This window comes from Podarcis erhardii (assembly GCF_964252035.2).
Source record: "Podarcis erhardii genome assembly, chromosome: 3".
In the NCBI taxonomy this organism is placed as follows: domain Eukaryota; kingdom Metazoa; phylum Chordata; class Lepidosauria; order Squamata; family Lacertidae; genus Podarcis; species Podarcis erhardii.
In genome coordinates, this window is record NC_138507.1 from 9,597,895 (window position 1) to 9,669,983 (window position 72,089).

General features: G+C 45.3%; 1 protein-coding gene across 1 annotated transcript; it reads right to left on the minus strand.

Moving 5' to 3' along the window:
* Nucleotides 1-2,190: 2,190 nt before the first annotated feature.
* LOC309338421 (uncharacterized protein) lies at nt 2,191-50,191 on the minus strand. Its single transcript, XM_081855698.1, has 2 exons — nt 49,420-50,191; nt 2,191-2,458 (listed from the first exon to the last, which is right to left on the minus strand). The coding sequence occupies exons 1-2, from the start codon at nt 50,139-50,141 to the stop codon at nt 2,254-2,256; spliced, it is 927 nt and encodes a 308-aa protein (XP_081711824.1). The 5' UTR covers nt 50,142-50,191; the 3' UTR covers nt 2,191-2,253.
* Between the last annotated feature and the right edge of the window lie 21,898 nt (nt 50,192-72,089).

Below are 72,089 nucleotides of genomic sequence, written 5' to 3' on the forward strand. Positions count from 1 at the left end.
CCACTCTAGCCTGTCATGCACTGTAAGGAAATAGCAAATGAGCTCCCCCTAGTGTCTGCAGTGGGATCAGCGCCCCCTCCTGCTCTAACAAATTGTGACAAATGCCACTCATTTGCTTGATAATTCAGAGCAGGGTTTGAATTTTTCAAAGTTTTTTGTTCAATGAGGGGAAGGAGAACAGGTTTGAGACTCCTTAAAGGGAGTGAAAGGCGGGATATCAAATCCAAACTCTTCTTCTTCTTCTTCCACTCCACCTCCAACTGGGAAGAAATGAGGGACATGTTTTATTTTGGGGGGGAAAGCAAATATCTTCCAAATATTTGAAGGGCTACCATAGGTGGAGGTGGTTAGTACTTTTCTATCAGAAAAAGTAGCTCCTTTGGGTTGCCACCAGTCACCAGTCCCCTCCTCTTTGATCAATGCTATGCATTGTATCACATGTTAGTCCTACTAAGAGTAGACCCATTGAAACTAATTGGCATGACCAACTTAGCTTCATTAATTTCCATGGGCCTACTCCAAACTGGAATGTACTAGGAAGATGCATTTTAAAAGGGTTAAGTGGAGAGGGAGGTTAGTCTTATTGTTGACAAAGTCATGCTTTAGTCCCATTCAACTCTATGGGATGACTTAGTTGTGGCTCACATGAACCCCATTGAATTTAACAGAACTAAAGCATGACTAGTTTGATCTGGATTCAATGCTCTTTGCTTTTTTTGCTGCCTCAGATCACAGCAAAATACCTCTTGGCCAGCTGTTGACCACCAATTTTACCTCCGAGAATGCCGTGATGTAGGATTGTAGCCAACCAAATCGTACTCAAGAGTAGGCCCATGGAAATTAATGAAGCTAAGTTGGTCATGCCAATTAGTTTCAATGGGTCTACTCTTAGTAGGACTAACATGTGATACAATGCATAGCACTGATCAAAGAGGAGGGGACTGGTGACTGGTAGCAACCCAAAGGAGCTACTTTTTCTGATAGAAGAGTACTAACCACCTCCACCTATGGTAGCCCTTCAAATATTTGGAAGATATTTGCTTTCCCCCCAAAAATAAAACATGTCCCCCATTTCTTCCCAGTTGGAGGTGGAGTGGAAGATTTGGGGGACATCTCTATTTTTTTTAAAAAAAAAATATTTATTAAGGTTTTAAAGGTTACAAAAAGAAAAAGCAAACACACCAAGTTAAACACAAACTTGTAAAAAAACAGAAAAATAGAAACAATTAAAACAAAAAACAAACAAAAAAACACAACAAACCTTCCCATAACTTATCTTCCATTTGCTTGTTTCCTTGACCTCCTCATACCTCCCTTTTTTGTATTCTAGTTCGATTAGCTATTTCAACAAATCCTTTCCATCCTTCCCAATTTTTATCCTATAATTTATCTTAATATAATGTAACTTTACCTTTCCTCCTTTCATCCATTAACAGTCTATTTTTACTTAGTCCTTTATAATATTTCTGCTAAAGCCACATAACTTCATTCCAGCCTCCTTCTAACATTCCTTAATTTTACAATGTTTCTGTAAATAAACTTTAAATTTCTTCCAATCTTCTTCCACCGAGATTTGGGGGACACCTCTATCTTAGTCTTAAAGCCGGTATCTCCAGGTGACGCTGTGGTCTACACCACTGAGCCTCTTGGGCTTGCCGATCAGAAGGTGGGCGGGTCGAATCCCCACATAGGGGTGAGCTCCCATTGCTTGGTCCCAGCTCCTGCCAACCTAGCAGTTCAAAAGCACACCAGCACAAGTAGATAAATAGGTACCGCTGTGGCGGGAAGGTAAACAGTGTTTCCATGCACTCTGGTTTCCATCATGGTGTCCCGTTGCGCTCAAAGCGGTATACTCATGCTGGCCATATGATCTGGAAAGCTGCCTGTGGACAAACACCGGCTTCCTCAGCCTGCAAGCGAGATGAGCGCCACAACCCCATAATCGTCTTTGACCGGACTTAACCGTCCAGGGGTCCTTTACCTTTTACCTATATCTCCATTACGAATTGTATGCCGCTATTTGCTTGCACTCTGTTTCTAGAGTATACTACTACTACTACTAATAATAATAATAAATTTTATTTATACCCTGTCCTCCCCAGCCAAGACCGGGCTCAGGGCAGCTAACAACCAATAATAAAAATAAGTTCATTAAAATACAACTTTAAAAACTAGATTAAAATACAACATTAAAACATTAAGATGCAGCCTCTTCACAGGAGGAGAAAGGAATAAAGAAAGAGGGGGAGGGAATCAAATTGATTCCAAGCCAAAGGCCAGGTGGAACAACTCTGTCTTACAGGCCCTGCAGAAAGAAATCAGATCCTGTAGGGCCCTGGTCTCATGAGACAGAGCATTCCACCAGGCCAGAGCCAGTGTTGAGAATGCCCTGGCTCTGGTTGAGGCTAATCTAACTTCCTTAGGGCCCAGGACCTCTAGGGTGTTGCTATTTATGGACCTTGAGGCTCTCCATGGGGCATACCGGGAGAGGCGGTCCTGTAGGTACGAGGGTCCTATGCCATACTAGGGGTATGAACGGAATTAGAAGCACCAGCATGCCCAAACAACAAAATCCAGGGAGCACCCAGCGATGTACACAAACAATAAAGGGAGAAGTGTATCTCAGAGATGCTGGAGAGGATACATGTTTATTCTTATATTAACCCAGCTTGAAAGGATGAGTGTTTCATTATTAAATAGCAGAGCTGATAGTTTTGAGCAGGAGTGCGCAGAAAGAAAGATGCTCCTTCAAGAGCAGAAGATGAAGGCTAGATCCTTCCTTCCTTTGTGTTTCCTCCACAGAGGTCCAAGCTCCCTGGGAGAACAAAGCACCCACCTCCTTTTGGCAAGAGGCAGAGAGCCTGCTGCCAACAGCCTGAAGAGAGGTGACGAGCTATTTATCTTTCTTTCATCCTGTGACAGGTTGAAGACGGATGGCAGTCCTCCACTCCTTACCCATCATCATGTTTACTTAGGAGAAAGTCAGGCAGCCTGGCTGTCTTCCCAATGAATGGATCAATTGCCTGGGGCAAAAAGGGCGACTATGTCACAGGGGTGGCCAAATCTTTCATTTTTTCTGTTCCTCTTTTTTTCCTTCCAGTCTGCAGCTCAGTTCTCCACATTTCCACATCAGTTTGCAAATTTCATTTTTTTGTTTTTGTTTTTAAAGTCCTCGCGAATATTTGTCTGCATTTTCGTTTTTCTCCAAATATGCAGTTTTTCATGCAATCGTGCCTAACATGCATATTTCCATAAGCAATGCTCACAAATATAATGTGCTTTTGTATGTTATTTTCACTAACAGATGCACTTATATGCACACCTCACTCAAGCTGGAGAACTGCATTGCAAATTCCAGAAAAAGTGCAAATTTCTATTGTCTTCCGGTTCACATGCTGTTTGGGGAAAGTGTGAATCAGATAGATTATTTCTTTATTACATTTGTTAGTCACCATTTACACATACAGGTGAAACTTGGAAAATTAGGATATCATGGAAAAGTTCATTTATTTCAGTAATTCAACTTAAAAGGTGAAACTAAAATATGAGATATCTTGCTTTGCATGTCATGAGTCCATGTCAAGCCTTTATTTGTTATAATTGTGGTGATCATGGCGTACAGCTGAGGAAAACCCCAAATTAACAATCTCAGAAAATTAGAATATTAAATGAAATCAGCAAAACAAGGACTGCAAATAGAGCAATATTGGACCTCTGAGAGGTAGAAGCATGCATATGTACTCAAGACTTGGCTTAGGCCCCTTTTGCATCAATTACTGCCTCAATGTGGTGTGGCGTGGATGCTGTCAGTTTGTAGCACTGCTGAGGTGTTATGGAATACCAGGAAGCTTCAATAGTAGCCTTCAGCTCTTCTGCATTGCTCGGTCTCATGTCTCTCATCTTTCTCTTGGCAATGCCCCATAGATTCCCTATGGGGTTCAGGTCAGGCGAGTTTGCTGGCCAATCAAGCACAATAATCCCATGGGCATTGAACCAGGTTTTGGTACTTTTGGCAGTGTGGGCAGGTGCCAAAGTCCTGCTGGAAAATGAAGTCAGCATCCCCATAAAACTCGTCTATGGAAGGAAGCATGAAATGCTCCAAAATCTCCTGGTAGATGGCTGCATTGACCTTGCACTTAATGAAGCACAGTGGACCAACACTGATGACATTTGGGGTTTTCATCAGCTGTACGCCATGATCATATCTCACTTTGCATGTCATGAGTCTATCTCATATATCAGTTTCACCTTTTAAGTTGAATTACTGAAATAAATGAACTTTTCCACGGTATTCTAATTTTTCCGAGTTTCACCTGTATGCACACACACAAGCATCAAAGCAAAGTAGCAAAAGACCATATAACAAGTAAAACCAGTTGTCAGAGCCGCCCCTTGGTCCCAGCTCACAGAGGACCAACGCCCGGCTGTGGTTATGTACAAAAGTCTTTATTGAAGTTCAGTTTCCATTTCAAAGCCGCAGCGCGTAGCTCTACGTCTTAAACCCTAGACCGGCGAAGCTCCGTCTGAGTCTCCTCCCCTTCCGCACCAGTTTAAGACTCCAGCCTTGCTCCACCTCTTCCTTAGCTCCTTCCTCCTCTGGGCCCTCCTGCCCGCTGGGGTTTCACCTTTTCTGGACTCTTCTGACGCTGACCCCCCTGATTCTTGCCCCTCCTTCCGGCGGGCTTTAGGACCTGGTTCCCTATCCGGGCTACCTGCTGTGCCGCTCGCCTGTACATTTGAACTTGGCGCGCGCGCCCAGCCGGCAACCTTCCTCTTGACCGTTCCCTCGCTCTCCGACGGAGGCGTGGTCAATCCTGACTCATCTTCTCTCACTGGTGGTGAATACGCTGGCCCCAATACCTGGGACTCCCCCCCCCCCACCGCTCTGGTGGGGAAGCTGGTCCTGATTTCCAACTGCTGCTCTGGGAGTCCCCGCTGGCCCCTTGCTTCTGGGGTTTCCCCCTTGGGGCCCCCCTTGCCCTGGCCACCGGCGCCCCCTTCTGTGAATCTTCCGATTCGCTGGAGAGGCTCATGGAAGCTCTCGGGCTACTGTCATCTTCTCCTACACTGCCCTCGGATTGCTCCCCCTCACTCTCCATCTCCTCCCCTCCCTGCGCTCCCGCTGCGTCCCTGACACCAGTTAAAACGGAAAACAATGTACAATACAAATACCTAAAATTGTCATTCAATTTGCCTTCAATGCAATCTGGGTGTGGCATGTGCTGATGGCTGTAAGATGTATGCACACAGCAAATGGAAATTATCTGGGCCAGTCCATTAAACACTGCTGCCTTTTCTTGCCACAGTGACACACTGTTTGGTGGTTAAAAATGAAAGCCAAGATTTCTGCTTGGCGAAACCATGTGGCAGACTGTACCATTTTGGACCATAGGGGCATGGGTGGTGGTGGTGGTGAGATCATAACTCAGCACAATTGCTCCCCCAGGTAAAATAATGTCACATACAGATCAGAAGTAGGTGTAACCTAGGCTACTCCCTGGTTGCTAACTGTCTATGTTCAAGAGCAGGGGCTGGATGTGGCCCAATTGCCTTCTCAATCCGGCCTGTGGATGGTCCGGGAATCAGTGTGTTTTTACGTGGGTAGAATGTGTGCTTTTATTTAAAATGCATCTCTGGGTTATTTGAGGGGCATTGGAATTCGTTCTCCCCCCCCCATGCAGTCCGGCCCACCACATGGTCTGAGAGACGGTGGACCAGCCCATGGCTGAAAAAGGTTGCTGACCCCTGTTCAAGAGCATCTCTAAATGCAATGCACAATCCTTATTCTATCACCTGTTCTTTCCTGACCATACTTCATAGTACAGTTACGGCCAGCCCACCCATAAGGCAAGGTGAGGGGTCCACCTCAGATGGCAGGATCCACAGGAAAAGCAGATCCAGTCTCCATGGAATGCATCACCCCTTATACCTGATGTAGCTCTTCACTCACTCCTTCTTCCCTGGGGGGATGCCATTTTGTGGGTTGCCTCAGGTACCAAAATGTCTTGGACCAGCCCTGAGTAGAGTCCTCCTTGGACCGTAGCATGAGATTCTGCTCACAATGCAGATCTGCCCTTAGAGATGCTTGGATGCTGTGTTATTAGCCAAATGCTCTGAACCTAAGCATTATTGTTCTGGAATGGGGGGGGGTGTGTGATTATTATATTCTAATCAGCTAATGGGTTACAGAGAGAGAGAGAGGCTTGATTTCTCTGAATGGCCAAGACTTTGTCCAGATCGGAGCAGACTTTAGACCATGGGTAGGCAAACTAAGGCCCGGGGGCTGGATCCAGCCCAATCGCATTCTGAATCCGGCCCACGGATGGTCCAGGAATCAGCGTGTTTTTACATGAGTAGAATGTGTCCTTTTATTTAAAATGCATCTCTGGGTTATTTGTGGGGCATAGGAATTCGTTCATTTCCCCCTCCATATAGTCCAGCCCCCCAACAAGGTCTGGGGGACAGTGGACCGCCCCCCTGCTGAAAAATGTTTGCTGACCCCTGCTGTAGACCCTTACCATAACACAGACTTACTGAGATTTCTTCCACTGATGTTCAAAATGAATGCACACAGAGGCCTTTCAGCAGGGAGTTTTTCTACCAGCTACACCCTGGAATTAATTTAAGGGGGGGGGGCATCCCGTTTCTATTCAACCTCATTTTCAAAAGCATTCCAAGATTGTAAATAGTCACAATCATATTATCAGACATGAACTACTCTCCCATTTAAAATATTGATAGATCTTGCAGACCGTGAGGGAATCGGTTTGAGAATAGCAAAAGCAATATCCTGTTAGACAGGCAAAATGAGAAACTGACTTATCAGACCAGCAAGTCATCTGCTAAAGATTGAGGGACAGGTGAGCCTAGTATTTTGCTCCTACGACGAGAAATTTGAAATATGTTGTTGCTCTAGTCTAGTTTGATGGGTGGGGTTCAGCATGCAACTCTCCCAGCAGCAAATCTAACTCACTTTTTTCTGGAGGGAAAGTAGTATATAGGTCTAGTAAATCAATAAAAGGGATGCGGGTGGCACTGTGGTCTAAACCACATAGCCTAGGGCTTGCCGATCAGAAGGTCGGTGGTTCGAATCCCTGCGAAGGGGTGAGCTCCCGTTTTCGGTCCCTGCTCCTGCCCACCTAGCAATTCGAAAGCACATCAAAGTGCAAGTAGATAAATAGGTACCACTCCGGCGGGAAGGTAAACAGCGTTTCTGTGTGCTGCTCTGGTTTACCAGAAGCGACTTAGACATGCAGGCCACATGTCTATGGACAAACGCCCGCTCCCTTGGCCTATAGAGCGAGATGAGCATGCAACCCCAGAGTTGTCCATGACTGGACCTAACAGCCAGGGGTACCTTTACCTTTATGTCAATAAATAAAATTGTTAGTTGCGATGTTCTGGAACACCAAACCCGCATGATCCAAATGTAGGATGAGCCAGTGGCAACATGTTGCCCTATTATATTTGTGTTTCTGTGTACATCTGGGGTTGCTAATGTTTTTGGACTAGCAGGCAAATTTGGAGCAGCCCAAGATATTTTGAGGATGGGACGCAGGTGGCGCTGTGGGTTAAACCACAGAGCCTAGGACTTGACAATCAGAAGGTCAGTGGTTCGAATCCTCGCAATGGGGTGAGCTCCCGTTGCTCGGTCCCTGCTCCTGCCATCCTAGCAGTTCGAAAGCACATCAAAGTGCAAGTAGATAAATAGGTACCACTCCGGCGGGAAGGTAAACGGTGTTTCCGTGCTCTGCTCTGGTTCACCAGAAGCGGCTTAGTCATGCTGGCCACATGACCCGGAAGCTGTACACCGGTAAAGCGAGGTGAGTGCCGCAACCCCAGAGTCGGCCACGACTGGACCTAATGGCCAGGGGTCCCTTTACATTTACCTTTAAGACATTTTGACACCTGAGGTGAACTCCAAAATGGTTTCCCCTTCCCTGTCAGGGAAGAAGGGATAAGTGAAGATCTACATCAGGGACAAGGGGCAGGGAGAAGGAAGAGAAAGGTTGACATCTGGATATGCTGACCCTGGGGATTCTGCCACCTGAGGCAGTCACCTCACTTGGCCTCAGTGGGGGGCCGGCCCTATCTACACCCCTTCTGCACATTTCTACATATTTCTGCAAGGAAAGATTGTCAGGATTTGGAATCCCACTTTTTAACAGTTGTAGAGATTTTCCCTTCCCTTTCATCTGCTGTGCAGAGCATAAAAACCAGAGCACATCTCTTTCCAACCTCCCTTAAGGCCACTAATTAGCTGTGGAAACCAAAGGCTGTTTTGTATCTCTTGCACAGGCATTCATGCAGCAATCGGGCTCACAGAAGAGGCTCTTTAGCAAGGTCCCTGCATCCATCTGCCGCTGCTCTGTGCTCTCTCATCTGTTTTTCCTGCCTGAAAGGCTCGTGAGTGCTGTGTCCAATTTTTATGAGCTTTGATTTTTTTAAACATTTTTTTTTGCAAGAGGTGGGGGTTGGGAAACCTTGCACTGGATGCCAAAAAGCCCCTTGAAACCTTACTCACCTTTCCTCTTTGGGGGTGTGTGCCTTTTCTAATGTTGCAGCATCCAGGGCCAGAGTTAAGATTGTCTGCTTTGCTGAATTATCCTATTAGGTAAAGGGACTCCTGACCATTAGGTCCAGTCGTGGCCGACTCTGGGTTTGCGGCGCTCATCTCGCTTTATTGGCTGAGGGAGCTGGCGTACAGCTTCCAGGTCATGTTGCCAGCATGACTAAGCCCCTTCTGGCAAACCAGAGCAGCGCATGGAAATGCTGTTTACCTTCCCACCTATTTATCTACTTGCGCTGGTGTGCTTTCAAACTGCTAGGTTGGCAGGAGCAGGGTCCGAGCAACAGGAGCTCACCGCGTTGCGGGGATTCGAACCACCAACCTTCTGATTGGCAAGTCCTAGGCTCTGTGGTTTAGCCCACAGCGCCACCCTTTATCTTAGCCTATTAGGGACCATGTAATAAGCACAATGACGTCACAGCGCCACAGTGCCGTCTAGCCAATGAGATCTGAAGCATCAGATCAACTCTGCAGGGTCAGGCCAGTGGCCCATTGAGTCCAGCCAATCTGATATCCATCGGAAGCCCTTGAGCAGGACTGAAGCACTCTCCCCTCCAGCAGTTTCAAGCAACATCTGGAACATTATTTGGGTATGGGATGACCTCAGAGAAAGCAAATGCAATCTCCTGGTGCGCTCACTCTTAGTGGAGACAGGAGGGCACATATCCCCATTGCCAAAACCATTTGGCTAATGTTTCATAGCCAGATGCTCTACCCATTTCAGCTGTCACAGTTACGTGCGACCAGTTGGATGATGATGTGCATAGCTGAGCACATTCAGAGATGTGTCAAGATGGGCATACCATTGGGAACAATACAGGGTGAACGAAGAACTGTCATGAAATCCTACTCAATATTGATCCAGAGCAGATTCCAACGTAGTTAGCAGGGTAAACACGTTGCAGGATTACCAAACAATAGACCAGCAGCAATTGTATTTCATCTAGCAGAGCTTTACTGCTACTGAAGGCAAATGAGCATAATGGTCACAAATCCAATACATTCAAGATTGGCATCGTCCATAAGAAATCCAGATGCAGCAGACTTAACTTAAACTTACAATAACTTATAATAAGTCTAAATCTTAACAGTAAGCATACTATGTACAGAACACCACGCCAGAAGGAAAAGAGATAGAAAGAGAAAGTGAAACCCAGGCTCCTTCTGGCCCTACTTTTATAGTCAGCATGACCTTGACAGAAGAGATAACAGAACCAGTTTAAGCCAGCTGTACTCAGCTTCTCGGAAGGAATAACCCAAATATCACGAACCTCCTGCTTGTTTCTTTCACACAGAGAAACGTCCAGAACCCTCTTGAATTAAGTAGAATGGGAAAGATCTCTTCAGATCAGATCAATACTTTCTGCACTAAGAAATGCAAACTGACAGGTGGGAACCCAGAAATGGAGGCCTTGCACTAACTGAGATGTGCATTTGAATGCCCATCCCTATCCCCATTCCTGCCCCCCCCCATATTAACAACACAGGATTGGATTGGAGCATAAAGGAATGTTGACTCAATTGCACTATGACCTGGGAACATAGCTCATCATCTCCCCAGCACCTCTTCCAAGGCAGCAATGTGTCCTTTCAAAAAGGTCTGCAATAAATAAATAAATGGATGGCATAAAGGAGACAAACATGTTTTGTGAAATGCAGCCCTCTCCCTTCAGTTCCGCACTTAAAATTGCCAACCTGCAATTCTTTGTATAATCTGTACCTGGCATCCTCTAATACAAATCTGTTCCCTTATTAGAGATCTAGTTATATTATCAACGCCCACATCAACACGCACAGCTAATTGCATGCTAGCTGTAAATCAAGAAACTTTCAAAAACATTTCAAACTGGATTCAGAAAGGCAACACAGGTAGAGATGGCAACACACTAGACCTCATTCAGTCTGTCTTCTACTGGACCAAAGCTGGGGATATGAGTGCCATATTGTCTCTTGGCCTAGTGGTGGGCGTGGCCAGTGGTGGGCATGGCCAAGACAAAAGTGGGCGTGCCTCCCTGACAAACCACACCCTCATGCACACCTCTGTACAGCTAGGGCCCAATGACTCCTAACCTATCCGTTTGATCTCAACCATCACTGTCAGTGATTGACAGAAAAAAGTGTAATGAACAATTAGTATAGCAAGCTGCTCTGTCTGCCAAGACAGTTAGTTCTCATTCCCCATCTGCCCTGCTTCTTTACCCAGCTCACCAAATCACTGATGGCCATTGCATTATATTTTGAAAGCTGCTGCCATCTATGTGGTCTCGGGCAGCATACCTACTTAGGGGACTCTTGCGACATATTAAGAAGTTCTCTTCTCTGAGCTTCCCTGGAGATGCTTCTTCTTACAGACAAGGGCTTCATTCCCCATACTGATGGCGTCTCTTCTGCTCACTCTTGCAAGCTGACTCCCGTCAAGTCCCTCACTGCAGATTGTGCCAGCAGCAAACCTCAAGCTTTCCTCCCATTAACATTAAGAGGATGGCACCCTTAGGCTTGTGGGCTGTGCTTTTCCTGCTGCCCTTGCCTACAAAATGCAGGTCCTCACACAAAGATGCTTCACCAGCCAAAACAGATGAGAAATGGTTGCTTGGTGTTGCTGCTGTTTTGCAGCCTCCTGAAATAAAGGTAGATACCCTATACCAACAAAGGTCCGTATAGTTAAAGCTATGGTTTTCCCAGTAGTGATGTATGGAAGTGAGAGCTGGACCATAAGAAGGCTGATCGCCGAAGAATTGGTGCTTTTGAATTATGGTGCTGGAGGAGACTCTTGAGAGTCCCATGGACTGCAAGAAGATCAAACCTCTCCATTCTGAAGGAAATCAGCCCTGAGTGTTCACTGGAAGGACAGATCCTGAAGCTGAGGCTCCAATACTTTGGCCACCTCATGAAAAGAGAAGACTCCCTGGAAAAGACCCTGATGTTGGGAAAGATGGAGGGCACAAGGACAGAGGACGAGATGGTTGAACAGTGTTCTCGAAGCTACCAGCATGAGTTTGACCCAACTGTGGGAGACAGTGGAAGACAGGAGTGCCTGGCGTGCTCTGGTCCATGGGGTCACGAAGAGTCAGACACGACTAAATGACTAAACAACAACACCCTGTACCAGTGATGGTGAACCTTTTTGAGTCTGAGGGCCCAAACTGCAACCCAAAACCCACTTATTTATCGCAAAGTGCCAACACGGCAATTTAACCAGTATATCTCATTTTTCCTGTATTTTTCAGGTTTCTTCTTTATAACTGCTATTGCAATAAATAATCCTTCATAAAAGTTAATGCATTACGTTCTTCATTAAATTATCTTTCCATTGATATATAATTTTATGATGTAACACAGTGCTTTTTTCTTCAAAAATGTTTAGGGGTACTCACATTTTGACTCAAGAAAATCACCACGGGGCGGGGTGGGGGGCAGGATAAATACATCCATTGCCTGGCTCACTTCCCACCCCGGCCCAGCCTTCCCTCACTTAGCACCAGGGCCGCAGGGCTGCATGCAAAATAAAAACTGAAACTTTCCAGAAAACCACAAAGCCAACAAACTTGCAACTCGTGAAAAAGCAGCAACACAACAAAGTGAAAAAAGCAAACCAACAGCGAATGAGTCTAAATCAGAATAAAACATAAAACAACACTGACCCTGACCCTGACCCTGACCCTGACCCTGACCCTGACCCTGACCCTAATTCTAATTCTAATTCTAATTCTAATTCTAATTCTAATTCTAATTCTAATTCTAATTCTAATTCTAATCCTTACCCTAACCCTAACCCAGCCCTCCTCTCCTCTCCCCCTCACTCCTCCCCTACCCCCAGCATGGAAGCTACGGCCCTGCTGGGGAGATAGCGCTCATACCCACAGAGAGGGCTCTGAGTGCCATCTCTGGCACGCATGCCATAGGTTCGCTGCCACTGCCCTGTACAGTCATGGTTAGGAATGGCTGGATCTGGTTGATTTCAGTTTCTCATCTTTCCACTCTTCACTTCAGGTCTCCATATCTCTGCATCAGTTTGCTGCTTTTTAAAAAAGTCCACATGAAAATCTCTCAGCGTTTTGGTGCACATTTCTTCCAATACACACATTTTTACCTGATGTACGTGGGTGGCGCTGTGGTCTAAACCACTAAGCCTCTTGGGCTTGCCGATCAGAAGGTTGGTGGTTCGAATCCCCACGATGGGGTGAGCTCCTGTTGCTCTGTCCCAGCTCCTGCCAACCTAGCAGTTTGAAAGCACACCAGTGCAAGTAGAAGGCAAACAGCATTTCTGTGTGCTCTGGCTTCCGTCACTGTGTTCCGTTGTGCCAGAAGTGGTTTAGTCCTGCTGGCCACATCACCCGGAAAGCTGTCTGTGGACAAATGCTGGCTCCCTCAGCCTGAAAGTGAGATGAGCACCACAAACCCCATAGCCGCCTTGGACTGGACTTAACCGTCCAGGGGTCTTTTACCTTTACCTTTTTACATATTTTTGCAATCACATTTCCCCAACACAATCCATGTTATATGTTATTTCACTAATATGTGCATTTTAATGCATACTTTACCCCAACACACACATTTTATAACCTTTAAAAAAAAGAAAAAAGAACTGCAACACAAAATTCAGAGGAAGCGTGTGCCTTGATGGCTGTGTTTCAGTTTGCATATTGTTTCGGAAAGCATTAATTGGGTAGGTTCATTTTAGAATTCAAACCAAACTGTGATGGCCTGGGAATCCGATTCAGAGGCTGAACCGGAGGAATCCCAGCCTGCACAGGAGTCCCCGCCTCCAGGGCCGGCTGAACTAGGGCAGGGCCTTGATTCTGAAGCGCCTGCACCTGTGCCGGATCCTCAGGAGAAGGAACCAGGTGAATCCACTCTGGTTCCAGAGGTGGTTGAGGACTCAGTGCCTACAGGTGAGTCTCCCCCTGGGCCCAGTAACCCTTCAGCCTCTCCTGAACTGCAGAGGCTCAGGGCAGAGAGGCGAAGGGAACTGGTTTCTTCCAGGAGGAGTGCTCACCTTAAGGCCAGGAGAGGCGGGTCTCCTGGGGGCCGGGGCCACCCCTGGCCTCAGAGAAGATAAAGGCCAGTCAGCCCGGTCCCAGGTTGCGGGAGCAACGTCGTTGATGAGCTGTTTCGGCCAGCATCCAGTCCTGTTTCCCCCAGAGTTCCTGTCCTTGCCCGGCTTCCCGCTGTGGACCCCGCTTCGCCCGAGGAGGACTGTCTGCCGACCCTCAACTCAGGTCCTGGACCTCGCCCCACAGTAACCTCCCCCCCTGGACCAGCACACAAACTGAATTTCTGCCCCTTCCTTAATCATGGTGGTATCTGAAGCATCACAAACCCAGGAGAGCAACTATCAAGCTTTGCTTCATCTGACTTAGCCCTAGGGTGACTAGAGCAATAAAGGAACCAAGTATTAAGTTGCCCTTCAGCCAAAGTCCTCTTTGCCACTGTGACTCTGTCGCATCCAGAATTCAGTCCAGGAATGCAGGGAGAATTGCCCATAGAACAGAACCCTCCGCAAGGGTGAGTTCCAGGCCCATTCCAGAAATTCATCAGAGATGGATGCACTGCAACTTGGGATGACAATATACCTTGCCCTACCCACTACACACTGTGTCTTGAAGCCTAATATCAAACAGGCAGCTTTTCAGTTACCATTCCAGATACCATGGGACCTTTTCCGAGAGGAAACTGGTGCTTCCACTTACCTTCAATTAACACATGTTGAACCTCCAGGTAGGGAATGCCTGGAAAGAACCAGCGTAATCTGCGATAGTTGTGAAATCAAAGTATCCTTTTAAGGGTTAACATTGGGTCATTCCTAACTCTTAACTTGTGAGGCACAAATACAAGATGGGTGACACCTGGTTTGAGAGCAGTACATGTGAAAAGGATCTAGGAGTCTTGGTTGACCACAAACTTGACATGAGCCAACAGTGTGACGCAGCAGCTAAAAAAGCCAATGCAATTCTGGGCTGCATCAATAGGAGTATAGCATCTAGATCAAGGGAAGTAATAGTGCCACTGTATTCTGCTCTGGTCAGACCTCACCTGGAGTACTGTGTCCAGTTCTGGGCACCACAGTTCAAGAAGGACACTGACAAACTGGAACGTGTCCAGAGGAGGGCAACCAAAATGGTCAAAGGCCTGGAAACGATGCCTTATGAGGAACGGCTAAGGGAGCTGGGCATGTTTAGCCTGGAGAAGAGGAGGTTAAGGGGTGATATGATAGCCATGTTCAAATATATACACTGTAAAAGGATGTCACATAGAGGAGGGAGAAAGGTTGTTTTCTGCTGCTCCAGAGAAGCGGACACGGAGCAATGGCTCCAAACTACAAGAAAGAAGATTCCACCTAAACATTAGGAAGAACTTCCTGACAGTAAGAGCTGTTTGACAGTGGAATTTGCTGCCAAGGAGTGTGGTGGAGTCTCCTTCTTTGGAGGTCTTTAAGCAGAGGCTTGACAGCCATGTGTCAGGAGTGCTCTGATGGTGTTTCCTGCTTGGCAGGGGGTTGGACTCGATGGCCCTTGTGGTCTCTTCCAACTCTATGATTCTATGATTCTATTCTATGATTTTGCTGATTGCTGGGGACCATAGTTGTGATGCAGGGCAAATCCTAGACCCTTCTTTGCATATGGGATAGCCTGGCCTCCTTCAACAGGGAGGCCATGAAGTGGTTTTTGTGTGTCTGACTGCATTTCCCACTCAGACTTCATGTCCGTATTCAGCTTCTATTTCCCCTTCCACCTCACCTCACACAACGACAGTCAATTAAAATAAAACAAATGCAATTAACCTGATCAGCAGTGCACGTTTTGGCCCAGGATCACACCAAACTTGCAGCTTGTATATGTGCATATCCAATTTTGCGATGTTTGCTGGGGAAACAGTTAACAGTTCCCAACTTTATTTTTTCTGCGCATTTCATATTTTTAGCTTGGTAATTGTGACTTTTGCATTTTTAATGCTGTGCACTTCGTACACATGAAGATGGAATATCTTAATTTGGGGTTTTGCCGAAGATGATTTGCATGTTTGGATCTGGGGCGATGTACAGTCTGTTGTATCTGCCCACCCACCCACTGTTTTTCTTTGGGATGTGCACTTTAAAATATGGAATTTAAAATAGCTGAAGTGAATTATTTTTTTTTACATATAACTCACCCAAGAGACAGTCCTTGCCTCAACCTGTTTGTGAGTGCCCAAATGCATCGCTCTCCTCTTTGTCATCCCCTCCTTTCTACAAAGCTAGACAAGGTACGGGTTATTATGGATCTTATTGGCAATCTGCATTTTCTTTGAAAATTTCCTTTACCTTCTCTCAGATGCAGCAGAGGGTTTGATCCTGCCTCCTTCCCCATCCACTAGGCATGCTTGCTCTGTCTCCAACAACACCATCACCCTTTCAACTATGCAGTTGTTTTCGGGATTTGGGGTGGTGGTATAGATATATACAGGGACGCAGGTGGCGCTGTGGGTTAAACCACAGAGCCTAGGACTTGCCGATCAGAAGGTCGGCGGTTCGAATCCCCGTGACGGGGTGAGCTCCCGTTGCAAGGTCCCTGCTCCTGCCAACCTAGCAGTTCGAAAGCACACCAGCGCAAGTAGATAAATAGGTACCGCTCTGGTGGGAAGGTAAACAGCGTTTCCGTGCGCTGCTCTGGTTTGCCAGAAGTGGCTTAGTCATGCTGGCCACATGACCCAGAAGCTGTATGCTGGCTTCCTCAGCCAATAAAGCGAGATGAGCGCTGCAGCCCCAGAGTCAGTCACGACTGGACCTAATGGTCAGGGGTCCCTTTACCTTTATAGCTATATACCATGCAAGATTTGCATTTTTAAGTGCGTACGCCCAATTCAAAGACAGCACCCACATATAGATGTCCCATGAGTAGGTGTCAGAGATGGAGCAAGCACATCTGGTAGAAAAGGCATAAAAACATGTGCTTGTAGGGAGATCATCATCCAAACTGGGTTCCTATATTCTTTTGTAGTATACTCAACACAGCAACCAGGCAGCTTTTTTCATATAGTTAAAACCAAAACTCGGGCATCAATTTTAATCAGTTTTCTAACTGATTTTTTATCATCTTCTTTCCCCTCTCCACTGCATTGCATGTTAAAATTCAGAGCAATAAACTTCAGTTCTTTTGTCATGGTGGAAAATCTATAGGTTTCTGAAGGCATAAACATGAAGGACGTTTATGCAACATATCTGAAGAGCCACCTCCATAATCCAGCAAGAAATTCATATATGCATTTGAAGAGGGTGTTTGATTTGTTTTTGCCTTTGGAAAAGGAAAACCCATTGAGTAATGTTCTGCCTCTCACCTAAGGAACAGCCCGCACACTTGACGTTCGGAGCACAATGCTCTTTCGCCTTATTGGCTATGTATTGCTATAAAATGTGCTCTTGGAAAAGACTCAGATGGGCTCCACAGTAATAAAGGGGAGGGTGGGGAATGATGCTAATGTCAAACATTTCAGTTCCCAGTGGAGACAACATAGCTCAAAGCAAGATGACTTGCAAATGTCTAAGAGAAATCTCTGGAAAGGTCAGGCACAACACCAAGGGGGGGAAAGAGAGGCTTGAAGCATGAGTTTCGATAATGGCTTTTGAGTAAAATATACAGGGTGGAATTGCATGTTACAAGGAAAAGACAGAGGTCCTATCCCTGGGTTTTCATTGCCCCAGTAATGAGGAGGCTGATAGATGGATAGATAGATGATAGACAGATAGATAAATAGAGAAAGAGATTTAGATAATTTTAATTAATTTTTTCTGTTTTACAATTTAAAATACTCATTTCACACCCTTACGATATCAATGATATCTTTCAATGGTTCATTTTACATATCGTAAAGGTAAGGGACCCCTGACAGTTAAGTCCAGTTGTGAACGGCTCTGGGGTTGCGGCACTCATCTCGATTTACTGGCTGAGGGAGCCGGTGTTTGTCCGCAGACAGTTTTTCCTGGTCATGTGTCCAGCATGACTAAGCCGCTTCTGGCGAAACCAGAGCCGCGCACGGAAACGCCATTTACCTTCCCGCTGGAGCAGTACCTATTTATCTACTTGCACTTTTGATGTGCTTTCAAACTGCTAGGTTGGCAGGAGCTGAGACTGAACCACGGAAGCTCACTCCGTGCCGGGATTCGAACCACTGACCTTCTGATCGGCAAGCCCAAGTCTCAGTGGTTTACACCACAGCGCCACCCATGTCCCATGCAAACCTTACTATAAATAAATACATGTTTAAAACGATGACACAACTATCTTAAATTATAAAATCCTTATCTTTCAGCGGGATATTATCCACGTTACCCTGCTGGAATGATGTAAAGCATCAATTGCTTCTATTTTTATTTCAAGGGACCTTTTCTAATCCTTTTATGACATATACATAGTTATATATGCATGTGGTGTACTCACTAGGTCTAGAGTGCAAAATACTGGAGCTTATCTTGATGAGAGGTTAGGCTTTTAGACTGATGAGAAGTCAAGATTCTTATTTACATTGTATTCTTTAAAATGGGAGATAAGCATAGACTCTTCGCATCTTAATCCTCTGTGGCATTATATCTGTGCTTTTAATAAATCAGCTCATTGTTTCTTGTAAATCGCCCCCCTCTCACTTTTCAGGGGGATAATGTATGGCTTTCTTAAAGGGTTTGGCTTCCAAGGCTCCTTTTTATAAAATCATGGCTTCTCATAAGAGTCTGTGGCTCGGCTCTGTATTTTGGAAAGTTCTTTTTCACTTTCTCTTTTTTTAAAAAAATAATATTTATTAAAATTTTAAAGGTTACAGAAAGAAAAAGTAAAAATACCACATTAAACAAAAACAAAACAACACATCACAATATGAAAAAACAGAAAAATAAAATGCATTAAACAGAAACAAAAACGCAAAGAAAAATACAGCAAATCTTCTCATTACTTATCTTTCATTAGCTTATTTCCTTGACCTCCTCACACCTCCCTTTTTTGTATTCTAGATCAATTATCCATTTCAGCAAATCCTTTCCCTCTTTTAAAATTTTAGTCCTGTAAATTATCTTAATATAATGTAACTTTACTTTTCCTCCTTTCACCAATTAACAGTCAGTTATTCCCAAATCCTTTATATCATTCCTGCTAAAATCATATAATATTATTCCAACATCCTTCTAACAGTTATTAATTTTACAATGTTTCTGTAAATAGTCTTTAAATTTCTTCCAATCTTCCTCCACCCACTCTTCTCCCTGGTCTCGGATTCTGCCAGTCATTTCCGCCAGTTCCATGTAGTCCATCACCTTCATCTGCCATTCTTCCCGGGTGGGTAAATCTTGTGTCTTCCAGTACTTTGCAGTAAGTATTTTTGCTGCTGTTGTAGCATACATAAAGAAAGTTCTGTCCTTCTTTGGCACCAGTTGGCCGACCATGCCCAGGAGAAAGGCCTCTGGTTTCTTCAGAAAGGTATATTTAAATACCTTTTTCATTTCATTATAGATCATCTCCCAGAAAGTCTTAATCCTTGGGCACGTCCACCAGAGGTGAAAGAATGTACCTTCGGTCTCTTTACATTTCCAACATTTATTATTGGGCAGATGATAGATTTTTGCAAGCTTGACTGGCGTCATGTACCACCTGTAGATCATTTTCATTATATTCTCTCTTAAGGCATTAAATGCCGTAAACTTCATACCTGTGGTCCATAACTGTTCCCAGTCAGCCATCATAATATTATGTCCAATGTTTTGTGCCCCTTTTTCACTTTCTCTGTTGCCTATGCATTTAGACACCTCAACAAAAGCAAAATCTCCATGACGTTAGCTGAAGGAGAGGGCTTTTGTTGATGTTTGATGCAGCTGGATTGGATGTCATTAAGAATCAAGATGGTGGACTGAACCTCTTAAAACTGTACTGAATTTCACCACCGATTTTGGAACTGAACTTATCTTTTCGGTTTCTTAGAGTTCCTGAGCAACACCAGGCCTTTTCCACTAGTTGTTAATATCAGGGATGGGCAAACTCCCAAGACCTAGCTGGCTTGCATCAAGGCCTCTCCCACAGGGGGATGCAGGAGAATGGAACTGAAACGAAACCTAGTGCTTGTTCACCCGGTCAACCCAGAGTGGGGTGTTCCTCTGTCCAGGGGCGTCTTACCCATAGAGGCTAGTGGCACGGGGCACCAGGGCACCAAGTTCTGGAGGGCGCCAGGGGAGGCTGGACGCAGTGCCTCCCGGCATCAGCCCGCCATCCTCGCCCGCCTCCGCCATGCAATGCTGCGTCTGGAGACTCCATCTGCCATGGCCACTGCGGCACGAAGTGACCATATAATATTTTTTTTTTTTAAAAAAAGAAATTCTCACATCATATCTAATTAGTATATCGTGTTGTTGCTTTTGTTGTTATTTATCACTTACAAAGCTCCAAATCAATTAAAAGTGGAATAAGGCACTGTAGTTGTTGAAGAAGTGTCAGAGTTGATTCCCAGGGTCTCTTTCAACTTCTATGATACTTTTTAGTTGAGATTTCTACCTTGTAAGAGATTGGACTAGAGGACTCTGGGGTCAACTTCCAACTCTGCAATTCTATGATTCTATAAATGTCCCGTCTAGCCAGTCCACCACCACCTTTAATTTAAATGCATGATAGTGTTGCTGAATATTTAGTGCTCCTACCCTTCTCTTTTCCCGCTTCTCATGCAGAATTTTTTACTTCACTCTGGGGGTTTCGTTATTCCATATAAATGCTAATATTATTATTTTGCCACTCTTTTAATCTTTTGTCTGGAATGTGAGGCACGATCCAACACATGGTTACTTGGAAGTAAACCCCGGTGAGGTCCTTGGGGTTATTCCCAGGGACGTGTAGGATCACATCATCCTGCATATGTCTGACTTAAAAGTAAGCCCCGCTGAGTTCAATGGCAATTATTCTCAGGCAAATGTATACAGAATTGGCTTTATAGAAATTTTAGAACTTGCTTATTTTACTGACAGATACGCTTGTGTGTAGAGGTGTATGTATGTGTACACAAATGAGATATATTGTTGACCCTCTAATCAGTGCTTCAGCCACTTGAGATCTGTTATGTGCTGTGACAGGAAAGGGCCTTCTCTGTTGTGGCACCATGGCTGTAAGATGCCCTTCCTTTGAAGATACAGTTGGCACCTTGTCTAGTTAGTTTTTGCTGTCAGCTGAATGCCTATTTCCTGGCCCAAATATTTGCAGAGTGTTAGGGCTCAGACATGGTTATCTGTTGTTTTTGCTGCAGTGGCTGCTGCTGGGTAATTTTTTGCTGTCCTTTTATTGAATAATTTGTGCTAGTTTTGTAATGAACCAATCATTCAGTGTAGCAGCAGTGGGCAAAATTCCCTGCCCATTGACCTTAGGTAAGTGCCCTTGCCGTGCTCCTTAGAGCGCCTGCTAAAAACTGTTTGTTTTTTTGTTTAGCCGAGCCTACCCAGCTATGTAAAGCTGGCATGTATTTTAATATGTAATTTTATTTTCCAATCTATATTTTAAACAGCTGTTTTTATTTTTGTCTTTTAGGTCAGCTTGTCTTTAATTTATAACTTTAATAAATAGTTTTAATATGCATGTTATATTTTCTGTAAACTACTCAGAGGCTTTCACAATTTACAATAAGCAGTACACAGATTCCACACACACACACACACACACACACACACACACACACACACACACAGGTTTATTGTATCCTGACTTCCGATTGCTTGTCCAGGCAAGGCGGGCTAGAAATATTCTGAATGAATAGTGTAAGCTTTCGTGTGTGGCAATTCATGTTTTTGCTAGGACCGTACAGTAATATGAACTTACACTGATGGCTGTCTCTTTGTCATTTTATCCCATTCTTTTGTAGCCCGTTGATTGTATTGTAGATTGTTATAACTATAGTTTGTTCCCCCCGCCCAAAAAAAAATGTCAAGTCAACACACCACAAATGTTTTTTTCTTATTATACTAAATTGTACTTCTCTTTTGCATATATTTATCATCAGTGCTTTTTTTTTCTATGGGGGATGCAGGGGTACGCATACCCCTAAACATTTTGTGAATCTAAGTTTGGCCTCATTGAGGGGCAGTATTTCAATATGAGTAGGAAAATGAGAGCACCCCTAAACATTTTTTAAAGGAAAAAAGCACTGTTTATCATATTTGGAGGGTTGAATTGTATGTGCCCCCAGTTTTGTTCTTATTTGTCCCCCCCCTCCTCCTTTTTTCTGGTAGGGGGGAGGTTCTTATCCTGAATTCGCTGGCCATCAGATTAATTGGAGGAACCCATGTTCTTGTGCCAAGAAAGAGGATAGTCTATTCAAAACACACACCCTGGAAAAAATAATTTGGAGGAATTGAGAGTTATTGCATCCTGGGTTGTTGTTGTTATTATTGGTTTCCCTTTTCTTTTTTGGACATGCATCATGAATGGAGGCACGAGTGGAATTTGCTCACTCAATAGCTCCTAAAAAATCAGCGCCAAGACCCAGCTCTAAAAATAAAATATAGTCTCATCCATCCCTGGGAGCCTCTTTTCAATGGATGCAGGGGGACTGTACAAGCAGGCCGCAATAAAGCGTTCCTTGCTTGAAATTACTTCTCGCTCTGCTCTTGTATGAGCTTTTCACCCAGCTGGCTCTTTGACAAACCTCCTCAGTGCCCAGATGACTCATGCTGATCAACACAAGCCATTCTAGTGCATCGTACCCGTACCTGTGTAATTGCTAGGGGCTGCCGGGAGCCAGCTGGCTTCTGTGATATGATGATGATGGCTCATGCATTTTGGATCCACGGAAGTGTGAGCAGCCTGACTTGTACGGGTCAGACAAAAGCTCTCCCTGTCCCTATTTAACGATAAAATGTACTACAATTTCATTTTTAAAAGTGGAATTGAGAACCAGGTGAAAGGTACCAGGCAGACGTTTGGCTTAAATGTTTAGTATAACTAACTGCAAGTTGCTGTTGGTATCTACCCGTCTCGAGAGACAAGGGAGTGCACATCTGGGGATGAGGTCCAACCGCCGGAGAATCACAGCGTCTGCCTTCAACATTGTTTTACTGCAGACATGTCCAACCGGTCGACAGGTAGATCCCCTGGTGCTCGTGGTCAATCGCAGTTGATCGTGCGATTCTCATCGGTCGCGTGACTTTTAAAAAATAATAATAATAATATAATAATAATTTATTATTTGTACCCCGCCCATCTGGCTGGGTTTCCCCAGCCACTCTGGGCGGCTTCCAACAAAGATGAAAAATACACTAAAATGTCACATATTAAAAACTTCCCTGAACAGGGCTGCCTTCAGATGTATTCTAAATGTCAGGTAGTTGTTTATCACTTTGACATCTGATGGGAGGGCGTTCCACAGGGAGGGCGCCACTACCGAGAAGGCCCTCTGCCTGGTTCCCTGTAACTTGGCCTCTCGCAGTGAGGGAACCGCCAGAAGGCCCTCAGAGCTGGACCTCAATGTCCGGGCAGAACAATGGGGGTGGAGATGTTCCTTCAGGTATACTGGGCTGAGGCCATTTAGGGCTTTGAAAGTCAGCACCAACACTTTGAATTGTGCTCAGAAACGTACTGGGAGCCAATGTAGGTCTTTCAAGACCGGTGTTATATGGTCTTGCGTTGAATGTCGCCTGCCATTTTGTCACCCCCTCAGTGGTGACACCCAGGCTCGTCCGCACCCACCACACCCCCCTTCTTCCACCCCTGGTGGTGCCCCCCAACTGAGAGGCTGGTGTAGGTGGGCGACATGGAAGAACTGAACTTCACAAATAGGCAACCCAATCACTGTAGAGCAGCGGTGGGGGAACTTGTGACCTACTAGAGGTTGTTAGACTATAAATCCCCATCATCCCCATCCATCGGCCATTCTGGTTGAGTTGATAAATTCAAGTGTGGGGTCAGAGCAATGGGTCTGAATCCAGTGCTTTGTGCAGTAGGCTAGTTTCTACAGATACTTATGCAGTCCTCTGTATCTTCCACAGATGCAAGAGGCATTATCAGAGTTCAAAGACTCATTCCGGTGTCAAAGACTGGTGGGACACAGAGGAATCAGTTGGTGAACCCACAAGGGAAGAGGGCTCAGAGCCAGGGGATTGGCGGTGGGGCGACGATGAGTGGTCAGAGGGAGAAGTCTGGGAAGAGGAGGGGTCGGAACCTGAAGAAGTAACAGGGCTTAGTGAGCTGGGAGAGTCTGTGGCAGAGAGAAGCCCAGATTTAGGGCAGAAGGTGAAGCAGGAGGAGAAGGAGGCCAAGAGGTAGAGATGAGGCATGGGTGTCTCCCCCTCCGACTGCAATGAGCTCCCCTACCCGCTTGTCTTCCAAAACCAGGAGGGATGTGACTTGGGCAGAGGAGAAGCTTCATACAGGCACAGTCTCAGATTGCTTGGGGAAAATACTGGAGAGGAGGAAACTTTGGCAGCTGTGGAGAAGTGAGGACCTTCAGTCTCAGCAACCGCTTCATGGGGGAAGACCTGCCGGAGATGAGTCCTGTGCTCATTAGGCCTGACACTCCTGTGCAGATCCTGTTTTTGTCAATAAAGAGTTAACTACACTTTGCTCAGTGTGATTTGCTGCTGGCTCGCACCACCCAGGGAAGAATACTCAAGGAGGGGGTAGGGCAGGGCTTGTGTGGCTTAGGGAGAGGGGTTTTGGCTGGGAAGCGGGTGTGACCTGGGAGAGTCTCGAGGGCCAAAGAGCTGGGGGGCTCAATTTCTCTCCTGGGCCAGAGGTTGCCCCTCAAGCTTAGACCCTGAGAGATACCCCGTGTCTCTAATACCCTGTTTCCCCGAAAGTAAGACATGCCCCGAAAATAAGACCTACCTCCAGTTTTGCCTCTCGCTGTAATATAAGGCATCCTCTGAAAATAAGACCTCCCCGATAATCAGGCCTCCCCCGAACATAAGGCCTCCCCGGAATATAAGGTCCCCGAAGCTACCGTAAGGCGTCTGACTCCTCTGGACTGTAGCAGTGGGCGCCGCCGCGCAGCTCACTGATTGGCCGCAGCGCAGCCGGAGCTGTTCGGGCAGTGAGTAGTCTTTTTAAATCAGAGAGCCTGGACAAGCTGCCCCCTGCTGCTCGCTCTGCCCTGATGGAGTCTGGCTGACTCACAATTAGACAATAAATGTGTACCGTTTTCTTCTTCATGGAAAAATAAGGCATCCCCTGAAAATAAGACCTAGCGCATCTTTGGGAGCAAAAATTAATACAGTGGCACCTCAGGTTACAGACGCTTCAGGTTACAGACTCCGCTAACCCAGAAATAGTGCTTCAGGTTAAGAACTTTGCTTCAGGATGAGAACAGAAATTGTGCGGCGGCAGCAGGAGGCCCCATTAGCTAAAGTGGTGCTTCGGGTTAAGAACTGTTTCAGTACAGACCTCCAGAATGAATTAAGTACGAGGTACCACTGTATAAGACACTGTCTTATTTTCGAGGAAACAGGGTAGTTGCACAGAATGGAAACAGAAGAAATTTTCACCATTGCAGCCATGCTAAGGCAGGGGGAAATCACCTGATAACATGCTTTCTTCTCTTATTCTGTTCAAGGTACAGGGCTCTCAAACCGTCGGTGGGGGGGATGGAAAGCTGCCTTTGGCAATTCTGATCTTTTGCTGCTGCACTCAATTAGATTGGAAACAGGCATGCTGGTTACCATTTAGATAGGTACTATCCCCCAAGTAACGCTCTTGGCCTTTTCCTGAGGGCCCTGAGTTCAAATGGGGGGGAAATCCCATTATCCCAGATATAATATATCATGTTAGGGGCGTAATTGCTTGAATTAATTTCATCTCTTACACAGGGAATAACACGAACCTTCTCTACTCCGCTGCAGTTGCTACAGACCCCAGAGACTGAAGAAACCAGTGTGTTCTTTTACTTCCTTTCTAGGCAAAACCAAGCCCTGGAACAGAGTAAAACGGGGCTTGCATCTGTGCAACATCTTGCTTCGTAAAGGGCACAGCAATGCCTGCAAGTAACCCATTCTGAAGTTTAGCCGGAGGTGGCGGGGGAGAGATGACCTTTTGCTCTGAGCAGGAGAGAGCAGTGGGAGTGCAATTGTCATCTGATGCAATATAATAGCTGAACTCCAGCTTGAGGGAATCGTAGCACTGTCATCCCCTACTTGGTTCAGAGAAATCTCCAAGATCTACGCTCTCCCTCTTAGTAATCCCAGACCTGACGTTTCCCAAAAAACACTTTATTCCTCTAAGAAAATTTCAGTTATTTGTCTTCTTCACCACAACCTCCCCAGGAGAAAAACAAAACAAAAAAACACTTTGCAGAATACCCTCTGGCTTGTCTCCTTATTTCTTTTGAAGGAGCCACCATCTCTTGCCATGGTGGAGGATACAAAATGGCGGCTAAACTGCTGACACAGTTGCTGCTCGGTCCCTGCTCCTGCCAACCACCAACTGAAGAAAGCTCAGAGCCCAGGGAATGGTGGTGGGACAACAATGAATGGTTATGGCAGGGGTAAGCAACCTAAGGGGACGCAGGTGGCACTGTGGGTTAAACCACAGAGCCTAGGACTTGCCGATCAGAAGGTCGGCGGTTCGAATCCCCGTGACGGGGTGAGCTCCCGTTGCTTGGTCCCTGCTCCTGCCAACCTAGCAGTTCGAAAGCACATCAAAGTGCAAGTAAATAAATAGGTACCACTCCAGTGGGAAGGTAAACGGTGTTTCCGTGTGCTGCTCTGATTTGCCAGAAGTGGCTTAGTCATGCTGGCCACATGACCAGGAAGCTGTACGCTGGCTCCCTCGGCCAGTAGAGCGAGATGAGCGCCACAACCCCAGAGTCATCTGCGACGGGACCTAACAGTCAGGGGTCCCTTTGCCCTTTAACTTTACCACATGCGGCAATGGTGAAGCAATTTTAAAAACAACAAATCCTGTGGAAAACAAGAAAGAAGTTGTGTTCCTTTCACTGTTAATGGTGAGCCTCAACTCCAAGGAACTTGGAAAATTTCTTCCCCAGTTTCCTCAGAGAGGAGTTCACCTCAATTTCTAGAATTCTGAGAGGCCATTTATGTGCAGCCCTAGATGTAGTTCTGTACATGTAGCTTCTGAAGACCCTGTCTGTGGTGTTTTCAAGGCCGGTAGTTTTCCAAGCAGCACCTGGACTGAGCACCACCACCACCACACAAATGGTGTGAGTGTGTGGCCTCTTTAGATGGCAATGGGTTCTACTTTAAAGTGTGGTTAACTAGCCTTGCACACCCGCCAACATTTCTCCAATGAAAATAGGAACGTCCTATCTGGTCCCTGCTCCTGCCGACCTAGCAGTTCGAAAGCACGTCAAAGTGCAAGTAGATAAATAGGTACCACTCTGGTGGGAAGGTAAACGGCATTTCCGTGCGCTGCTCTGGTTCACCAGAAGCAACTTAGTCATGCTGGCCACATGACCTGGAAGCTGTACTCCGGCTCCCTCGGCCAATGAAGCAAGGTGAGCGCCGCAACCCCAGAGTTGTCCGCAACTGGACCTAACGGTCAGGGGTCCCTTTACCTTTATCTGGTTCAAGAAAAGCAGGCTCCTTTCCCCCTGCGCTGGAAGTCCTATCATTATGTTCATGTTTAGCAGGCCAAGGGCATGCAAAGCCTTTTGTTGTTATGAACTGCCATTCCCTTTATCAGCGCTATCATAATATATGAGTACGAGACAGTGCGAGCGATGAGCCTGATATGGGAATAGCATCGGCTGGACTGTTAAACCTCATTATACTATTAAATCACGAACTTAAAGTTTCTCCCCTTTGGATATCGCATTTCAGTGTATTTTGCCTCCTTCTTCCTCCTCCCCTAGGAAAACAGGTCTGAGGTTTGAGCTGGTGGATCAAGCAAATAATTATGTCATTCACGAACATAGCTCCATTTCATTGTGATGTCTCAATGCTCAAGGGGGGTGTTGCATTACAGAGTAAGCCTCTTGATGCCAGTGGCATTTCCAGGCATGTAAAATCAGTTATATAATCACATTAATGGCCTGATACCATGTTCTAGGTCGGAGCTTTGCTGCCGTATTGTCTTAGTTTGGTTTTAAGAACTGCTTTATGAGGGTATACTTGGTGATAGAAATATTAGCTGTGCTTAAGTATTATGCCTCAACAGGAAGCATAAAGCCCTGAATGGTGTGGGATGTGAAACACAAGAGCAGTCAAGTACATTCCTAGAGTGAACATGTTTGCACATGGGGAGGAATGTTTGTCCAGCCAGCAGGTAAACTTCCTGCTTCCTTCTGGGCTGGGACAGACTTCCTCTGCATGTGACTAGAGGTGGGTGTGGCCTCACCTGTGCAGGTAACGACAAAAGCACAGGACAGGGCAGCCATCGCGCTCCTCTTTCACCACATGCATCGAAGAAGCAACATCTACTGAGTGAAAGATGCAGTCTTGGGTCCCAGCCAAGAGAGGACAAAGGGACTGTCTTCTTATGAGATAGATTCCAAGTGTATGTTACAGTGGTGCCTCGCAAGACGAAATTAATCCGTTCCGCGAGTCTCTTCGTCTTGCGGTTTTTTCGTCTTGCGAAGCACGGCTATTAGCGGCTTAGCGGCTATTAACGGCTTAGCGGCTATTAACGGCTTAGCGGCTTAGCGGCTATTAACGGCTTAGCAGCTATTAACGGCTTAGCGGCTTTAAGAAAAAGGAAACAAAGTCGCAAGAACTCGCAAGACGTTTCATCTTGCGAAGCAAGCCCATAGGGAAATTCGTCTTGCGGAACGACTCAAAAAACGGAAAACTCTTTTGTCTTGCACGTTTTTCGTCTTGCGAGGCATTCGTCTTGCGGGGCACCACTGTACTTCATTAAGCTAAGTCTGCTTTCTGGGATCTGATTGTGAACAGAATGTGAGTAAACTCTTTTTATACTTTTGTAAAAGACTGTGTCGTCTCTTCTATTTATGAGGGAATAAGGGGGAAATACCAGAACAGTTATTATAGAGGCTTTAGCGAGCCTGAGCAAACGCAGCCGTTGCAGACTTCAAATAAAGGGGGATGTATTACTCTGCTGAATTTGGGGAACTTGTTAACACAAGTTGGATAAGGATATAATCAGACAATATATCCTCTCCTGCATCCCTGAACATTCCCACACATGGGGCATAGCACACCTCCACATCTGGGGGCAGTAATGCTTCTGAATGGCAGTTGCTGGAAACCCTGGGAGCAGCAAGTTCAGGTCCGGCTTGTGGGTTCCCACAGGCATCTGGTTGGCCACTGTGAGAACAGGACAGTGGACCCTTGGTCTGATCCAGCAGGGGTCGTCTTATGTTCTTACGGAGATCTGCGTTTCAGCTTACCTTAACAAAAAGAAAGGAGTAAGTGTCGGTGTCCTGGTCCCGTGGGTTACCCGAGAGGCGAGGTCCAAGTCCGGTCCGTGGTCAAGGTGCAACGTGGAGGCAGTTTGTAGCAGCTGAAGCTGGGTGCAGGGCAGGGAGATGGGTGAAATCAGGAACAGACAAGCAAGCAGGGAGCAGGGCGGGTCAGGAGCTCAGGCAGGAGAGCAGGACAGGGTTCAGGCAGGAACTAGCAACCAACAATGTTGCTCCCACAACTTGGGACTAGGGCTGGCCGGCTTTTATCTGCCCTGAGGCATAGGGTGGCCCCGATCCTGTGGTGGAGGCGAGCACTCCTCCTGCGGGAACTTAGTTCCCTCTGCCTCTCTGCCCTGAGCCTCTGCAGCTCAGGAGAGGCTGGAGGGTTACCGGACCCAGAGGCAACCTCAGCTTCCCCTGACAGGGCTGAGAGTGGAGCCCCTGCAGGCAATGGGTCCTCCATCACCTCAGGAGCCAGAGCAGACTCAGCTGGTGCCTGCACCTGAGGACCCAGCACAGGTGAGGACCCTTCAGGCTCATGCCCCAGCCCCGGCTCAGCTGGTTCTGGAGGCGGTGAATCCTGTGCAGGCTGGGATCCCTCAGGTTCAGCCTCCGAGTCTGAATCCCAGGCCATCACAGTCAGCGGCTGGACTGAGGAGGAATGGTGGGGACCGCCAGCCCTTCTCCTGAACCTTCCCAAGAACAGGAGGACAGTATAGATTTAAAACAGTGGTTTGCAGAAGGGTATAGTTCAGAGGGGAAAAGCTGGGAAATATTGGAAGAGGAACAGCAGAAAGAAGCCCTAGGGGAGAAACAGCTGACAGACTCAGTGTCCTTGGAAAGCATTCCTGTCCCCGTTTCTCCCAGGACCAGATGGGCATTGAAGGTAGTAGAACAGACAGCTCAGGGGCAGAAGGCTCAGATTAGCCGGCGCAGAACTGACGTAGATTGGGGGAGATGAAGGTTTGTGGGGGACTTTACTTGGAGCAAAGCCATTTCTAGAAAGAGACCACATTCCTTTGTCTTTCACTGTGATTATTGAATAATAATAATAATAATTTATTATTTATACCCCACCCATCTGGCTGCTGTTCCCCAGCCATTCTGAGTGGCTTCCAACAAAACACTAAAATACAATAACCTATTAAACATTAAAAGCTTCCCTAAACAGGGCTGCCTTCAGATGTCTTCTAAAAGTTTGGTAGTTATTTTTCTCTTTGACATCTGGTGGGAGGGCGTTCCACAGGGCGGGTGCCACTACTGAGAAGGCCCTCTGCCTGGTTCCCTGTAACTTGGCTTCTCGCAATGAGGGAACCCCCAAAAGGCCCTCAGCGCTGGACCTCAGAATAAATTAATTGGTAAGAACTCTTATTTTTTTATCTGCTTCTTTGCTGCCACCGGGGGAGGGATCTGATCCCCCGAAGCCTGACAGCAAGCCGTTAATTGCTCAGTGGCACCTTAATAATAAAAAGTCATTATGAACCATACTCCTTGCCCACCTCCTATCACCATATCTCTTCCTACCTGGCAAAACTGCATACAGGGTCGGATCCAGAGCACACATCTCTTCTCCAAATGGAGGGACTGCTTCCATTCGTAGAATGGACTGAGATCCAGCACAGGGTCCCATTGCTGGAAGTAGGGGAAGCAATTTTCAATGATTTGCACTACAGCCCCCACAACATCTCCCACGCTGACCTGGAAGGTCGTCTGAACCTGTAGAGCTGTGGTTCCCAAAGTGGGGTACACCCCCCACAGGAGGTGCAATTTGATTTTTTGGGGGAGGGCAATTCGAGAATAAGTTACACCAAGTTAGTGGCCTTTTAGGCTTCCTCCCCGTGAATAGGAGTTCACTTTTTGTACTACAGTGGTACCTCGGGTTAAGAACTTAATTCGTTCTGGAGGTCCGTTCTTAACCTGAAACTGTTCTTAACCTGAGGTACCTCCCGCTGCTGCACAATTTTTGTTCTCATCCTGAACCAAAGTTCTTAACCCGAGGTACTATTTCTGGGTTAGCGGAGTCTGTAACCTGAAGCGTCTGTAACCCTAGGTACTACTGTAATAAGATTTATATATCAAGGGAGGGGGGATATCAGGATTTTAGAGATGCTTAGGTGGGGCATGACCAAAAACAGATTGGGAACCACTGCTGTAGGTAAAGGACTGCGGGAAGAGGAAAGGGATTAGTGGGGGGAAATCACACTCACCCAAGTTCTTCTCTGCTCAGGTGAAATCTGGATTCAGCTTGCTGACTTTCCAGTTTGTTCCATGTTACTATTGCATCTCTCCCTCCCTTCCCATCTTATAATCAATGCCAAAGCCTCCTCCTTTAAGTAAAATGGCACTTTAGATGAACACCGATGCCTGTCTAGCTCTTTTTATCATCCAAACCTCTTTTGTCCCATTTTGTTTGTTTTTAGTTGCTTAGTAACTTATTACATGCAAATGTCCCTTTTGTTCACTGTGGGACACTATGTTGTCTGCATATTTGTTATGTAAGTGGCATTTTCTTAAAATAAAGAGGAACTTTTTGAAAAGGAAAAGAAAGAGGTAGTTTGAAAATGCCTTTTCTTGCCCGTGGGGTTATGTGTCGTGCTCTCTTGTGCTTGGAGAACAGAACATAGTGGCATGTACATAAACAAAAAGTGCCATTTCTGCCCTCGTCTCCCTGCCACCAGGTGTATCTTACAGTAAAAAGTGCAGTGATTGGGTGGTTGTAGGCCATGGGTAGGCAAACTAAGACCCGGGGGCCAGATCCAGCCCAATCGCCTTCTAAATCTGGCCCATGGACAGTCTGGGAATCAGCGTGTTTTTACATGAGTAGAATGTGTTCTTTTATTTAAAATGCATCTCTGGGTTATTTGTGGGGCATAGGAATTTGTTCATTTCTTTTTTTTCCAAAAAATAGTCCGGCCCCCCACAAGGTCTGAGGGACAGTGGACTGGCTCCCTGCTGAAAAAGTTTGCTGACCCCTCTTGTAGGTGCTTCCGGTCTAGAAGTATGTGAAGTGAGATGCGGACACATCTTGTGGCCTGTCAAGTGCTTGGAACCCCTTTGGTTTTTTTCTAGGGAGTAAAATTAAGGGGGAGGGTATTGTCCTTTTCCAGCACCACTACCGAGCAACCCACCATCGCTGTGTTAAGTTCAGTAATTTAATTCATTGATATTGTAAATGCTTTTATGCATTACTATGTGCTGAAATCTGATTGGTTGGTAACTGAATTCTAGAGAGTTTTCTAGTACAGTGGTACCTCGGGTTACATACGCTTCAGGTTACATACGCTTCAGGTTACAGGCTCCGCTAACCCAGAAATATTACCTTGGGTTAAGAACTTTGCTTCAGGATGAGAACAGAAATCGTGCTCCGGTGGCACGGCAGCAGCGGGAGGCCCCATTAGCTAAAGTGGTGCTTCAGGTTAAGAACACTTTCAGGTTAAGAACAGACCTCCAGAACGAATTAACTTCTTAACCCGAGGTACCACTGTAGTTCTCTCTCTTTTGGAAATAATTTTGGTTTGATTTTATAAATTTAAAACAAAGTCAATTCAAAAACAACAACATATAAAGAGATTACTCGGAATCTCAGGACTTCCCCCCCATCCCCTCCATGGGCCCGAATGTCAATATTTACAGCTGCATATCAGTCCATTGCTTGGTCCCTGCTCCTGCCAACCTAGCAGTTTGAAAGCACATCAAAGTGCAAGTAGATAAATAGGTACCGCTCTGGCGGGAAGGTGAACAGTGTTTCCATGCGCTGCTCTGGTTCGCCAGAAGCAGCTTAGTCATGCTGGCCACATGATACAGAAGCTGTACGCCAGCTCCCTTGGCCAATAAAGTGAGATGAGCGCCGCAACGCCAGAGTCGGTCACGACTGGACCTAATGATCAGGGGTCCCTTTACCTTTATCAGTGCATTATCTGCATTTTTTATCCATCTAAATTGCCCATAGTTTTTGTTACTTTACAAGTGTGGTTAAAATCCTGCTAATGCTTTCATCTGCTTACAATGGTCTCCTAAGTATAGTATAAATTTCCCTCTTTCTTTTTAAAAGTTCTTGTCCTCTTGGTTCCTGAGCTTTCCAGTCAGTTTTGCCATTTCCGCATAGTCTATCAACTTACTTTGCCATTCTTCCTTGGTCAAGATTGTTTCTTCTTTCCATCTCTGGGCCAATAACATACGTGCGGCTGTTGTCGCATACATAAAAAGTCTTTTCTGGTCCCTTGGAATCTTGGTACCTATAATTCCTAATAAAAAAGCTTTTTTAACAAACGTTATTTTAAACTTTTTTTTTCTCATTTCATTATATATCATCTCCCAGAAAGGAGTTTTCAAGTAGTTCTCATGCGATTGGCTAACATTGGTCACATGGGAGGTATCTAGCAAAGGAGAGACTCCATTTTGTGTGAAACAAGAGGACTGTGTTTTCAAATCCACTGTGAACACTGCTAAGTTGAATCGTCCGCAATGGATTCCCATGCAGCAGGGTTGAAGTTGCAGGCCTTCCTATCATGTTTGCAGACAACATTGTAACACAGAGTGGGCCTGCCAATGAGCCTGGTGGCTGAAGCCATCTCCCCATGGATCTGCCATCTTCCATTCTGTGTACATGGCCAAGCCGGTGTAGATGTCGCTGAGACAGGAGTGCAAACGTGCTGAGAATGTGAGCTTGAGAATGTGAGAATCTTTCTTTGAGACACTGTCCTTGTTAAGTTGTGGGTGAACATATCAGACGACACAGCAATTCTTCAAACAGCTCTTGTTTATTCAGATGCCAGAACAGAACTGAACTGAAGGGTTCAGTCAGCCTGCTTATATAGAGCTCCAGTACAACGTTACTGTAACAACTTTCTAAAACTATCCAATCACTGAATGTCACTTTTGATCCTTCATTTGCATAACTATCTACAGTATCCCCCTGCTGGCCCAGGGTGAGAACTTCAGTACATAACAGTCCTGCCATGTGATACCCAAAATCTTCTCAATATAGCACATGGGAAAGGCCTTGAGGCATCGCTCCAGGCAGGTATACATCTAGTCTCTATTATCTTGTGCAAGGAATTCGGACGCATACTGGGAAACTTTCCCAATTCAAGTGGTTTGAAACACTCTGTCGTCCTAACACAATAAACCCTCTTTTAAAAAAAGAAAGGGACTTTTCTGAGGTTATAAAAGTGGCAGAGAAACTCGCTGGAAAGTGTGGGGTTGACTAATAATTAATGCAAAGGCGTGATAACACCCCTCAAGCAAATCGTAACGAATTAAGGCTAGACATTGCTCTAACCTCCATGTAAGCTTTGTGCAATCAAATCAGGAGAAATGCTGGGCGAAAAGGTCATTTGGGGGAGCTCCAGATGGAGGCATGCCATGAGCAGTGCATTCTAGGCATTACTCCTTCACATGTGCTCCAATGGGCACATGGAGATCCTAAACATGTGTCGGCTCTGTCATATGTTTCAAGAGAGAGGGCAACTCCATGCACACAAAAGGCTGCGTAGACTTCCCAGCTCCTGAAGCACTGGCTCTGCCCGCACACACAGGGATGCTCTGAACTTATTATCACAGCTCCTGTGCCTGCAGCGAAGCACCAGATCGCCGTGTTCGTGTTGATAGGCCGCCATCAAAATGAATGATGGCAATCTCTAAAAAACAGGGGCCTCCTCATTCATCTTCCTCCCTTCTCGTCTGCGTGCTCATGTGTGGAATATTTGTAGCAATGCCCGTTTTGTTTGCCCTCAGAGAGATGGATGACTGCTTATTAAAACAATACCCAATCTGGGGTGGGGTGGGTGGCTGAGACAAGGCAGCCTTTTGCTGCCCCTGACACTTCCTCTAGGCCTCCCTGATTCTCCCTTATCGCTTTCACGATGTAGTTGTTCCTGCATGGCTCCACGTTACTATCAGCATGTGGTTTTCGAATACAAATTTTGAGATCCCCCTCCCTGAGCTATTTTTCTGTGCTGATAATAGTCTCATCAGATAACTTCGTAGCATTTCCCCCCGTTCAAAAACAGCACCTCCCAATAATTCGCCAGCTGAGATTTTCTGTGTGATAACAGGGAAGGGATTTCTTTGACCAATCTGACTTAATTATGCTACGAAAATGTTAAAAGAAGCGGAGTGTCACTTTCGAACTCTCCTTGGCAATTAGGGATCAGACTAGCTTTTCCTTCCGCGGTGTTTATGTTCTCTGGTCTCGTACACACACTTGCACATGCGGTGCCATCTGTGGTATTTATAGGAGGATTGTGGATTTTTTTCTGCTCCATTTCTCTACGCCGGAAAGAGGCAGAGAGGAGTCTGGTTTTACACAGTGTCTCTTCAAGCAAGAGTTATCGGAGAACGTTTTTAGGATAGCAGAAGTTTAAAAATCCCGGTGCTTTGGGGATTCCACGGAGGCAGCCGACTGGATGATGAGTATTATCCATATATTCAGTCTTGCATGGAAAAGTGAGGCAGGAAATGTTCAATAGCACACTGACTTATTCTCCAGCTCGAGACCCTGATTTGGGTCAAAAGGCAATTTCGAAATATGGATCAAGCTGTAAAGATAAAAGGAACAAAGAACACTGCCTTACGTATAACAGGTCAGAATGTTTTTCCATCTAGATCGTTATTGCGTATTCTGATTTGCAGGTACTCTCAAGGAATCTTTCACATTAGTGAAAGATGTGATCTTTCACCTTGATCTTTTTTTTGTTCTTTCTTTTTTCCTAGAGGCACCAGGGACATAGTTGTCAACATTTCCCTTTTTTTAAGGGAAATTCCCTTATTCTGAATGGGATTCCTCGCAAGAAAAGGGAAGCGAGTCTGTTTATTTATTTTATTTTATTTCTTGAATTTATATACCTCCCTATACCAGGAGGTCTCAGGGCAGTTCACAGAAAAGATCACTATATAAAAAACCTAAATAATAACCTAAATAACAACATTCCCCCCCACACACTCCCCAAAAAGCGACATTTTAAAAGGGCATAGGATGTCAATCAGGTCAACCAAAGGCCTGGTTAAAAGGAACAATTTTGCCTGGCGCCTAAAGGTGTATAATGAAGGCGAACTTCCCTGGGGAGAGCATTCCACAGACAAGGAGCCACTGCAGAGAAGGCCCTGTTCTCGTGTTGCCACCCTCCGGACCTCTCGAGGAGGAGGCACATGAAGAAGGGCCTCAGAAAATGACCTCAGGGTCTGGATAGGTTCATATGGAAAGAGGCGGTCCTTGAGGTATTGTGGTCCTGGGCCATTTACCGTATTTTTCGCTCTATTGGACGCAGTTTTTCCCCTCCAGAAATTGAGGGGAAATGTGTGTGCGTCCTATGGAGCGAATGCAGGCTTCTGCCATAGCCGTGCGCAACCCCTCCGGCAGGGAGAGGCTGCATGGGGCTATGGCTTCTTTAGCCCTGCGCAGCGTCTCCCGGCAAGGAGAGGCTGCACGGGGCTAAAGGGGAAGCCAAAGCAGCAAGCGGGATCCATCCCGCTCGCTGCCTTGCCTTCTTCCATAGCTGCGCGCAACCCCTCTGCCAGGGAGAGGTTGTGTGCAGCCTGTACGCTGCTCTTTGGGGCTGGGGGGGAAAATTTTTTTTTCCTTGATTTCCCCCCCTAAAAACTGGGTGCGCCCTATGGTCCAGTGCGCCCTATGGTGCGAAAAATACGGTAAGGCTTTATAGGTTTATAGGTCAAAAGCAGCCTGTTAACTTCTCCATGAAAAACATGTGCCCTACCATTGAGCTAGAGTCCCCTCACATCATGGCTAGAAAGCAGTGAGAAAAATACCCAAACCCCTTGCTGGAATAAGCAGCAGTCTTTAATTAATACTTACTTTACTAGGAGGAAAAGGTCTCTAGAGGATTAGGGCCAAGAAGCTGGGTGGCCTTCCTGAGCTGTGAAGAGTTCAGTTTCTCTTTCACCTTTCTTTCTTGCTCCTGCAAGAGGATGTCCAGATGTTGCCTCCATTCCCACCATTGTCCATTTTGCATTGAACATGGCTCCACCGGTTCAGCTCATGTCAAACAGTGGATTATGCGGGCAGAGGACAGCATCCCAAAGTTTATGGTGGCAAAGAAGGTGCTTGGAAAATACAGCACAGCCAGATGCTGAATTGGAGTCTCGGCAATAGAAGTAGGAAGATTGCCTGTCCAGAATGGCCTGCCTTTGTAGTAAGGTTAAGGCTTACTGGGAAATGATATACAATGAATTGAAAAGGATGGCCTCTCTCCCCTTCAGGTGGGTTGGTACATTGGCCAGTATCTCTCTTCCTGGGAAGGACATCTGAATGGGGACACATGGATTAGTCAGTATCCTGGCACCAGCATGTGGTCACAATGGCCAGTCTCCTTCAAGCAGGTGACATCAGCATGTGGTCACAGTGGCCAGTCCCTCTCCTTCAGGTGAGCAGCATCAGCATGAAGTCACAATGGCTGGGGCCTTTTTCAAGCAAGCAGCATCAACATGAGGTCACAGTGGCCAGTTTCTGTCTTAGAGGCCAGTGGTATCATCATGTGGGGAGTACATTGGTCAACCTTCATCGGAGCAGGTATAGTGGACACGTTGCCCTACTCAGAAGGTAGGCAGAAGCAGGACTGTATGGCTGCTGTAAATTTTATATCCATAACAGGCTATGGTTTAAGAGAAAATTATATGAAAATGGTATATTGTTGGTATCTAACACTGGCAAAAATGTGTAACTCTAAATCAAACAAGTGTTGGAAATGTAAAGAGAAAGAAGGTTCTTTTTATCATATGTGGTGGTCTTGTATAAGGTTAAAGCTTACAGGGAAATGATATATAATGAATTGAAAAGGATGTTCAAGTAACATTTGTAAAAAACAACCCCAGGATCTTTTCTTTTGGGAATTATAGGGACAGAACTACCTAAACTGTATAGAAATTTATGTATGCTACTAGAGCAGCAAGAATGCTACTTGCTCAAAAATGGAAAGAAGCAGAAGCCCAAGTAAAGGAAGAATGGATACAAAAACTTATGGAATATGCAGAAATAGCAAAACTCACTGGAAGAATAAGAAATCAAGGTAACAAACTTTTTTTTATAAATTAATGGAAATGGTTTGTTGAATATTTACAGATAAATTGCAAACAGATAAAAACATTGGCAGGGTTATTGTAATAACCTGCAGTTTCATAAGAGTATATATTTAAAGTAGATAATTAAATGAGCAAATTAAATGAATTTGGATATGCAGAAGATATTGAAAAATAAATATACGGAACCACAGAAAGAGGGGGAAGGAAGTCAAACTTTGAAATGTTAACTTGATTGTAAAACTAATGAGATGTATAAACTTGAAAAGTATAAATAAAAAAATTTTAAAAAGAAAAAGAAGAAAGAAAGGTCTGCCTTTACATCAGGGACTGGACAAGGATTGCCCACCTGATGTCAGTGTTAGTTTCTGTTTGTGCCACTGTGCAGTTGCTTGGAGTCACAGGACTCTGTTTACATTCCAGGGATTCCAGACTGTTGGAAGTCTAACGGAAGACAGGAGACGGATGTGATGTTTACTGGTTTCCTGTCCCTTTGTGTTTTCAGTTGCTCTCTGCTCTCACAGAGAGAGGATGCATTTTCTTTTCTGCCTGCGTAATTAGGAATAAAACTCTTTAGCCATGTAGCTCATACTATCTCGTCCTTCCGCATGCTGCTGTATACTCTGCGTAATGGGGGAACCTGCTTAGAGCCTCATCAAAGGCTCAGGTCGTTAATCACGTCGGAGGACTTGACCGGAAGAGTCGCTTGGTTGAACGCAAGTCTGACAGTCAGAGACTGGCTGGATGATGAGAAGTGGTGGGGGGCACTATCCAAGGAGCCCCCATGGAAATCCCAGAGGAGAACATTTCAGAGCCTAGGGATTGGTGGTGGGACACTGAGGGCAGGTCAGAGGGTTAACGGGGTGGGGAAGGAGTGGTTGGATGGTGAAGAGGCAACCGGGTTTAGTGAGCAAGAAGAGCCAGGTGCAGAAAGCAGTTCAGACTCAGCAGATGAAGCAGAGGAGGAGGGGGCAGAGGCTACAGAAGTATCCAGGGAGCTTGCCTGTCCTACTGTAGTAAGCTTACTTCCCACCCTCGCCCCGCCTATCTCCAAGGCCACAGAGAGCAATGCGTGTAGCAGAAAAAGAGCACAGGTTCCTCTCCCCCGACGTGGTTTAAGGCTGCTTGGGAAACATCCTGCTAAGGAGAAGGAGACTTAAGGGGAAATAGGAGGCAGGGACTGCCAGTCCTGGCAACTGTTGCCTAGGGGCCCGACCTGTTATGAAGCGTTGCTGCCTTGTATGCTGTTTTCTTGAATGATGAGTTGTGATTCGAGGACCCGATCCCCACTTGGGGGAATAAAGACACGTGGACACAGTTTGTAAGGTTAATGGGTAAGGAAAAGGCCACAACTTTATTGATTACAGCATGTGAGAAGGTATTGGCTTAGGCATTGGACCACGGAACATTAGACTCCACCCCCTCGGAGAGGGGTGGGTCTGAGGAGGGGTTAACCACCAGTAGGGGAAGCCTGTTGATGCTAATACAACTATAGGCTCTCTCCTGATGTCACCGAGGGTCGTGCCATGGCCCCCCGCCACACGGGCATCGGACAGGATCCACGACCGCTGGATTCCTTTAGCGGAATACCCAAAATTGTCGGGGAAGGCGATGGCCACACCTTGCCCCCCGAAACACCAACAACACATTCCAATGCCTAAAGAAAATGTGTGTGCAATGGCGGGGACGGCTGGCGCGGCCGCATTTGAGCGGCAAGCCACGCCCCCGCCGAGCTTCCCTATCAGGTGCCCAACCAGGGAGGGGCGTGGCACGCCAGCCCCGGAGTTGAAGCAGGGGGGCGGAACAACCCCTCCCCTCCGGAAGGAGGAGAGGCTTTAACTTTTCTGTGCCTTGAATGCCGACCTGTATCTGAAGCAGCCCTGACACCTAGCGCTCTTGTAACACAGCCTTTGCCAACTTGCTGCCCTCCCTGTGTCAATGGACTAGGGCTCCCATTGGCTCTGGCCACCGCGTGCTGGAGGGCACCAAGTTCTCGAAGGCTGCCCTAACACGTTTTTGACAAAGTGGGAGGCAATGCTTAGCAAGATTAAAACGAGGGGAGAGAGCTGACTGGTTATTAAAGCATTAGCACCATCTCATCATTTACCTAAAGGGATGCTCCATTGACTCCAGAGGTTCTTACTTTCAAGTGAGCTGGTGCAGCACAGAGCCTTTGACACAGAAATGGAGAGGTGACTGTCCCTGGTTAAAAATCTCAGGCCTGCCATGAATTCACTCAGTGGCGTTAGGCAAGCACTCTCAGGCAGCCTCAGTACTCCTTGTGAGGATAAATAAACTGAACAGCCTAACAGGGTTGTTGTAAGAATTACTGTGGGGTCCTGTATGTACCGGACTTTTCCATGTATAAGACAAGGGTTGTTTTACTCTACAAGAATGTTAAAAACCACCAACGATAGAAGAATGGTAGATGAAGATGGAGTTTCTGGAGCTGGCTGACCTGACTGGAAGAATGCGCAAACAGAAAGAGGAGGAATACCAAGAAGACTGGATGAAATATAAAGACTATTTAGCTAAATATTGTAATATAAGATAATTGAGAAGGTTCTTGAAAGTACTAAACAGGCCTAGGATAACCATAAGAATGTGGTATAGTAATATGGATTTCAGACAATAAGAAAAGAGTTGAATATAGTTAATTGAAGGAACTAATTACAGTGGTACCTCGGGTTACATACGCTTCAGGTTACAGACTCCGCTAACCCAGAAATAGTACCTCGGGTTAAGAACTTTGCTTCAGGATAAGAACAGAAATCGGGCTCCGGTGGCGTGGCGGCAGCAGGAGGCCCCATTAGCTAAAGTGGTGCTTCAGGTTAAGAACAGTTTCAGGTTAAGTACGGACCTCCGGAATGAATTAAGTACTTAACCCGAGGTACCACTGTATTTAGAAAGATGTTTGTGAGAACTGTTACAAGGTGATATAATGAAATTCAGTTAGGGGGCATTTGAGGAAGTCACTTAACAATGGAATTTATAAGAAGGAATATGTCTTTTTTTTCCCTTTTCCTTTTTCTTTTTCAGAATTGTAATGTGTTTTGTTTTGTGTGTTTTATATGTTATAATTGTTATAAATGTGGAAAACTAATAAAAAATTGGGAGGGGAAGAATGCTAAAAATCGGGGTGGCATATTATACATGGATAGTGCATATGTGGGATGGGCGATTGGTTGCAGCTGCAAGCTGGGGGTTGTCAGCAGTGATTGGGTGGCTGATTGGTGGCTGTTGGGAGAGCTGCTGTGGATTGGCGGCTGCTGTGTCAATGGCTGCTGTGGATTGGCTGCGGTTCTCAGCGTTGGGTGAGTAATTTTCAGGGCTCTCCCCTTCAAAAAAAAGCTGAACAACTTTGGCAATTCTCCCTCTAAAAAACTCAACAACTCTGAGTCATCTCCCCCCACTTTCTTAAATTGGAGTCCCCAAAAGTCTTATACATGGCGGCGTCTTGTTGTTGTTGTTTAGTCGTTTAGTCGTGTCCGACTCTTTGTGACCCCATGGACCAGAGCACGCCAGGCACTCCTGTCTTCCACTGCCTCCCGCAGTTTGGTCAAACTCATGCTGGTAGCTTCGAGAACACTGTCCAACCATCTCGTCCTCTGTCGTCCCCTTCTCCTTGTGCCCTCCATCTTTCCCAACATCAAGGTCTTTTCCAGGGAGTCTTCTCTTCTCATGATGTGGCCAAAGTATTGGAGCCTCAGCTTCAGGATCTGTCCTTCCAGTGAGCACTCAGGGCTGATTTCCTTCAGAATGCATCGGTTTGATCTTCTTGCAGTCCATGGGACTCTCAAGAGTCTCCTCCAGCACCATAATTCAAAAGCATCAATTCTTCGGCGATCAGCCTTCTTTATGGCCCAGCTCTCACTTCCATACATCACTACTGGGAAAACCATAGCTTTAACTGACCGTCTTATACTGGGGCGTCTTATACACAGGAAAATTCGGTAAATCCCTTTGGCATGTTATGGGTTGCAGCCAACAGAGTCATCTGAACAAGGACTTCTGCTTGTGCAACAGACCCTCTCCCTCCCTTCTCCCTGCCCCCCACATCAGTTTTGGAGGATTGGGGAGGAACACCCAAAATTTGGGGCAGGGGCAGGAGAGGAGAGGGGCGGGCGGGAGAGGCTCCATGTGTAAACAGGATAGCTTCATTGAATTCAACCCTACATAAATACCAACTATTCTTATTGAGTGAGTTGGGACACAGGAAGAATTACATTAAATACTTTATAAAGAGAAAAACCTTCATTACGTCTGAAGGAAATCACATTTGGATTGGGCAAGCCCCTCCCCCCCCCCACCTTGAGATTGTATTATAGGAAAGAGTTGTCCTAAATGTTTTCCTTATTAATTAAGGATTGCATTCATATGATGACCATAACATTATCCTGAGAAGGCGAGGGGGGGGGGACAGGGGGAGAGAAATCTCATTTTCTTCTCAAGCGATTCAATTTCTGCTTAATTTTCTTTTCTCTGCATTTCTGCCCAAGTCCAAACAGTGTCATAAAATATGGAATGGAAAGCAATAACCAGATCATTTACATTAGTGGAACAGCTGCATTTAATTCTGCTTCCATCTAATACACTGCTATAGAAAAATCTCCTCCTATAGACCATCTCCCCCCCCCCCACTGCAATACAGCCTTTCCTCGCATGCTCTTAATTATGGCCATAATTAATTTTAAACGGGCAGTCTACCATCAATTCTACATTATTTGCAATATATCCTCCAGCTGACACACGCACACACACAAACCCCAGAAGAAACAGCCTCTCTCTGGGCTGTCTTTTTAATGAAACTGGTAGATTACTTAAGGAATTGGCACTGAGGCTCGTTTGTGCAAAATTGCCTGGTTCACTGTCAAAGCCCATTGTGTCTGCTCATTGATGGATTGCATCACTCATAGCTTTTATAGTTGTGGTAAAAGAGGTCAGGCTGCCCAGATTGATAAATCTGAATTTCTTGTAATATTTTATACCTCTACTAGACATATGCATAGAGCCAAATTTATACTTAAGGCTCTGTCCAAAACTTTCATCTCCGTGGCCAGCTGGCTGGAACTGGAGTCCTTGGACAAACCTTGGGGGAGGAGAAATACCCAGCAGAGTGAAATGGATATATATATATATATATGGGACGCGGGTGGTGCTGTGGGTTAAACCACAGAGCCTAGGACTTGCTGATCAGAAGGTCGGCGGTTCGAATCCCCGCGACGGGGTGAGCTCCTGTTGCTTGGTCCCTGCTCCTGCCAACCTAGCAGTTCGAAAGCACACCAGTGCAAGCAGATAAATAGGTACCACTCCATCGGAAAGGGGAACAGTGTTTAAAGGTAAACGCCGTTTCGGTGCGCTGCTCTGGTCTGCCAGAAGTGGCTTAGCCATGCTGGCCACATGACCCGGAAGCTGTACTCCGGCTCCCTCGGCCAGTAAAGCGAAATGAGCGCTGCAACCCCAAAGTCGGCCATGACTGGACCTAATGGTCAGGGGTCCCTTTACCTTTACCTATATATATAATGAATCAGAGAACTGGGCTTAGGTGTCATCTTGGTTGAACTCCAACTCCCATCAGCAATGGTGACTTAAGGGATGGGGTCTAAATCTACATCTGAGTTATTTCAGATCAACGATTCCAGCAACCTAATTTGGCAGTGGTATCAGCTTTGGTTGTTGCTACTGACAACAAATTAGGAGCCAGAAATTATTGCTGACCAGATGATGATGATGATGAAAATTTGTATACCTCCCTATCCCCACAGGTCTCAGGGCTGTTCACAAGATAAAATCACAATATAAAATCACAAAATACATATGATGTGTATGATCCTGTGATTTACCAGTAGATCCCAATCTATCTTCCGGCTACCCCTGCTGCAATCTACACTTCTTCCATCTGTTCCTCGCCTCTTAGGCTGGGATGCCTTTTTAAGTATCCAGAATGATCTCAGCATCCAAAAAAATCCAGTAATCTATCAATTTATCTTTTTAGGGGATGGGTGGAAGCAATTAGTCAGAGCCAAAGGTTATTAATTGGGGCCTTGCTCCATTTTATAGGGAATTAAAAGACAGTGCATTCATTTTGACCCTGGGCACCAGATCGAAGCATTAAAAGAGGTTCCCGGGAAATTTTCCCCATGTATTTTTTTTTTATTTATTTCCACCAGCAGCAGCAATAATTTAAAACTGCATGGGAGACGGGAATGCAGCTGACATTCAAAGGCAGCAGCTACGCTTTAGAGGCAGGTGAAACAAGTAGATTTGAAAGCAGCAGACATAAAGCATAAAAGCGAATCCTTGATGTTCACGGACCTGATATCTGAGAGGGGTGAAGCAAAAAAAGAAGAAGAAGAAGAAGAAGAAGAAGAAGAAGAAGAAGAAGGAACTAACACCAGTCATAATTGATTTGCAGGATGGGATATGTCAAGGGTAGGGAATGTCATGCAGGAGCTGAAATGAGGCAAGTGAAATGAGCAAAGCCCTCTTCGCCTACTCTTGACAGCGGAGCGAAGATGGATGGCATATTCCGCTATCAGGACAGCTGAAAGAATTGCTTGTGAACACATCTTGGGGTCCCCATATTGATTGGCCTTCCTTCCACGGCCCATGCTAATTAAACATTACTTTAACAGGATGAGACTGACTCTGATCAGAGCTGGAGAGGGGATGGACAGCAAATGCTGTGCTGTGTACATCTCTCTGTCCAGAAGTGAACTCGAGCTTTTGGTGTTTTTCCCTTTGATACAGCTTTGCAATCTTTCAAATCACAGGCCAGTTTGTTCAATACCAAGTATATTATAAGCCCAAGGAGCCAAGGTGAATTTTTGGAGACCATATAATTAACATTACAGTGGTACCTCAGGTTACATACGCTTCAGGTTACAGATTCTGCTAACCCAGAAATAGTGCTTCAGGTTAAGAACTTTGCTTCAGGATGAGAACAGAAATCGTGCTCCGGCGGTGCGGCGGCAGCAGGAGGCCCCATTAGCTAAAGTGGTGCTTCAGGTTAAGAACAGTTTCAGGTTAAGAAAGGACCTCCAGAATGAATTAAGTACTGAACCTGAGGTACCACTGTACTTGCATATAATGTTGATGAGCATGGAGGATGACCAGTTAGAGTTGTTGAGTCTGTTGTACGTACAGTATTCATTCTAGCAGTCTGAATTTGTGAATCTCGTTGTGTGAGAGTTTTCTCTTGAAAATTCTTGATATATGGACAGAAATAGTGAGAGCTGAATTAGTGCTATGTTAGTTCCTTCAGAGTGTTGCCGTTTTCAGGTTTTTGATGATAAACGTCAGGATCTTTGTGGTGGGAGATTCCCAGGATCTGAATACAGTCTGCAGGTCAACTCTGAGATGAAAGTGAAGAAAAAGACTTTGGGAATAAAAAGAGCTGACAGCAATGTGACTATCATCCCAACCCTAGACAAGATCTATTCCTTTATTGTTCTTTTCCTCCTGAATTCCAGAGAATGTTTTTTTGGTGGGTTTTTTTTACTATTCTTATTATTTTACTTAATTTTGTTTTAAAAAGCAGCAAGCAAATTAAACAGAGCTATCTTAGAGAAAAGAACAGGGTTACAAAAATAGACTTCTACCAAGCCACAGGGCATATTCTAATAAACAGTAAAAGCATGTCCATTTGCTTGCTGCATTGCTTGCTTGCTTCTTTTTATGAATTTCTTCATAAGCTTATCCCAGCTTATTCCAGCCTCCCTCAACTCGGTGCCCTCCAGGAATTGCTAGGGTTGATAGGAGTTGTGGACACCATTTGGGGAAAGGATGCTTCATCCATTTTTCTATTAGAAAAATTAATTGATTACAAAAATCAATTCATGAACCAATATATGTCCATCATTTCCCTCCCAATACCTTGCCCAGGCACTATTCCAGATATCAATACATTCATGACCAAGGGTTCCAAAGTGCTTGGTAAATCTTTCTCAGATACACTGAGCAGTATTATTGGTTACAGAATACTGAAGTCTGGAATCCCAGCCCCATATGTCTGCTTAGTTACATGGTTCAAAGAGAAGAGACAGAAAGGAACAGGAAACTGCCCTGATAGAGTATTTCCAATTAGCAAAGCTGAGTGGAAAAGTCAGGGGAACCTTAAATCAAAAAGTATACGGAGAATGGAAAATATTTAAGGAATATATAAGTCTATATTGTAAAAATGATACCATCCTAGCAGAATTGAATGATATTTGTGTATAATAAATAAATGGAATAAACATCTTAGAGGTATATATGGAAAAAGAAATAAAACAAACTGCGTGATAAAATTGTATTTTTGGATGTGGAGAATTCTTTTTTTTCTCTTTTCTCTTTTCTTCTTTTCTTTTCTGTGCTTAACTTTGTACTATTTACCTTTATTGTAAGATTGTATTTTAAACCAATAAAGATTTTTTTTTTTTTTAAGGAAACTGCCCTTGCTTCCTCCCTCTCCAAAGGTGAGAGGGTTTGACCTAGTTGAGCCTTCTCTAGAAAATAACAGCTCTTTGGTCCTTAACTCCTTCATTTACTAACTCTCATAGATCTGCATTGTTTGGTTTGACTACAAAACCTCCCACATTGATAGTGTTTCAAATACAGTGCATTCAAACATAGCATTTATGCATATTATATCTTTAACACACCCATCCAAAACCTTTGAGCATCTGTGAATCCTGTTGTCGTTGTTTAGTTGTTTAGTCGTGTCTGACTCTTCGTGACCCCATGGACCAGAGCACGCCAGGCACTCCTGTCTTCCACTGCCTCCCGCAGTTTGGTCAAACTCATGCTGGTAGCTTTGAGAACACTGTCCAACCATCTCGTCCTTGTCGTCCCCTTCTCCTTGAGCCCTCCATCTTTCCCAACATCAGGGTCTTTTCCAGGGAGTCTTCTCTTCTCATGAGGTGGCCAAAATATTGGAGTCTCAGCTTCACGATCTGTCCTTCCAGTGAGCACTCAGGGCTGATTTCCTTCAGAATGGATCGGTTTGATCTTCTTGCAGTCCATGGGACTCTCAAGAGTCTCCTCCAGCACCAGAATTCAAAAGCATCAATTATTCAGCGATCAGCCTTCTTTATGGTCCAGCTCTCACTTCCATACATCACTACTGGGAAAACCATAGCTTTGACAAAGACAAAAACAACAGGTGAATCCTGTTAGTCTCATACAAAGCCTTCTTACATGGATAGGAATCGCGGGAGCCTTGGATTTCTTCAAAAGGAGATTTGAAAAATTCACATTTGTGAATAGGTCTATCAATGGTTATTAGCTCTGGCAGATGGATGTAACTGGGTTCACAGGCATCATTCCTTGAGAGACTGGGAAGAAAACTCCAGGTAGCTTAGAGATGTTGTGACAACGTCCCTCAGTAAAGATGGGAGTGATGTGATGTGACAGGGTTTTGAGATGGTTTCAAAACTTCTGACTCTTCCTGTCAGAACACTTAAGAGGTCTGTTATTATCTCTCTGCAGTGATGTTTCTTAATAACCAGCAGCAAGGCATTGCAATTATGTGGAAGAAGAGACTGTGACCACATGGATGAGGCATTATGGGAACAAAACGAGAACACTTATTTATACTTGATGAGGTTCATAGCTTAACAGGTACTCTAATAAGGCAGAACACTTTTAAATTTTTATTAAAGATTTCTTTAATGATTAATTCTTTAATTATTCTTTAAAAATATGGGCATTGTCTCTTCTTTCAAGTTGTGTTTCCTACAGATCAGTTTCATTTCTTGTGAGACATTAGTTTTGCATACAGTGTGTTAGGTTAGGAAGAAAAGAGGGAGGGGGAATGGTGAGTGGGGCAGGGGTATTCTACTTATTGTATGTGTGGGGTTTTGTGTCAGTGATACTTGTATGGGTTCTCTTACTATTCGCTCCTTGGTGGTGAGGGAGGTTGGGGGTGGCCTAGGGGGTGGCCGGTTGTCTTTGGTTGGCTGTAATGAGATTTGTTTTTGTGTGAGAGCAGTGTGTGTGTGTGTGTGTGTGTGTGTGTGTGTGTGTGTTTCGATCAGCTTAGCCAGATTGATTTGAATGCTGTTGGTGGATTCTTGTTGTTGTCCTGTTGGGCTGTGTACAGTGGTACCTTGGATTACAGACGCTTCGGGTTACAAACTCCGCTAACCAGGAAGTAGTTGCTCCAGGTTGAGAACTTTGCTCCAGGATGAGAATGGAAATCATGCGCCGGTGTTGTGGCAGCAGCGGGAGGCCCCATTAGCAAAAGCACGCCTCAGGTTAAGAATGGTTTCAGGTTAAGAACAGACCTCCAGAACGAATTTAGTTCTTAACCCGAGGTACCACTGTATGTGATAAAGGGGAACCATACTGGGGTGAAGGCGTCTTCTTCTATTTGTCCCCATATCAGTTTCAATTTATGAGTTAGTTTTTCTAGTAGGGCTGTTTCTCATACTATTTGATACCATTGGTCCATGCCAGGCTTCCTCAACCTTGGCTCTCCAGAAGTTTTTGGCCCACAACTCCCATGATCCCTAGCTAGCAAGACCAGTGGTCAGGGATGATGGGAATTGTAGTCTCAAAACATCTGGAGGGCCGAGGTTGAGGAAGCCTAGTCCATGCTTACTCCTGACAGGTCTCTTCAGTGTCTGGCTATGATGTTTCTGTATAATAATGCCCCCTCACATCATAAAGAGCTCATAACCCACCTACTCTCGGCAGAACACTTTGTTATGAACAAACACTCTTCACAAAAACAAGCTAAGAACTTTATTGAAATTCTCATTTTAAACCTGTCTTTAAATAGACTGATTCCTTCTTCAATGGCTATTGGTTTTACACTTCCAGCGCCTTCTAGAATTTTTACTTTCCCCCAAGGAAAACAATCTGGGTTGCCCTGCTAGCTACACCATAATTCAGCTCTAACCAGGCTCTAAATGGAACTCTAACTAGGCACTGTCCATGCCCTAACTAACACTGACAGGCAAGCCCTATCTGACAGTTAGACTGTCTAATTCTAACATTCAACTCTCCACTCTCTCTCCTGATTGGAAGACACTCCGCCCAGCTCTGATTGGTTTCTGGGTCACCAGGAGGCTAACCCAGGATGTGTCCATCACAGATGCACTTTATTAATAATAATAATAATAATTTTTTTATTTATATCCCGCCCTCCCCAGCCAAGGCCGGGCTCAGAGCGGCTTACAAGCAATAATAAAAACAAGATGAATGATTACAACTTAAAAACAAAAATAAAATACAACATTAAAATAATGGAACATTAAAATATTAAAATGTAGCCTCATCACAGGAGGAGAAGGAAAAGAAAAAAGAAAGAGAGGGAGGGAGGGAGGGAATCAAATTGGCTCCAAGCCAAAGGCCAGGTGGAACAACTCTGTCTTACAGGCCCTGCAGAAAGAAATCCGATCCTGCAGGGCACTGGTCTCATGAGGCAGAGCGCACCCCACAAGGCCGGAGCCAGAGTTGAAAAGGCCCTGGCTCTGGTTGAAGCCAATCTAACTTCCTTAGGGCCTGGGACCACTAGGGTGTTGTTATTTATGGACCTTGAGGCTCTCCGTGGGGCATACCAGGAGAGGCAGTCCCGTAGGTACGAGGGTCCTAGGCCGTGAAGGGCTTTAAAGGTCAAAAGCAGCACCTTAAATCTGACCCTGTACTCCACCGGGAGCCAGTGCAGCTGGGAAAGCACTGGGTGAATATGCTCCCATGGCAGAGACCCCGTGAGGAGCCTCGCTGCAGCATTCTGTACCCGCTGGAGTTTCTGGGACAGCTTCAAGGGCAGCCCCATGTAGAGCAAATTACAGTAGTCAAGCCTGGAAATGACTGTCGCATGGATCACTGTGGCCAGGTCGGGGCGGGAAAGGTAAGGGACCAACTGCTTGATGCGGCGAAGGAGGAAAAATGTCGCCTTGGCTGTTGCTGTAACTTGCGCCTCCATGGAAAGGGAGGCGTCAAGGATTACACCCAAACTCTTAACGGAAGGCAATGGCACTAATTGGGCCCCCACAAGAGAAGGGAGTTGGTCCCTCATCCCCATGCCATCCCGACCTAGCCATAGGACCTCTGTCTTTGAAGGATTTAGTTTCAATCGGCTCCCACGAAACCATCCAGCCACAGCTTCCAAGCATCTGGTCAGTGTGTTCGGGGCCGAGTCGGTGTGGCCATCCATCAGCAGATAGAGCTGAGTGTCATCAGCATATTGGTGACACCCCAGCCCAAAGCTCCGGATAATCTGGGCAAGGGGGCACATAAAGATGTTAAAAAGCATTGGGGAGAGAATTGCGCCCTGCGGCACTCCACACACCAAGGAGTGGCACAACGACATTTCCCTCCCTAGTGCCACCCTCTGTCCCCAACCAGAGATAAAAGAGCACAACCAGTTACGGGCTATGTCCTGTATCCCCACGTCTGGGAGGCGGTGGTCCAGAAGATCATGATCGACCATGTCAAAGGCTGCTGACAAATCTAAAAGGATCAGCAGTCCTGACCCGCCTCGATCCAGTTGTCTACGGAGATCATCTGTTAGGGCAACCAGAGCCGTCTCCGTCCCAAAACCAGGACAGAAACTGGACTGAAATGGATCTAATGCTGATGTTTCCTCCAGAAACCTACCAAGCTGTTCAGCAACCGCTCTCTCAATTACCTTACCCAGGTATGGAAGATTTGAAACTGGGCGGTAATTGGATAGGTCTAAGGGATCTAATGAAGTTTTTTTTAAGAGTGGACACACCACTGCTTCCTTCAGTTCCCCTGGGAATGTCCCCGTGTCAAGGGAAAAATTGATAATTTCAACCAGGGGGGTCCGCGCAACATCTGGACACTCCCTAATCAGCCAAGATGGGCACGGATCAAGGAGGCAGGTGGTGGGCCTACCAACTTGGAGGAAGCTATCCACATCAGTAGGGAGTATCCGATCGAAATGGTCCAACACTGGACCTGAAGTCAGTCGAGGGGCCTCCTGTTCAGTCACTGTATCTAAATTGGCAGGGAGGTCACGGCGGAGCAACAGGACTGTTGTAGGCCCAATGCATTTTTCAAAAAAAACTTCTTTCCAAGGGAATGTTTTTAGAAACAACCCACACTTTCAAGGTATAATGCAGTCATTGTTTTTCATCTGAGGGTCAAATCAAATGAGATGTTAAATGCATTTTTTAAAAAACTAAAAAAACCCCATAAATTGCAGCCACCATTGGGAGGAAAACTCATATTATTCCTAGTTCAATTAGGAACTACAGAGGAGCAATTTTCATCTGGGGGAGGGAAAGGTTAAACTCTCCCTCCCTGTCTGCTGTGATATCAGTAATAATTCCCCCCTCTAGACACAAAGTGGCTGCTGTTTGCACTTCTAAAAAACACATGCACAAGGATCATGGGGGACAATTCACTCAACACATTTCTTTCAGATCACTGTAATTGCCCTTGTTCATCAGTGTTATATTACATTTACACCCCATCTTTTCTGCAAGGAGTCCAGAACGTTTCCGAGCACAATTCAAAGTGTTGGTGCTGACCTTTACCTGAAGGAGCGTCTCCATCCCCATCATCCAGCCTGGACACTGAGGTCCAGCTCCGAGGGCCTTCTGGCAGTTCCCTTGCTGCAAGAAGTGAGGTTACAGGGAACCAGGCAGAGGGCCTTCTCGGTAGTGGCTCCTGCCCTGTGGAATGCCCTCCCAGCAGTTGTCAAGGCAATAAACAACTATTATACTTTTGAAAGACAACTGAAGGTGGCCCAGTTTAGGGAAGTTTTTAATGTCTGATGCTGTATTGTTTTTAATACTTGGTTGGAAGCCGCCCAGAGTGGCTGGGGAAAACTAGCCAGATGGGCGGGGTATAAATAATAAATTATTAAATATTATTATTATTATGGTGGCATGCACACTTCTCCTCTCTATTTTATCCTTGCAGGAACCCTGAAGGTTAGGCTGAGAAATAGTGATTGGCCCAAGGTCACCTGGTGGGCTTCAAGACTGTCGGACTTGCGTTCGACCGAGCTACTCCTCCGGTCGAGTCCTCCGACGGTGATTAACGACCTGAGCCTTTGATGAGGCTCCAGGCACGTTCCCTCATTATGCAGAGTATACAGCAGAAGACGAGAAATGTATGAGCTACATTGCTACATTTTATTTCTAACTACGCAGGACAGAAAAGAAAATACAGCTGCTCTCTGTGAAACAACTGGAACAAAGAAAACAGGAAACCATTAATATCAACAGCCGTCTCCCATGAGACTTCCAACACTCTGGAATGTAAACAGAGTCTTGTGACTCCAAGCACTGCATAGTGGCAATAAACAGAAACCTAACAAAGACCAACCCTGGTCTCCCGATTCCTAGCCCAGTACAGTGCTACCTCGAGTTATGAACTTAATTCGTGCCGGAAGTCCGTTCTTAACCCGAAGCGTTCTTAACCTGAGGCACGCATTCCTTACATAGGCCTCCTGCAGCCCCAGAAGCAGATTGCGTTCATATCCCGGGGCAAAGTTCACAACCCGGGACACCTACTTCCGGGTTTGTGGAGTTCATAACCCGAAGCGTTCGTAAGCAGGACTGTTCGTAACCCGAGGTACCACTGTACTCTAACAGCTTTAGCACACTGGAGAATCCCGGTCTTGGCTCACTGAACTCCCTGGGCTTGCCAACTTTGCTACTGCCTCTATGCCATAAACTTTGAAAAGAGTTTCTGGATTTTCTCACATGCTGTAATTTGTTCCCCAGCCATAAAAGTTGAAAGAATTTGATGTCTTTTTATCTTCATCTTTTATTGATATTGATTTCTTCCTAAATTTACTTATTTTGAAACCTAGGCTGGGCTAAGCTGGACCGACATTCTGGTCAACCCTGCTTAAATTGTTTATCATTTATACTTTGCTGGATCCCACTTTCAATTAAAGTACGCTGCATTAGCATTCAGATGCTACTTTGCTTGGCGGATCCCAGCAGCCTCATCCTGAGGGGTTGTGTCCATCATAAAGAAATATATTCCTGCCACTCACTAGTCAAAACTGTGAGCATTTTATTCCTCTTTCAATTAATCAAACAGTTCCAGCTGGGAAACTGGGAGCAAAATCTTTAAAGCAGATCTGGTTTATTGGAGCAGATTGTGTTCCGAGCGGTTGTTCAATGAAAGCAGCCAGATTTCCCTTTTATGCAGATTTTTTTGGTGAGTGTTGAAAAATAAAATAAAATGCTAGTTCGGTGCCTACTCACATTTGTCTTCTACCACAAACATTTTTCATTCTGAACCCTAACGACAAAATGTTATAAAGCAAAGAACCGTCTTACCCATAGTCTGAATAATGGCCCCTTGGCTTATTAATAAAAGATAATGAGGTAGATATTTCTAATAGGATAGCTTTTTTTTAAAGAACAATTTAAGCAAACAGGGGCTTTTCATCTTGCAGCTAATGTTCATTCAGACTTTCAAGTCTTTTGAGTCATGGGATATCTCCACATAGCTGCTATTGTCCAGGTGGGATCCAGTCACATACTTTCAAATTCAGGTTGCATTGTGATGGGAGATATCCTGCTTCCTGTGGTCACAGTAGCCAACCAGATGCCTGTGGGAAACTAGCAAGCAGGATCTGAGCACAAAGAACACTCATCCAGAAAGCCAGTGTGGTGTAGTGGTTAAGAGCGGTGGACTCGTAATCTGGTGAACGGGGTTCGCTTCCCTGCTCCTCCACATACAGCTGCTGGGTGACCTTGGGCCAGTCAAACTTCTCTGAAGTCTCTCAGACTCACTCACCTCACAGAGTGTTTGTTGTAGGGGAGGAAGGGAAAGGAGAATGTTAGCCGCTGTGAGACTCCTTCGGGTAGTGATTAAGCGGGATATCAAATCCAAACTCTTGCTCCTCCTCCTCCTCCTCTTCTTCTTTTTCTTCTTCTTCATCATCATCCCTGCTGCAGCTTCCAGCAACTGGCATTCAGAATTGTTTGTTTGTTCCTTCCTTCCTTCCTTCCTTCCTTCCTTCCTTCCTTCCTTCCTTATACCCCACCCATCTGGCCAGGCCTTCCCACCCACTCTGGGTAGCTCCCAACAGAATATTAGAAACACGATAAAACATCAAACATTAAAAACTTCCCTCAAGAGGGCTGCCTCCAGGTGTCTTCTAAAAGTCAGATTGTTGTTTATCTCCTTGACATCTAATAGGAGGGCGTTCCACAGGGTGGGCCCTGTTAGAATAGTTCCGTTCCACCTTAAAAAGGGAACAGGCTGTTGTGTATCACATGCCTGTTCACTTCCAGCTTCCCTCTGGGAACTTCCATTTTGTATATAGCTTTTGTTCCGTCTGTTTTCCTGGACACGGAGGCAAGCAGTCATGTTTTTCTTTTGTTCTGATCTACGTTGAATAGAGCTGTAAATATGCTCTCCGGCTGCATCTTTCGTTGCGGAGACTCTGCTGAAAGGGTGTGCACGGGTCTCAGAATGTCTCTGAGGCTCGTGTCACTCATTGACTGATGCTGTTCCACGGGAAACCAGTGATCGTCCGGAGACGACTGGTGGCCTGCCTGATGCCTCTGTTTCCCTGGCAGTATCCCAACTGTTATGTACTGAAGTTCTCACCCTGGGCCAGCAGGGGGATACTGTAGATAGTTTAGGTCCACATATGCAAATAAGGGATCCGAAGTGATGTTCAGTGATTGGATAGTTACAGAAAGTTGTTACTGTTGCATTGTAGTGGAGCTCTATATAAGCAGGCTGGCTGAACCCTTCAGTTCAGTTCTGCTCTGGCCTGTGAATAAACAAGAGCTGTTTGAAAAATCGCTGTGTTGTCTGATATGTTCACCCACAACTTAACACCAACACCCCACTACCAAGAAGGCCCTCTGCCTGGTTCCCTGTAACCTCACTTCTCACAGTGAGGGAACCTGCAGAATACCCTCAGAGTTGGACCTCAGTGTCCAGGCAGAATCATGGGGGGGTGGAGACGCTCCTTCAGGTATACTGCCTGAGGATATAGCTCATTGGTAGAGTGTTTGACTGCAGAAGCATTATTGCTTCCAACCGTGGACTAGTAGCCATTGATAGATGGAACTCTGCATCTCAGGAGCAGCTTCAGAGGGAGTTGGGGGCTCGCAGCACGATTAGACATGGGCACGGCGCTTGCTACGTGGTTCAGCTTGGGGCTTTTGCTCCTGGCGCTGCTTTCACCCACTCAGATGAGTGGCAGTAATGGAACAACTCTATCGGCTGCAATCAACAATTCAAGTCCAACGTCCGCACCACTTAGCACACTGAACAATACCACCACCAAGGAACATGGAAGCTCTCTTCAATCAACTACTGGCCCCTTCATTCTCACAATCTCTCTTAAGAAACCCTGGCTGGGAAACTTCCACCATTCCCTACCCAGTGCCCTGAACCATCTGAGATGGCTAGACCTTCCTATCCCAGCATGAAAAAAACCCACAGAATACCTGCATCAAGTCAGTGCAGTTTACGCTACAGTTCAGTTACTGGTACCAATTGGACTGAGAGCCTCATAAGAGCACCTGATTATCCAAAGCCATTTCCGCTGAAAATCAACCCTATGACCATTCAAGATTTGGAAGGCTGTGGGGTGGGCTCCAGTCTTCAACAGCTGAAATTGGAAATACAAGACAAAGAAGTACAACGACTGGCTGTGGATAATGACTACCATGAAACACATAGGAGAGAGATCATGAAGGTATGCAAAATAAGGATTCTTTAATTTGAATGAAAATGAAGCTTCGAAAACCATTAGAAAATACAAATGGTGCTGGTTCAGTTAACTCAGTTTTGTATACAGTGGTACTTCGGGTTACAGATGCTTCAGGTTAGAGACGCTTCAGGTTACAGACTCTGCTAACCCAGAAATAGTTCCTCGGGTTAAGAACTTTGCTTCAGGATAAGAACAGAAATCGTGTGGCGGCAGCGCAGCAGCAGCGGGAGGCCCCATTAGCTAAAGTGGTGCTTCAGGTTAAGAACAGTTTCAGGTTAAGAACAGACCTCCGGAACGAATTAAGTACATAACCAGAGGTACCACTGTATAAGGATGTATCCAGCAGAACAGAGTAGTAGCCATTGATAGGCTTATTCTCCATGAATTTCTCCAATCGGCTTTTAAAGCCATCCAGGTTTGTGGCCAACGCTGCCTTAACTGTGTGAAGAACTACTTTCTTTTATCTGTCCTGAATCTTCCAGCATTAGAGGACCACGAGTTCTAGTGTGAGAACACTCACTTTGACGCAACACCATCTAACCATACAGTTTGCTAAATAGCCAACGCCATCTAATTACCCACAAACAGATCGGGATGAATGCTCAATAATCAGGTCATCTGGAAACGCTCTTGGGATACATACAACCTACAGGAATGTTGTTCCTGTTGTGTCCCTTGCTTTGGCTAATTAGTCAGAACATCATAGGGTGGAATAGGCCAACTGGTTTTATGCGCAGATGTTCCCCACCCCCAATTAATGCAGCTGTCTCGTTCTGCAGATGCTTTTGAAGACATCACCTGTAGTGTCTGCAAAAGACCAAGAGAGCATTATGCAGGGCAGCCAGGTATGAATCCCAAGATGGAAAAAGACAGGCGATCAAGTAGATATGTGTTTTGAAGAAACCCTTTATTGAGGAGAAATGTTAGTGTTTCTTAATAAAAAGTGCTCAGGAAAGGTTTTCTGCCACCATTCATCTCCCGTTGACATGCTTCTGCACAACCTCAAATGCTATTTTTTGTAGCATGTCTACCTTGTCTTCATAAGTCACACTAACAATACCTCCTCTTCTAGACTGTGTCACTTGTGAATGCTGCTGCAAAATGGGGGTGGCAACGCTATCAGATTGACTGTACATCGATGTAGCTTTGTCATTCAGTAGTAAGAGATGCAAAACATAACCGAAGCACCCTCTGTGAAAAATGACCTTGGGGTAAGCAATCTGCATCTGGCAAGATTGGCAGCCTGGTGGAAGGGGGGAGGGAAGGATTGTGATAAGATAAACATATTAGATAAGGAAGGATTAAGTAGAGCCCAGTTGCCCATCAACTTCAAGGTCACCTTGGCATTGCCCAAGATCCGTTAAGGGTCCAATCCACAAATCCAAATAAGGACAGAGCGCTGTACTTCATCACATTCTACTCATCCTTCGCGCCACGCCATCTGCTTGTTGATGACATTTGTATCCTCTCCTGCTACCTCTGGTACACTTAAGTCTTTAAAAAATAATATCACCAGGCTTTTAGACATTTTCCATGCTACAGTGTGTGTAGGCAACATTATCATCAGACACATTTGCATAGGTAAATTAGCCCAAAGGTAAGCCTCTGGACTGTGGGACACAGGTGGCGCTGTGGGTTAAACCACAGAGGCTAGGACTTGCCGATCAGAAGGTCGGCGGTTCGAATCCCTGCAACGGGGTGAGCTCCTGTTGCTCGGTCCCTGCTCCTGCCAACCTAGCAGTTTGAAAGCATGTCAAAGTGCAAGTAGATAAATAGGTACCACTCCAGCGGAAAGGTAAACAGCATTTCCGTGCGCTGCTCTGGTTCGCCAGAAGCGGCTTAGTCATGCTGGCCACATGACCCGGAAGCTGTACGCCGGCTCCCTCGGCCAATAAAGTGAGATGAGTGCTGAAACCCCAAAGTCGGTCACGACTGGACCTAACGGTCAGGGGTCCCTTTCCCCTTACCTTAAGCCTCTGCACTAGGTTTTTTTGTTTTTTTAAAGGTGACTGACACTTGGATGTGGGGTGCAGCCCTCATCTTGCTTTCAGGTTAAGGGAGCTGGCGTTTGTCCACAGACAGCTTTTCCAGGTCATGTGGCCAGCATGACTAAACCGCTTCTGGCGCAACGAAACACCGTGACGGAAACCAGAGCGCACGGAAATGCTGTTTACCTTCCTGCCTCAGCGGTACCTATTAATCTATTTGCACTGGTGTGCTTTCAAACTGCTAGGTTGGCAGGAGCTGGGACAGAGCTTACCCCATTGCGCAGATTTGAACCGCTGACCTTTTGATCAGCAAGCCCAAGAGGCTCAATGGTTTAGACCACAGTGCCACCCACTCCCAGCCTCTGCACTAAAGGAACCGTGGCCCAATATGCCTGCAATGACTCTCCTCTTTGTTTCACATGTAACACATGTTTATTTCATGTGTTATCCCTCTGCCATCCTGGACAAACAATACATAAGTGTACCGTACGGACTCTGCATATGTGGGCAGAAGACATATTGCACTATTTACTATATTGCCCACTATACACTGGACCCAGGAGGCGATTTCTCACCTTACCGTTCATACAGGAAAGATGTCCTTTCCTGGCAGAGAAGATCCTGTGGCTTCTTAGCGATGTAAACTTTTCAGTGACTCACAAAGTCGCCCTTTTTGCTCCAGTGGTCAAAAAGATCAGAAATAAGACCCTGGACAATATAGTGTTGAACTGTAAGGGAGATGAAGATCTAAATGGAGACTTTTATTTGTGACATGGCATCCCTTTACATGTCTTTATTTTTGATTCAGATTTGTCATGGCCAATGGCTAATACAATAAAGTTATTTGAATTGAAGCTATTATGGTTATTTCCTGTGTTATCTGGGCATGGTTGGTGGGGATGTTTGAGCGTGAGGGTTGTATGTGGAAGTTTGCTGAGGATGTCCTTGGAAAATGTCACTGAGGCAAATGTGACTGCCTTTGTTTATTTGCTAATTACGTTTTATATGAGGAATGTTTATTGTGCTTTTGCATTTGATTTGAATTTGTAATGTTGCGAGGGATAAGTTTGAGATAAAATTTTGTTTTCCTATAATTTATCCAGCTTTACAACTGGATCTTTATTGCATTTTGCATTTATATTTATGTTGTATTTTGATATTCTGTAATGTACTATTTGATGTTTTGAGATTATTATATTTAATATAAAGCAGGATAGAAATATTTTCAATCAATCACTGGTGTAAACATTATCTCAGAGGAAACTCTAGTAGTTTATTCCAAACAGAGTGTACACCATTCTGAAGACCCTGTCTCTGAAGGAGTGGCTGTCCTTCTACCATATGTGGTGGACATGTCCAGAGATCAGAAAGTTCTGGGACATGATCCATGGAGAAATAAAAAAGCTACTAAGAACTTCACATAGCAAAAGACCAGAAACGTACCTTTTGGGAATACAGTGGTACCTGATGTGAGTGGTGTTATATTGTTGCCTTAACTCTTGCTCATGTTTATCAGACCTGTGAAATACTTGGCTTCTGGCATCACCCAATGCTCTCAATGACAGCAGCTTTCCTGAGGCTTTTCCCTTCTCTCTCTCGTTGTCTTCAAGCTGCAGTGCCACAGAAAACATCAAGCATTTCTTAGAAACAGCTCTCTGAGAGCGGTATTTGACCTCCTTGATTGACCTTGACTTTGACACATACCGTAGCAAAACAATGACCGTTGGGAAACTGAGGCTCTCACAGAGATTTCTTCTCCCCACTCCAACAGTTCTGCAGGTTGCTCTCCTTATAGTAATTGCTTCGTATAAAAGCTGCATCTTGCTCCGTCAAAACGAGCTCCGTCAATAAGATCCCTTCCTGTCGAAGAGAGACATTAGGAAAGAAGAATCATCCAAGACACACAAAACCATCTGCCCAAAATAATTATATCACTATTCCGTGTAGCCATATCAGGATGCCGGAAAGTTTGTTGTCATAGCATAGAAGTCACTAAGAGGACAACTCTGAAAAGAAGGAAGACAGGACATGATTTCATCAGGCTTCTCGTGATCTCCCAATCCAAGCTTTGTCGCTTTTGTACTCCTAAATGGGAATGCTGAATGAAATCTGAACTTAGAAATCTGAACGATTTTCTTCCATTACTTACAGACCTAGGTGGCAAAAAAAACCCTCATCCTGTTTATTGTGGATTGATGTTGCCTACTGCTCAAGAAGATGCAGCCAATGAGATGCAGGCAATTTGTTTAAGAATGATTTCCAATTTGGGTGATAAAGGTCTGGTGGCATCATGGATAGGAATCCTGTCATTGTCATGGTCAGTGTCACAGAGTGATCCTAAGTCAGGGGTCAGCAACCTTTTCTAGCCATGGGCTGGTCCACCGTCCCTCAGACCATGTGGTGGGCCAGACTATATTTTTTTGGGGGGGGGGATGAAGGAATTCCCAGGCCCCACAAATAATCCAGAGATGCATTTTAAATAAAAGGACACATTCTACTCATGTAAAAACATGCTGATTCCTGAACCATCTGTGGGCTGGATTGAGAAGGGGATTGGGCCGCATCCAGCCCCTGAGCCTTAGGTTGCCTACCCCTGTCCTAAGTCATAGGAGCCAACTCCTAGGGGCCGAGGGAGTTTCAGCCCCCACAATAAAAAATTTGAGGGGGCTGGGCCCCCACAAAGTTGATGCACATTCCCATTTAAAGGGTGTGTGCGCACTGCATCATGTTATGCAGGGTGGGGCTTACCTGGGCCCCCACAATATTTTTTTCAAGTTGGCACCCCTGTCCTAAGTGGAGGAGAGCAGTGAACTGGCAGGTTACCTGCCCTGCTGGTTTGCACTGGGAGACGGTGGAGGATTTTACCTTGGGGGGTGAAGTCAAACTGTTGGAAGGTTGCAGCATCTGCTGTGGCTGTAGAGACGGATACAGGAGTTGTTTCCTATAATGAAGCATGGTTTGTTTGTTTTTTTGCCTTGGCATATTTCCATTTTGTAAGGGAAGTAAAACATCAGTGGTGAGGAATGCTAGGTCCAAGCTGGCGTAGTTCATGAGCCCAGTCAATGAAGGGGCCATTGATGGTCTTGTACATGAGCCCAGTCAATGAAGGGGCCATTGATGGTCTTGTACATGAGCCCAGTCAATGAAGGGGCCATTGATGGTCTTGTTCATGAGCCCAGTCAATGAAGGGGCCATTGATGGTCTTGTTCATGAGCCCAGTCAATGAAGGGGCCATTGATGGTCTTGTTCATGAGCCCAGTCAATGAAGGGGCCATTGATGGTCTTGTTCATGAGCCCAGTCAATGAAGGGGCTATTGATGGTCTTGTACATGAGCCCAGTCAATGAAGGGGACATTGATGGTCTTATTCTCCAATAAGTTTTCTAATTCTCCCCTTAAAGTTGTCCCAAGTTGGTTGCTTTCATTGCAACCTGTGACTGTGAATTCTCTAGGTTAACTACACACTGTGTTTGAATTGTGTCTGCTTCTGGAGAGTAAGCTAGATATATTGCAGTAAATGTTTAACATTTTATGAGTCGTCTTTTCAAAACATTTATACATTGCTCTCAATCCAGAACCTATGAAAACAAGGTCTTTTTCTGTGGATAAGCTCAATATCTCTCCTTGCCTGTTCCATGCCGAGTTTTCTGTGGGTCAAGGATGATAAGGTAATTTTCTTAAAACTCACCTATTAGCATTCTGCTACAGCCACAGTTTCATAAAATTGTTCCTACCTAAGTGAAAAAGTAATAAAACTGACTTCTATTATTTATTACGAACCTTTATATCTTTCACATTTATTTTTAAAGCCTCCCCCCTCCCCCGCTTGCCTTTCCCCATGTTTTTCCTAGAATCTTTTATGATCAGGGCAAGGGCAGGATTCTGGCTCTACAACTCAACTCACCCCAATTCTGAATTTTAAAGGCAATGGGTTTCTGGTTTTCCTTACGCCTTCCTGGCTGGGACAGAAATACACACGCACACACACACACACACACACACACACACACAAACAGACCTTATTACTATGTGGGCTTCAAATACCAAAATGAACTAATTATGTTTCTCTGTCATTTTCCTTTGATGGCTCGCTCTGAATAGAAAAGAACAGAAGCAACCCAGGATGCAGGCATCTGTCAAAAAACAAACAAAACACCCCACCTCTTTTGCTAATAAATTTCTGAATCCATTTGTCACGCAGATCGCAGGAAGCTAGGGAAAAGATGAAATGAGGACATGTTCTAAGGGCAACATGTATCCAGCTTCAGGAAATGGGCCAATGGTGTTCTCACTCTGCCTCATAGTTGCTTTGTGTCCTCTCATCACTTGGCTTCAGAATGTAGAGGCAGCAAACCCCCATAAACAGCTTGTCATGTAAGCAGTTCCCAACTCCACTATTTCAGGTGTAAAGAGGTAAGGTCAAGGTAAAGGGACCCCTGACCATTAGGTCCAGTCGTGGCCGACTCTGGGGTTGCGGCGCTCATCTTGCTTTATTGACCGAGGGAACCGGCTTACAGCTTCCAGGTCATGTGGCCAGCATGACTAAGCCACTTCTGGTGAACCAGAGCAGCACACGGAAACACTGTTTACCTTCCCACCGGAGCGGTACCTATTTATCTACTTGCACTTCGTGCTTTCGAACTGCTAGGTTGGCAGGAGCAGGGACCGAGCAACGGGAGCTCACCCTGTCACCACTCTCAGCCCCATCAGGGGAAGCTGAGGTTGCCTCTGGGTCCGGTAACCCTCCAGCCTCTCCTGAGCTGCAGAGGCTCAGGGCAGAGGGGAGGAGGGAACTAAGTTCCTGCAGGAGGAGTGCTCGCCTCCAGGCCAGGAGAGGCGAGTCACCAGAGGATCAGGGCCGCCCTATGCCTCAGGGCAGATAAAAGCCGGCCAGCCCCAGTCCCAAGTTGCCGGAGCAATATTGTTGGTTGCTAGTTCCTGCCTGAACCCTGTCCTGCTTTCCTACCTGAGCTCCTGACCCGCCCTGGCTCCCTGCTTGCAAGCCTGTTCCTGACTTCACCCAACTCCCTGCCCTGCATCCAGCTTCAGCTACTATGGACTGCCTCCATGTTGCCCCTTTGACCATGGACCGGACTTGGACCTCGCCTCTCGGGTAACCCACGGGACCAGCACACCTTTACTAAGAATGGCTGGCAGGTATTAACAGACCTACCCAGCTTGAATTTGTGTAGGAAGCTTCATGCAACGTTGATTTTGAATTTATTTATTGTAATTGTGGGGAAAGGACAGGGACAAAGGAGGTGCTACATTGGAAAGGAAAATCAGCCATATTTGAACAGTGGAATGGCTGTGGTAAGGGGAAACTTAGCCATTGCCCCTCTGACTGCTTTCAGACACCAATCTCCCCTGCTTCCCAGTGGGGAGCAAAACAGATGGGATTGTCTCTTCTTCAAGGAAGGACAGTTACTTGAATCATGGTGACTCAGGCAGCTTCAGAGAGGTTATATGAAAGACGTTCATATGAAATAATTGATCTGGGTTTCAAGTCAGACTAACATGCAGAGCAGCTTGTAGAGGAATCATAGAATCATAGAATCATAGAGTTGGAATAGACCACAAGGGCCATCGAGTCCAACCCCCTGCCAAGCAGGAAACACCATCAGAGCACTCCTGACATATGGTTGTCAAGCCTCTGCTTAAAGACCTCCAAAGAAGGAGACTCCACCACACTCCTTGGCAGCAAATTCCACTGTCGAACAGCTCTTACTGTCAGGAAGTTCTTCCTAATGTTTAGGTGGAATCTTCTTTCTTGTAGTTTGGAACCATTGCTCCGTGTCCGCTTCTCTGGAGCAGCAGAAAACAACCTTTCTCTCTCCTCTATGTGACATCCTTTTATATATTTGAACATGGCTATCATATCACCCCTTAACCTCCTCTTCTCCAGGCTAAACATGCCCAGCTCCCTTAGCCGTTCCTCATAAGGCATCGTTTCCAGGCCTTTGACCATTTTGGTTGCCCTCCTCTGGACACGTTCCAGTTTGTCAGTGTCCTTCTTGAACTGTGGTGCCCAGAACTGGACACAGAACTGGACACACCAAGGAGGCTTGGTGCAAATTAGTGGGAGAAACAGCAACACACCATCGTGACCCAGTGACATTAATCCAAGTTCCGAAGAGCTCAGTTGTTGCGTGGGATGCGACCAACCCCCATCTCCCCAATGGGAACTTTCAAACTGCAGCGAGTAGGTAGATTGCTCCCACAGTATGTAACCGTTCCCTGAAACCGGCTTCTGTTCTAATGGGCTGGAAAGCAGCTTAATGTAATGACAACCTTTAAAAACCGCTAAAAACAGGCAGGTTAAATGCATGGATGAACATATCTTAAGGAAAAGTCAGCAGGGACTGTGTAAAGAAAATTATCACACCCACATCTGATAGAGTTTTTTTGAAAATGTCAGCAGGCATTTCTAGGATTGTGTTGATCGTTTGCACAGAGTGTTGTTACAGATGCTAGCCAGCCGTTCTTTGACTCGACAGATTGCTGCTTAATAGTCCCAAGACGTTTGGTTGCTGTTTCTGCACTGGGAGCTAATAGCAAGGAGATGGTCTCATGGTAGGGGTGTGTGTGTGTGTGTGTGTGTGTGTGTGTGTGTGTGTGTATCCTATGGAAATACAAATGTAAACATGTGTGATCTAGTTGACATTCCTGTATTGCAAGGTGACGCTCGCGATCTCTTCCGCCTCTACCTTTCAATGATTCTATGATAATTGGCCCACAACATTTTACTGCCCGAAGCGGACAGCTCATTGTATTTCTTCTCCCCAAATCAAGGTGTACAGAGCCCAAGTCTGGTTTAGTTATTTCAGTACCTGAAGCAGAAATCTCACAAAACCTCTCTCTTCTCCTCCCTGACATTACAAATAATAATTACAGCAATAAATAGCCAAATAACCAATTATAACAATTCCATAACCAAGAATTTGCTGCTCTTTCATTGACATGGATGTATGAGGCAGAGTGCCTAATGACAGAGACATCATAAATGTTGTACAAAACTCCACACATAACATGATGAAAGCGGGCAAGTGCTAAACGTATTATTATTGGATGTGTAAACACTGTCCAGTCATCCATATCCTGAAAAGGGGGCCTTTGAATGAGATAACCCATCAGAGGTTGGGGAAAGGGACGAGACTCCAGCTGAGGGCAGGCAAGTGTGTGTGTTTGTGTGATTTGTGTGTTTCTAGTTGGTGTCAGTCCAAATTGGTGGTGCAGCCTTTGGGGCTACCAAGAGATGGATGAGAAACTCAGCTCAATTCATATTTTAATAACAACAACAACAACAACAACAACAACAACAACAACAACAACAACAACAACAAATAATAATAATAACAATAATAATAATAAAAATAAAATATTATTTATACCCCATCCATCTGGCTGAGTTTTCCCAGCCACTCTGGGCGGTTTCCAATCAAGTGTTAAAAACAATACAGCATTAAATATTAAAAACTTCCCTAAACAGGGCTGCCTTCAGATGTCTTTTAAAGAGAAGATAGCTGCTTATTTCCTTCACATTTTGTTTCATTTTCATTTAAAGGTGAGCTTGTCTAATTTGCACTTTTGAAATGAAATGTGGACCAAATCACAGCCAAACCAATTTTGAAATTCACGCTTCTCTAAATTTTGCAGCGTAGTTCTTCGGCCACGTAACACATACACAAATGGGTATTCCAAAGTAAAGTGTGCAGAAACATGCATATATTACTGAAATAATATACCAAATGCAACATATTACAGAAGGTTGTTTTCTGCAGATATGTGTATTTTAGGCAAAATTGCCTCGAAACGTTGAGTATATTTAGGAGAATTTTGCACTAACGATAGCGAATTTTCAAGGGGACTCTTTTTTTAAAAAAAAAACAATTGTGGAAAAGTGGAGAATTGAACTTGGAAAAAGGAAACACTGAGCTAAACTGACATTGACTGATTTGCCCATCTCTCGGGCTACCACAGCTGCTCTCTGGGGGAATCTTCCGCCTTGCAGGAGCTCCTCTTTGCCTCAAGTTCTACACCTGTAATAGCTTTATTTACAAATATACACGCAAAGACACCTGAAGTCTCCAGCTCTATCTCATTCAAAAGCAAAGAAATCTAGCGAAGCCGCCTGGGGAATCTCTCGCTGCTTGGGGAAGTGGGGAGTGTGCAATTGTATTTTGAGAAGCTTTTGAAGGTTTCTCTCACTCACAGAAAACACCTTTCGAAAGCTAAGCAGGCGCATTATTCAAAGAAGAAGAACCGTTTAGCGGAGGTAGAGAAGCTGATGGACGTTCTCCTTGTGGAGAAGAACATCCCCTCACTAACACTCACCAAATTGGAGGATAATGGGGGTGGAGCGGAAAACTTTCGGAGCGCAGGGGTGCTGCATCCATTTCTCAGTATTTGGTGCTCTTTTATGAGATGATGTGAAATACCCAAATGCAACGCTCTACTCTCTATTCATGGGACGCGGGTGGCACTGTGGGTTAAACCACAGAGCCTAGGACTTGCTGATCAGAATGTTGGCGGTTCGAATCCCCGCAACGGGGTGAGCTCCCGTTGCTCGGTCCCAGCTCCTGCCAACCTAGCAGTTCGAAAGCAAGTCAAAGTGCAAGTAGATAAATAGGTACCACTCCAGTGGGAAGGTAAACGGCGTTTCCGTGTGCTGCTCTGGTTCGCCAGAAGTGGCTTAGTCATGCTGGCCACATGACCCAGAAGCTGTACGCCAGCTCCCTCGGCCAATAAAGCGAGATGAACGCCGCAACCCCAAAGTCGGTCACGTCTGGACCTAATGGTCAGGGGTCCCTTTACCTTACTCTTTATTGAGTCACTCGTCTTTATCAGCCCAAACATTGTTATTGGCAATTAGTCTGTTCAGGAGCATTCTCTCTCTCTCTCTCTCTCTCTCTCTCTCTCTCTCTCTCTCTCTCAAAAAGGTTTTGAAGGGTATGTCAACAAATATATCAAATGATTTTTTATATAAAAATGGTAGATTGTAGTCACTGTTGCAGGTAGCGTTTGCAATGCTTGCAGTTCACTTTGGGATGGATGGATGGATCTTCTGTCCTCCTGCATGTGCCTCCTTTTCATGTGTCCCCCAAAAAACATTGGAGCATGAATAGCTACCACCCTGCTCTGTTTCAGTCATGCTTTCTAGAAGCCTTTCCTGGTTTCTCCTGGTTGTTATTGTTGTTTACTTGTTTAGCCGTATCCAGCTCTTCGTGACCCCATGGACCAGAGCACGCCAGGCACTCCTATCTTCCACTGCATCCCGCAGTTTGGTCAAACTCATGCTGGTAGCTTTGAGAATATTGTCCAACCATCTCGTCCTCTGTCGACCCTTCTCCTTGTGCCCTCCATCTTTCCCAACATCAATTTTGGGTATTCCGCTAAAGGAATCTGGCGGTTGTGGATCCTGTCTGATGCCCGTGTGGCGAGGGGCCATGGCACGACCCTCGGTGACATCAGGAGAGAGCCTATAGTTGTATTAGCATCAACAGGCTCCACCTTCTGGTGAATAAACCCCCTTTGGGCTCACCCCTCTCCAAGTGGGTGGAGTCTAATGTTCCGTGGTCCAATGCCTAAGCCAATACCTTCTCACATGCTGTAATCAATAAAGTTGTGGCCTTTTCCTTACCCATTAACCTTTTCATACTGTGTCCATGTGTCTTTATTCCCCAAGCGGGGATCGGGTCCTCGAATCACAACTGTATATTACAACAAAACCACTGTGGCACACAAGCCACAGTGATGCTTCTGAGCATATTCAACCAAATGCCCTTACAAGCTGCTGTTTCTCACTGGTTACTCATATCCATAGCCATTGAGCATCTGATCCCGGAGGTAGCAGTTAGTTATCATGACTGTTAGTCCATTTGCTAAAGTATAATGAGAAAAGGAAGAATGTTTTCGATTTAAGGAAGTCTTTGGCAAATGTAGATATCTTTACAGCCCACTGGGATGGATTATGGAACAATGTCAATAGGAATACTGGCTTTTAAAGGGTTTTGTATACAGTGGTGCCTCGCAAGACGAAAATAATTCATTCCGCGAGTCTCTTGGTCTAGCGGTTTTTTCGTCTTGCGAAGCACGGCCATTAGCGGATTAGCTCTATTAGCGGCTTAGCGGCTATTAGCAGCTTAGCGGCTATTAGCGGCTTAGAAAAAGGGGGGGGAAGGAAAGAAAAAAAACTCGCAAGAACTCACAAGACGTTTTCGTCTTGCGAAGCAAGCCCATAGGGAAATTCGTCTTTGCAAAGCACCTCAAAAACGTAAAACTCTTTCGTCTAGCGAGTTTTTCGTCTTGCGAGGCATTCGTCTTGCGGGGCACCACTGTACTTTATAGAATCTTATTTGTTTAGGTTTGAACAGAATCTTGTTTTATTCCTTGGCTGAAATATTTTTAACAACTTACTCATTACTATTTTCTAGCTCCCCCTTGGCCTTTATATAAATGTATTTTTAAAGTCCAGCTTTTTGCCAGCACCACGGCCATTAGACACACTTGCAAATAACATAGTTATCTCCTGGGAGGAAATATTTGCAGGATTTCCACTTCCAAATGTGTTAATGATCTGGAGTGCACTTTCAGAACAGATATATACACACACACAAAGTCAAGCGTGCAAATAAGCTTTCTAATTAGCACCTTGCAACCCAGTTCTCCTCCTTTGGAACGAAACTGATGCTTAAATTTGCTGTTGGGCCTTATTTTAACACTTGCGCTGTTAGCACACACTTAGGAATATCACCTAAAATATCTTCACGCTGGTTTCCTTGGTTGTACTTTAATAATAAGTCACCAAGCGGGGAGAGGTGTTGGGAACGTCAAGAAAAAGATTATCTAGTAAAATTTCCCTCTTTGGTCTTTGTGATAGTTTCTCGATGCATTGAGTCTGAGCATACCATGGTCCGTTTTGGATTCCCCCCCCCCCCCATTTTTTTATTAATTTTCCAAAAAAACTTTAACACAAACAAACAAACATCCTCATTGTAATTAAACCAATCTTAATAACATTGTTAAATGATTTCCTCAAATCCCCCTGGTTGAATTTCATTGTATATCATTTTAACAGTTTTCCAAAATCAATTTTCTCAAAAAATTAACTTGATCACTTAACATCTTTCATTCTTTCTAATTTAGCTTTAAACATCTTAATTCCTATCCTTACATATTTAAATCCTAAGCCTATCTAATATTTGCAAGCTTTTCCAATTAAGTTATCTTAACATATTTCGCTAAGTACTCTTTAAATTTCATCCCTTCTTCCGGGTACTCCTCCTCCTCCTGGTCACGGACTCTTCGAGTCAGGTTGGCTAGCTCTTTCTTGGGCAATTCCAATCCTGTTATTCCAAGAAAAAGGGCCTCTGGGTTTCTTAATAGATGTACATTTCAACATTTTTTTCAGTTCATTATAAATCTTCTCCCAGAAGTCTTTCACCATGGGGCAGGTCCACCACATATGATAAAAGTTACCTTCTTTTTCTTTACATTTCCAACATAGATTGTCACTGTTATGCTATACCTTTGCCAATTTTACCGGAGTTAAGTACCATCTATACATCATTTTCATAATATTTTCCTTTATCACAGTACATGCAGTGAACTTGACCCCTTTCCTCCACAACCTTTCCCAGTCTTCAAACATTCTGTTATGTCCGACATCTCTTGCCCAATGTATCATCACCGATTTTACTTGTTCATCCTTTGTATGCCACTCCAACGGCCTGTTTTGGATTTTTAACTTGCTCCTGAGAATTCAAGACATGCCCTAGCTCTGCTGTTCGCTTCAGCTGAAATCCCAGCCTGGCTTGTACCAGTAAATATAACCCGTTCAAACGGTGGTCTGGAACCAGTCAGAAACCATCAGTGAGATTTTGCCCCGTGGGTTTGGCTCGTCTCTAACTATTACCCTTCAAGAAAGATCCCAGAGTCTCTGTAAATACCGCTCTGGAAATGTCAACTCAATATGCTGCAGCCACACAAACAGCAAACAAAGTTATAATCCCTCCCCACCAACCTGAGGGAAAAGAAAAGAATGCCTTTGAGTACCAAGCACTTTGCTGAGGGTAATTCTTACCTCATAAGGAATGTAATCAAACCTGGAAAACCTTTAAAAAAGAGCAATTTTTGTTGGAGGTCTGACAAGCTGCTGATGCTATTATTATTATTATTATTATTATTATTATTATTATTATTATTTCAATTTTTTTAATCTCATCCTGCCTCCCAAAGGAGCCCTAGGAAGTGAGCTGCTTCCGCTTCTGCATGTGAGACCAGAAAATGGTTTATTGATCACCTATTTTTTAAAACCCACCTTCTGCTGAAATGGTAGTCAATACAATTTTCAACAGATATGACTTGTACAGTTGATGTCGTGGGAGCGGTTTTTTAGTAGCAAGCAGCTGAGAACCAGCATAGTCCATCAGATAATCTACAGTGGTACCTCGGGTTAAGTACTTAATTCATTCCGGAGGGACCTCGAGGGTTATCTAGTCCAACCCCATGCAATGCAGGAATCTCAACTAAAGCATCCATGACAGGTGGCCACCCACCCTCTGCTTAAAAACCTCCAAGGGAGGAACACCACCTTCCAATGGAGTCCGTTCCACTGTCAAACAGCTCTGACTTTCAGAAAGTTCTTCCTGATGATTATTATTAACCGGAATCTCCTTTCTTGTAACATGAAGCCATTGGTTCAAGTTCTAGCCTCTGGAGCAGGAAGAAACAAGCTTGCTCCATCCTCCATGTGATAGCCCTTGAGATATTTGAAAATGGTTATCGTATCTCCTTTCAGTCACCTTTTTTCCAGGCTAAACATACCCAACTCCCTCAACTATTCCTCATAAGGCTTAGTTTCCAGACCCTGGATCAACTTGGTTGCCCTCCTCTGCACATGTTCCAGCTTGTCAACATCCTTCTTAAATTGTGGCTCCCAGAATTGGACACAGGACTCCAGGTGTGGTCTGGCTAAAGCAGAATAAAGTGGTACTATTACTTCCCTTGATCCGGACACTATACTTCTGTTGATTCAACCTAGAATAGCATTTGCTTTCCCCCCACTGTTGCATCACACTGTTGACTCATGTTAAGCTTGTGGTCCACTAAGACCCCTAGATCCTTGTCAATTTAGTACTACTTGCAAGTCAGGTTTCCGCCCATCTTATATTGGTGCAGCTGGTTGTTCCAGCTTGTCAATATCCTTCTTAAATTGTGGCTCCCAGAACTGGACACAGTTTTCCAGGTGTGGTCTGACCCAGGCAGAATAGACAGGTACTATTACTTCCCTTGACCAGTCTTGAAAGACCTACACTGGCTCCCAGTACATTTCCGAGCACAATTCAAAGTGTTGGTGCTGACCTTTAAATCCCTAAACAGCCTCGGTCCAGTATACCTGAAGGAGCGTCTCCACCTCCATTGTTCTGCCCGGACACTGAGGTCCAGCGCCGAGGGCCTTCTGGCGGTTCCCTCGCTGCGAGAAGCCAAGTTACAGGGAACCAGGCAGAGGGCCTTCTTGGTAGTGGCACCCGCCCTGTGGAACGCCCTCCCACCCGATGTCAAAGAGAAAAACAACTACCAGACTTTTACATCTGAAGGCAGCCCTGTTTAGGGAAGCTTTTAATGTTTAATAGGTTATTGTATTTTAGTGTTTTGTTGGAAGCCGCCCAGAGTGGCTGGGGAAACCCAGCCAGATGGGCGGGGTATAAATAAATTATTATTATTATTATTATTATTATTATTATTATTATTATTGACCTGGACACTAGACTTCCCATGACAAGTGATGGTGAAAAAGTCACCTCCATTTACCTTGGATGGGAAGCAGTGTGTGTGAGAGAGAGTGTTTTCCCTATGGGGCATAACTATTTAGCCATAGGTTTTTTTAGACTTAGTTGTACAGGAAGAAGAAGGACAAGAGAGCCGCTGCTGGCTGTCTCCATGGCTTGTTTAAATACCTTTCTGTATTGCAGGCAGGTCGGGTGGTCTGTTTGCTCTTCGAGCAAAACGAAGTGATTTGCTTCAGCACGGAGAGATGCAGGAGGCTGCCTAGGCAAGACTCGGGGTAGGTCTCTTTTAGTTTGCCAAATTACTGGCATTGCACTAAAGGTTGATGTGTGTGATGAGATCATTGCTGTTGTGCCATCTGGAATACAGATGGCGGTTATTTGTTGTGCATGTGTGCAAGGAATGATAAAGCAGCTGCAGGCCAAGGAGAAAATAACCGCCTTCCCAGTCAACGTTATTTAAAGCTCCCCTGGCACGTTTCCCCAGATGCCAACTGGGACGGACCCCTTTGGCGAAAGTCAGATGAAAGTTTCCCCACAACCTCAGCCTCCTAGGTTGCAAAGGAGTGCTCCCCCTTCCCTTTCTCATGACAAATCGTGTGCTTGAGCTCAGGAGGGCTGCTGAAATGCACGGCTTCTGTAAGATCTGTCCCCCATCACTTTGACAAGAGTAAGAAATGGCCTTTGCAGAGGGGATCGGGTTGGGGGCAAGGTCTCCCTGGTTTTTACCTCCAGTAAGGATGAGAAGAATGACAGCAG

Excerpts from the sequence above, each read along its gene's own strand:
- LOC309338421 (XM_081855698.1), bottom strand. The coding sequence starts at position 50,141 with ATGCTTTTTAACATCTTTATGTGCCCCCTTGCCCAGATTATCCGGAGC. Across the intron at positions 2,459-49,419 it reads GCCCCACGGAGAGCCTCAAG|GTCCATAAATAGCAACACCC; the intron begins GTCCATAAATAA and ends GAGAGCCTCAAG.